The sequence below is a fragment of the Schistocerca cancellata genome, chromosome 8 (genome assembly GCF_023864275.1).
Source record: "Schistocerca cancellata isolate TAMUIC-IGC-003103 chromosome 8, iqSchCanc2.1, whole genome shotgun sequence".
Taxonomy (NCBI): domain Eukaryota; kingdom Metazoa; phylum Arthropoda; class Insecta; order Orthoptera; family Acrididae; genus Schistocerca; species Schistocerca cancellata.
This window is the reverse complement of record NC_064633.1, coordinates 562,082,649-562,154,737: the sequence shown is the minus strand read 5'-3', so window position 1 is coordinate 562,154,737 and position 72,089 is coordinate 562,082,649.

Here is a 72,089-nt window from a genome sequence, read left to right as displayed (position 1 = left end):
TTCCTAAATCTCTGTCTTACCATTATATAATCTATCTGATACCATTTAGTATCTCCAGGATACTTCCATGTATACAACCTTCTTTTATGAATCTTAAACCAAGTGTTAGCTATGATTAAGTTATGCTCTGTGCAAAATTCTACCAGACGGCTTCCTCTTTCATTTCTTAGCCTCAATCCATATTCACCTACTATGTTTCCTTCTCTCCCTTTTCCTACTGTCGAATTCCAGTCACCCATGACTATTAAATTTTCGTCTCCCTTCACTATCTGAATAATTTCTTTTATCTCATCATACATTTCTTCAATTTCTTCGTCGTCTGCAGAGCTAGTTGGCATGGGCTTCGTGTCTATCTTAGCCACTGTAATACGTTCACTACGTAGTAGCTTACCAGCACTCCTATTTTTTTATTCATTATTAAACCTACTCCTGCATTACTCCTATTTGATTTTGTATTTATAATCCTGTATTCACCTGACCAGAAGTCTTGTTCCTCCTGCCAGCGAACTTCACTGATTCCCACTATATCTAACTTTAACCTATCCATTTCCCTTTTTAAATTTTCTAACCTACATGCCCGATTAAGGGATCTGACGTTCCACACTCCGATCCGCAGAACGCCAGTTTTCTTTCTCCTGATAACGACGTCCTCCTGAGTAGTCCCCGTCCGGAGATCCAAATGGGGGACTGCTTTACCTCCGGAATATTTTACCCAAGAGGACGCCATCATCATTTAACCATACAGTAAAGCTGCATGTCCTCGGGAGAAATTACAGCTGTAGTTTCCCCTTGCTTTCAGCCGTTCGCAGTAGCACAACAGTAAGGCCGTTTTGGTTAGTGTTACAAGGCGAGATCAGTCAGTCATCCAAACTGTTGCCCCTGCAACTACTGAAAATGCTGCTGCCCCTCTTCAGGAACCACACGTTTGTCTGGCCTCTCAACAGATACCCCTCCGTTGTGGTTGCACCTATGGTACGGCTATCTGTATCGTTGAGGCACGGAAGCCTCCCCACCAGCGGCAAGGCCCATGGTTCATGGGAAACAGCTTTTATAGTCAGTTTTTATGAGTAGTCCAAATGTGCTTAGCAAATTATATAGGTTGTCTCTCTTAAGAGTCGTCACGCACTTTTTCTCTGGTGTTCCGGCATATATTATCCTCCTGTAGCTTCAATACACTGCCATACAAAGGCACCCTTATCTCCTGGAGTTTTTCGAAACAAATACTGGCCATCACGTCTTTCATGTGACTACCACTGTCGACGGAAATCGTCGGTTTGCTTCCCGTTGCAAACAACATTATTTTTAAAAAGGAATTTTTCGTGCCTGTTCGATAGATTGGTTCCAGACAATTCTAGGTCGATATTTGTTTTGACAATATGTAATAACAGGGACAGTAAAACACGAAGAGTAACCAGTAGTCTTGCAGCGACTGCACCGCCCTGGCCCGCGCTGATTGCTGCTGCCGTACAACAGCAGCACTACTCAGTCGCTGATGGAATACTGTTTATCTTTCATGTCTTTCTGCCCTTGTTAATACATGTCGGTAACACGACTATCGCAGTAGACTAATTTGGGTCCGCCGTATCGAATGTGCACGTGAAATTCCAGTTTCAAACCTGTTTTATATGTAACGGGAAACAAACCGAAGCTTTCCGTCCACATTGGACGTCGCATGAAAGACATGACTAGTAGGCTCCATCTACACACTGAAAAACTGAAATTGAAAATATCTGCCCAAAGACCAGAAAAAATACGCCCGACGGCTCTTCGGAGAGACATCCTGTATACATACTGTAATATACTATGACGGAACTGACAGGGCAGTCTTTGACTACAAAGAACACCAATTTTATGCTTTTCTGTATATTAAACTCAATAGCACAAGAGAATAATTCGCGCCCTCTACGATGACAAGTAAATGCAGTGATTAGATCCTGTATCGGATGGACGAAGTTCGCGAAGTGTATGCTCTTTAATACTAGCTCATGAATCTGCTAGCATATTGTACAAATAACGTATTACTCTTTCCGTATATGATATGCGCAGTTTCTTTCCCACCAGTTGTGCGTGATATATCGTCGGCATGAGGCAGGTTCTTATATTTTGTAGTAACGCGCGTCCATCTTTTGTGTGCTCTAATCTTGTTCTTGCCACACATCTCCAAAAGACCACATTCGTATACAGAACACACGACACTGTCCATTCGAACGTGATGAACCATTTTTTAGCAAAAATTTCAAACACTGAGTGCTCTTCATTATCTGTCCACAAGCGTATGACTTGCTACCATGTAGTGACTGAATTATCAGCACAAACAACGCAAGTCATTGTTCGTATTAGTACAAGGTGCGCACCGCTCTGCTAAGTATTTGCGAGTCGCTGTCTGTCTGCCTACTGACTGATACAACAGTGGAAATCAGTATAAAGGCACGAGTAATTGTAGGAAACATAAACATAGTCGGCTGGAATAGTTAAGCGCCATGAAAATACAGTAGTATGAGATCCACTATAACGACAAATGGAGTCAAATCCATTTCAAATTGCAAATCAACGTTTTAATTAACAAAAGGTGGTATCCAGTATAAAAAGCAGCAGCCCTTGTGCTGTGTTAGTTGAGTGACCCCGTGCCTCTACTGCAGATAGGAAACAGAAGCCATTAGTGACAATGTGTGATGTGTATATAAATGACATCTGTCACAGTGCCGTGCAGCTGTGGCCGAGCGGTTCTAGGCGCTTCAGGCTGGAACCGCGATGCTGCTACGGTCACAGGCCCGAATTCTGCCACAGGCATGGATATGTGTGACGTCCTTAGGTTAGTTAAGTTTAAGTAGTTCTGAGTCTAGGGGACTGACGACCTCAGAGGCTAGGTCCCATAGTACTTAGATCCATGCCACAGTGCCATTCGGAAACCAGTTATCTCCTGATGAAAAAGCAAAATTTGGTTCGTATGGGTAAATGGGATACTCTTACCGTCGAATCGCCAAGAAGTGGAACCGTTAAACTGCGGTGATTAATAATTTCGTTAGACTGGGCGCACGATATGGACAGAACGGATAATATGGGCAAAGTAGAGGATTATTTGGGCCTTCTAGACGGTTACTTTTGGGCAAAGCAAGGGCCACAAGCCCTTACTCCTCTCAACGTATTGCTGATTTATAGTTGCTAGTAACTAGCAGATGGGTACAACAAATTCTGTCAAACGACAAACACCTTGTGTTCAAGGAACGACTGCAAAAACCTGTTCTAATGCCCAGACGTAAAGATTTAAGTTTGCTGAACAACATATGTCATGGCCTACAGAATGGGATAAGGTGATCTTCAGTGATGAGAAGAAGTTTAATTTATTTGAGCGGATGGGGTTCAGTATTACTTTCGGGATTGAGAACAGAGCACCACGTAAGAACGAGCTGAAAATTTGGGTTTGGACAACCTTCCTGGCTACAGGTAGATCACGCATTGCTTGGCTGAACACTAGACGACATGTACACTGAGATCTTGGAGACAGAACTGATTAGAGTGTCTGAGGACCTGTGTGACCAAAGCCTAATGTTACAGCAAGATAATGCGTGTTTCTACTATTACCAAAAAGTGGTCAGCAGATAAGGAGTGGTTATCGCAGTTGAAGGCAGTTTGAGGCGTATGAGCTGCATGTCTTATTTTGTTACTTGTGTTATTATGAAAGTAAATGTCTATCAACTACTTTCATAATAAATTCGGTATGTGTGTAATTCGTACATTGTACTAACACTCTCTCCTCTACTGCTCACTGCCTTTTGGCAGCCACGGTAACTTGTGCTCTTCCACGACACCGATGTGCACTACGTGTGCATACCGGGGGGAGTCATTCTAGATGTGGAAAGGGTCCTTCCGGATGCCATGAAGGGTACAGGGTGCACCCATCTGCAGGTGGTCACTCATGTCGGCACCTTAGATGTGTGTCGCTATGGATCGGAAGCAATCCTCTCTGGCTTCCGGCGGCTATCTGATTTGGCGAAGACTGCCAGTCTCGCTAGCGGGATGAAAGCAGAACTCACCATATGCAGCATCGTCGACAGGACTGACTGCGGACCTTTGGTACAGAGCCGAGTGGAGGGTCTGAATCAGAGGCTGAGACGGTTCTGCGACCGTGTGGGCTGCAGATTCCTCGTCTTGCGCCATAGGGTGGTGGGGTTTCGGGTTCCGCTGGATAGGTCAGGAGTCCACTACACGCAGCAAGCGGCTACACGGCTAGCAGGGATTTTGTGGCGTGGACTGGGCGGTTTTTTAGGTTAGATGGCTTCGGGCAAGTACGGAACGGGCAACAGCCTCAAAGGGTGCGGGGCAAAGTCAGGACATGCGGGGACCAAGCAGCAATCGGTATTGTAATTGTAAACTGTCGATGTTGCATTGGTGAAGTACCGGAACTTCAAGCGCTGATAGAAAGCACCGAAGCTGAAATCGTTATAGGTACAGAAAGCTGGCTGAAGCCATAGATAAATTCTGCCGAAATTTTTACAAAGGCACAGACGGTGTTTAGAAACGATAGATTGCATGCAACCGGTGGTGGCGTGTTTGTCGCTGTTAGTAGTAGTTTATCCTGTAGTGAAGTAGAGGTGGATAGTTCCTGTGAATTATTATGGGTGGAGGTTACACTCAACAACCGAGCTAGGTTAATAATTGGCTCCTTTTACCGACCTCCCGACTCAGCAGCATTAGTGGCAGAACAACTAAGAGAAAATTTGGAATACATTTCACATAAATTTTCTCAGCATTTTATAGTCTTAGGTGGAGATTTAAATTTACCAGATATAGACTGGGACACTCAGACGTTTAGGACGGGTAGGAGGGACAGAGCATCGAGTGACGTTATACTGAGTGCACTATCCGAAAATTACCTCGAGCAATTAAACAGAGAACCGACTCGTGGAGATAACATCTTGGACCTACTGATAACAAACAGACCCGAACATTTCGACTCTGTAAGTGCAGAACAGGGAATCAGTGATCATAAGGCCGTTACAGCATCCCTGAATATAGAAAATAATAGGAATGTAAAAAAAGGAAGGAAGGTGTATCTGTTTAGCAAGAGTAATAGAAGGCAGATTTCAGACTACCTAAACAGATCAAAACGAAAATTTCTTTTCCGAGACTGACAATGCTGAGTGTTTACGGAAAAAGTTCAAGGCAATCGTAAAATGCGTTTTAGACAGGTACGTGCCGAGTAAAACTGTGAGGGACGGAAAATCCCACCGTGGTTCAACAACAAAGTTAGGAAACTACTGCGAAAGCAAAGAGAGCTTCACTCCAAGTTTAAACGCAGCCAAAACCTCTCAGACAAACAGAAGCTAAACGATGTCAAAGTTAGCGTAAGGAGGTCTATGTGTGAAGCGTTCAGTGAATTTGAAAGTAAAATTCTATGTACCGACTTGACAGAAAATCCTAGGAAGTTCTGGTCTTATGATAAATCAGTAAATGGCTCGAAACAGCATATCCAGACACTCTGGGATGATGATGGCCTTGAAAAAGAGGATTAAACGCGTAAAGCTGACATACTAAACACCTTTTTCCAAAGCTGTTTCACAGAGGAAGACCGCACTGCAGTCCCTTCTCTAAATCCTCGCACAAACGAAAAAATGGCGGACATCGAAATAAGTGTCCAAGGAATAGAAAAGCAACTGGAATCACTCAACAGAGTAAAGTCCACTGGACCTGACGGGATGCCAATTCGACTCTACACAGAGTACGCGAAAGAACTTGTCCCCCTTCTAACAGCCGTGTACAGCAAGTCTCTAGAGGAACGGAAGGTTCCAAATGATTGGAAAAGAGCACAGGTAGTCCCAGTCTTCAAGAAGGGCGTCGAGCAGATGCGCAAAACTATAGACCTATATCTCTGACGTCGATCTGTTGTAGAATTTTAGAACATGTTTTTTGCTCGCGTATCATGTCGTTTTTTGGAAACCCAGAATCTACTCTGTAGGAATCAACATGGATTCCGGAAACAGCGATCATGTGAGACCCAACTCGCTTTATTTGTTCATGAGACCCAGAAAATATTAGATACAGGCTCCCACGTAGATGCTATTTGCCTTGACTTCCGGAAGGCGTTTGATACAGTTCCGCACTGTCGCCTGATAAACAAAGTAAGAGCCTACGGAATAGCAGACCAGCTGTGTGACTGGATTGAAGAGTTTTTAGCAAACAGAACACAGCATGTTGTTATCAATGGAGAGACGTCTACAACGTTAAAGTAACCTCTGGCGTGCCACAGGGGAGTGTTCTGGGACCATTGCTTTTCACAATATATATAAATGGCCTAGTAGATAGTGTCGGAAGTTCCATGCGGCTTTTCGCGGATGATGCTGTAATATACAGAGAAGTTGCAGCATTAGAAAATTGTAGCGAAATGCAGAAAGATCTGCAGCGGATAGGCATTTGGTACAGCGAGTGGCAACTGACCCTTAACATAGGTAATGTATTGCAAATACATAGAAAGAAGGATCCTTCATTGTATGATTATATGATAGCGGAACAAACGCTGGTAGCAGTCACTTCTGTAAAATATCTGGGAGTATGCGTTCGGAACGATTTGAAGTGGAATGATCATATAAAATTAATTGTTGGTAAGGCAGGTACCAGGTTGCGATTCATTGCGAGAGTCCTTAGAAAATGTAGTCCATCAACAAAGGAGGTGGCTTACAAAACACTCGTTCGACCTGTACTTGAGTTTTGCTCATCAGTGTGGGATCCGTACCAGATCGGGTTGAGAGAGGAGATAGAGAAGATCCTAAGAAGAGCGGCGCGTTTCGTCACAGGTTTATTTGGTAACCGTGATAGCGTTACGGAGATGTTTAGCAAGCTCAAGTGGCGGACTCTGCAAGAGAGGCGCTCTGCATCGCGGTGTAGCTTGCTCGCCAGGTTTCGAGAGGATGCGTTTCTGGATGAGGTATCGAATATATTGCTTTCGCCTACTTATTCCTCCCGAGGAGATCACGAATGTAAGAGAGATTAGAGCGCGCACGGAGGCTTTCCGACAGTTGTTCTTCCCGCGAACCATACGCGACTGCAACAGAAAAGGGAGGTAATGACAGTGGCACGTAAACTGTCCTCCGCCACACACCGTTTGGTGGCTTATGGAGTATGAATGTAGATGTAGATGTAGATGTAGATGTATCCGATCCAAAGCGAAGTGTTGACACTATTCAGGGCTAGGTTTTATATAATAGTTTGCAATATTGATTTCTTCCGCACATTTTTGCATAACTCTACTGTTATAAAATTACATGAAATAAAAACAAATAAAAGACGAACGTTACAGTCCTCACGTCACTTGAATAGTTTTTAATAGAAGAACAGCATAGTGAACGCATTATTGCAGCCAAGATAGACACGAAGCCCTCGCCTACCACGGAAGTACAAGTTTGTATGCCAACTATTTCCGCAGATGACAAAGAAATGTATGATGAGATAAAAGAAATTATTCAGGTAGTGAAGGGAGACGAAAATTTAATAGTCATGGGGGAATGGAATTCGATAGTAGAAAAAGGACGAAAAGGAAAAGTAGTAGGTGAATATGGAATGGGGTTAAGGAATGAAAGAGGAAGCCGCCTGGTAGAATTTTGGACAGAGCATAATTTAATCATAGCTAACACTTGGTTCAAGAATCATGAAAGAAGGATATATACATGGAAGAAGCCTGGAGATACTGGAAGATGTCAGATAGATTATATAATGGTAAGACAGAGATTTAGGAACCAGGTTTTAAATTGTAAGACATTTCCACTCTGGGCACACTCTATTGGTTATGAACTGCAGATTAAAACCAAAGAAACTGCAAAAAGGTGGGAATTTAAGGAGATGGGACCTGGATAAACTGAAAGAGCCAGATTTTGTACAGAGTTTCAGAGATAGTATTAGGGATCGATTGTCAAGAACAAGGGAAAGAAAAACAGTAGAAGATGAATGGGTAGCTTTGAGAGATGAAATAGTGAAGACAGTAGAAGATCAAGTAGGTAAAATGACGAGGGCTGGTAAAAATCCTTTGGTAACAGAAGAAATATTGAATTTAATTGATAAAAGGGGAAAATATAAAAATGCAGTAAATGAAGCAGGCAAAAAGGAATGAAAATGTATCAAAAATGAGATCGACAGGAAGTGGCTAGAGGACAAATGTAAGGAGGTAGAGGCATATGTCACTAGGGGTAGGAAAGATACTGCCTAAAGGAAAATTAAAGAGACCTTTGGAGAAAAGAGAACCACTTGTATAAATATCAAGAGCTCAGATGGAAAACCAGTTCTAAGCAGAGAAGGGAAAACAGAAGGGTGGAAGCAGTATATAGATGGCGATGTACTTGAGGGCCATATTATGGAAACGGAAGAGGACGTAGATGAAGATGAAATGGGAGACATGATATTGCTTGAAGATTCTGACTAAGAACTTAAAGACGTAAGTCGGAACAAGGCCCCGGGAGTAGACAACATTCCATTAAAACTACTGATAGCCTTGAGAGAGCCAGTCCTGACAAAACTCTATCACCATGTGAGCAAGATATATGAGGCAGGTGAAATACCCTCAGACTTGAAGATATAATAATTCCCATCCCAAAGAAGGTATCAAAATTATCGAACTATCAGTTTAATATGTCACTTTTGCAAAATACTGACACGAATTGTTTACAGACGAATGGAAAAACTGGTCGAAGCCGACCTCGGGAATCAATTTGGATTCCGTATAAATGTTGGAACACGGGAGGCAATACTGACCCTACGAGTTATCTAGGAAGATAGATTAAGGAAAGGCAAACCTATGTTTCTAGCGTTTGTAGACTTAGAGAAAACTTTTGACGATTTTGACTGGAATAATCTCTTTGAAATTCTGAAGATGGCAGGGGCCAAATACAGGGCGCGAAAGGCTATTTACAATTTTCACAGAAACCAGATGGCAGTTATAAGAATCTAGGGGCATGAACAGGAAGCACTGGTTGGGAAGGGCATAAAAAGCGGTTGTAACTTATCCCCAATGTTATTCAATATGTATATTGAGCAAGCAGTTAAGCAAATAAAAGAAAAATTTGGAGTAGGAATTAAAATCCATGACGAAGAAATAAAAACTTCGAGGTTCGCCGATGACATTGTAATTCTGTCAGAGACAGCAAAGGACCTGGAAGAACAGTTGAACGGAATGGACAGTGCCTTGAAAGGAAGATATAAGATGAACATTAACAAGTGCAAATTGAGGATAATGGAATGTAGTCAAATTAAATCAGGTGATGCTGAGGGTATTAGATTAGAAAATGAAACACTTAAAGTAGTAAATGAGTATTGCTACTTGGGAAGCCAACAAATGATGACGGTCGAAGTAGGAAGGATATAAAATGTAGACTGGCAATGGCAAGGAAAGCGTTTCTGAAGAAGAGAAATTTGTTAACATAGCGTATGGATTTAAGTGTCAGGAAGTCTTCTCTGAAAGTATTTGTGTGGAGTGTAGCCATATATGGAAGTGAAACATGGATGATAAATAGTTTAGACAAGAAGAGAATAGAATCTTTCGAAATGTGGTGCTACAGAAGAATGCTGAAGATTAGATGGGTAGATCACTAATGAGGAGGACCTGAACAGAACTGGGGAGAAGAGGTATTTGTGGCACAACTTGACCAGAATAAGGGATCGGTTGGTAAGGCATATTCTGAGTCATCAAGGGATCGCAAATGTAGTACTTTAGGGCAGCGTGAAGGGTAAAAATCGTAGAGGGTGACCAAGAGATGAAAACGGTAAGTAGATTCAGAAGGATGTAGGGTGCAGTAGTTACTTGGAGATGAAAAATCTTCCACAGGATAGCGTAGAATGGAGAGCTACATCAAACCAGTCTCTGGACTGAAGACCACAACAACAACAGAAGTGTATTAAAGAGGGAGACCAAGAGAAAAATACAATAAGCAGACTCAGAGGGATGTAGATTCCAGTAGTTACTCGTAGATTAAGAGGCTTGCACAGGTCAGTATAGCCAGCATGAGACTAGTCTTATGACTGAAGGCCACAAAAACAACAGTAAATATATTCAAAAATTTACAGAAATATAGACAAAACAAATAGTACCGTATGGTTTTTTTGTGCGTACTTGGAAGACACATTACATGTCCAAGTCTCGTCTTTTCAACGAACTTCTACTTGACCCTGTTTACTTGATTTCCTTCGATATTTTTGCCCTCCCGCACTTCACTCGCTTACGAAATTAACTTTTCTTTTGACGTGGGACGTGTGCCAGCAACCCAGCTCTTATTTTAGTCAAATCGTGCCACCTATTTCTGCTCTCCTCGAATATATTTAGTACCTCTTCATAACATTTCCAAGTCTACATCTGATATTCAGCAGTGTTTTGTGACTCCGCTTATCCTAATTATCTATTTTCTTCTGCTCTATAATGTTTCTTACGTTTTTCACTTTCATCTAAGGCCATACTCCAAACAAATGGCTTGAGAATCAAATTCCTGGAACTTATAATATTCGTATTCGATGTTATCAAATTTCTTTTTTTCCTGTCTGTATTTTATGTACTATCTACTTAGGTCATTGTCAGTTATTTTTCTGCCCCATTAGCAAAAGACGTCTAGTACTTCTAGGGTGTCATTTTCTAATATAATTCCTTAGCATGAACAGATTTAAATGGACTATGTTTCACTATGGTCGTTTAACTTCTACTGACATTCACCTTACAACTTCCTTACGAGAAGCAATCTGTAGCACGCATTCCGTTCAGCTGATCTTGCAAGTCATTTGTCGTCTCCGCCATGTTTACAATACAACCTAAAAATCACATGTTTTTATTTCTTCTCCCTTAACTTTAATTCTCTCTCCATACATATCTTTGGTTTTCTTTACCACTTGCTCTGAGTAAAGATGGAATAATATCGGGTAAATGGTAGAAACCTTTCTCACTCCCTTCTGAACTACCACTTCTCTTTCATTTCATCGAAGCCTTATAATTGCAGTGAGGTTTCTGTACAATTTTAGGTAACGTACTTGTAAATGGATTTAATGCTTTATAACATCAGAGTATCATAGAGCGTCCTGCGGTAAACTTTGAGGAAGCTTTTCCAAATCTCCAAATGCTACAAATGTATGTCGATCTTTTTTCCATCTATCTTACTAGTTGTGAGATCAGTATTTCTTCGCGTTTTCCTAGATTTCTCAGGAACCACGACTGATCGTCCCGCAGCGCTTGGTTTTACCAGTCACTCCGTTCTTCTGTCGATAATTCGTGTTCGTAATTTTCAAGTTTGACTTATTAAATTGCTGGTTTTATAAGACACTTGTCTGTATCTGCTATCGATGGTGCTGGAAATAACACATTCATATTGAAATATTAGAGCATTACACATGTATCGTTCATGGCGTCGAATTGTTTTATTATTAATGACTCTCACAAGAATCTTAATATTTCTCAGGTTATGTTGTCTGCTGCAGGCATAAACTTACTAAACAAAAACTATTCCGCGCAATAGCGCTAGTGTCGCGTCCCCACATTGAACGTGATAGAAGCCGCCATTTTCTGGGAAACGGTGCGTAAACGTGGTTCGTTCGTGTGCTGCTTTTAGTTGTAACAGTGAGAATGGAAGCAAAGACGAAGACGGAAAAAATGTTACATTTCACAGGTCAGTCATTTCTGGTTGTTTGTTACTTTCTATTACTTGCATATAGTATTCTCATGGAGAAATAATACATCATGAGCGTTTGTTTTTGTTTAGGTTTCCCCTTACAAATAATTTTCTAAATCGGAAATGGATAGATGCTATTCGGAGGGAGAACTTACAACCGACAGCAAAGCATTTGCTGTGCTATCTTCATTTTGAAGAGAATTGTTACATGGAAAATTATGTAAACAGACGACGACTGAAGGACGATGCTATACCGACAGTATTTGCATTTCCAACTCATTTGAAAAAGGTATAGTGTCCTGGAAATCATGCAATATAGGCCTAAGTTAAATAGTGTAAAAATACTGTCAGTGTGCATAATTTCGAACGTTCTTTTCCAAGTTACCAAGGCAAGGAAACCTCCAAAGCCAAAGCCAAGAAATGCTGAAACATCAGAAAACGTGTGTGTGGATGTGCACGTTTTTGGTTACACTGGAGACCAGAATTACTCATTTCCATCAAGTCCAAGTAAGCTGAAGGAAAAATTCGAAAAAATTGAAGATAGGAAGGAAGCAAAAATTGTGCAATATAAGACTAAGTTAAATACAGTGAACAAAAGGTGCAAAAGACAGACGCAGAAGATTTGCAAATTAGCAACTATTTTAGCAGAACTAAAAGCTAAAAACTTAGTAAACGATAAAGTAATCTCGCTTATTAACGCTTCTCACAGTGACATGTTATTGGAGATGGCCATTACAATGTTGTATGATGTAAATGTCAGCGTGTTAGCTGTTACTTGCGATGGACTTTCCACTAATATTGCAATGGCAAAGAAGTTAGGGGCAAATACACTCCTGGAAATCGAAATAAGAACACCGTGAATTCATTGTCCCAGGAAGGGGAAACTTTATTGACACATTCCTGGGGTCAAATACATCACATGATCACACTGACAGAACCACAGGCACATAGACACGGGCAACAGAGCATGCAAAATGTCGGCACTAGTACAGTGTATATCCACCTTTCGCAGCAATGCAGGCTGCTATTCTCCCATGGAGACGATCGTAGTGATGCTGGATGTAGTCCCGTGGAACGGCTTGCCATGCCATTTCCACCTGGCGCCTCAGTTGGACCAGCGTTCGTGCTGGACGTACAGACCGCGTGAGACGACGCTTCATCCAGTCCCAAACATGCTCAATGGGGGACAGATCCGGAGATCTTGCTGGCCAGGGTAGTTGACTTACACTTTCTAGAGCACGTTGGGTGGCACGGGATACATGCGGACGTGCATTGTCCTGTTGGAACAGCAAGTTCCCTTGCCGGTCTAGGAATGGTAGAACGAGGGGTTCGATGACGGTTTGGATGTACCGTGCACTATTTAGTGTCCCCTCGACGATCACCACTGGTGTACGGCCAGTGTAGGAGATCGCTCCCCACACCATGATGCCGGGTGTTGGCCCTGTGTGCCTCGGTCGTATGCAGTCCTGATTGTGGCGCTCACCTGCACGGCGCCAAACACGCATACGACCATCATTGGCACCAAGGCAGAAGCGACTCTCATCGCTGAAGACGACACGTCTCCATTCGTCCCTCCATTCACGCCTGTCGCGACACCACTGGAGGCGGGCTGCACGATGTTGGGGCGTGAGCGGAAGACGGCCTAACGGTGTGCGGGACCGTAGCCCAGCTTCATGGAGACGGTTGCGAATGGTCCTCACCGATACCCCAGGAGCAACAGTGTCCCTAATTTGCTGGAAAGTGGCGGTGCGGTCCCCTACGGCACTGCGTAGGATCCTACGGTCTTGGCGTGCATCCGTGCGTCGCTGCGGTCCGGTCCCAGGTCGACGGGCACGTGCACCTTCCGCCGACCACTGGTGACAACATCGATGTACTGTGGAGACCTCACGCCCCACGTGTTGAGCAATTCGGCGGTACGTCCACCCGGCCTCCCCCATGCCCACTATACGCCCTCGCTCAAAGTCCGTCAACTGCACATACGGTTCACGTCGACGCTGTCGCGGCATGCTACCAGTGTTAAAGACTGCGATGGAGCTCCGTATGCCACGGCAAACTGGCTGACACTGACGGCGGCGGTGCACAAATGCTGCGCAGCTAGCGCCATTCGACGGCCAACACCGCGGTTCCTGGTGTGTCCGCTGTGCCGTGCGTGTGATCATTGCTTGTACAGCCCTCTCGCAGTGTCCGGAGCAAGTATGGTGGGTCTGACACACCGGTGTCAATGTGTTCTTTTTTCCATTTCCAGGAGTGTATATTCGTACTGTCTGTTACTTTAAAAGTTTCATGTAATTATCTAATGCAAATAACTCGATGTAAACTCGCTCCACCTTGTCAGGAAAGAGTCTTACATTCTTAAATTTCGCGTCTCAATGCAGACGTATTTCGGAAATTAAGATAGTTCATTAATTTAAGTCATCATCATCATCATTTAAGACTGATTATGCCTTTCAGCGTTCAGTCTGGAGCATAGCCCCCCTTATAAAATTCCTCCATGATCCCCTATTCCATGCTAACATTGGTGCCTCTTCTGATGTTAAGCCTATTACTTTAAAATCATTCTTAACCGAATGCAGGTACCTTCTCCTTGGTCTGCCCCGACTCCTCCAACCCTCTACTGCTGAACCCATAAGTCTCTTGGGGTAACCTTGCTTCTCCCATGCGTGTAACATGACCCCACCACCTAAGCCTGTTCGCCCTGACTGCTACATCTACAGAGTTCATTCCCAGTTTTTCTTTGATTTCCTCATTGTGGACACCCTCTTGCCATTGTTCCCATTTACTAGTACCTGCAATCATCCTAGCTACTTTCATATCCGTAACCTCAATCTTGCCCGCATCTCGTGGTCGTGCGGTAGCGTTCTCGCTTCCCACGCCCGGGTTCCCGGGTTCGATTCCCGGCGGGGTCAGGGATTTTCTCTGCCTCGTGATGGCTGGGTGTTGTGTGCTGTCCTTAGGTTAGTTAGGTTTAAGTAGTTCTAAGTTCTAGGGGACTTATGACCACAGCAATTGAGTCCTACAGTGCTCAGAGCCATTTGAACAATTTGAACCTCAACCTTATTGATAAGGTAATCTAAATCCACCCAGTTTTCGCTCCCATACAACGAAGTTGGTCGAAAGATTGAACGGTGCACGGATAACTTAGTCTTAGTACTGATTTCCTTCTTGCAGAAGAGAGTAGATCGTAGCTCAGCACTCACTGCATTAGCTTTTCTACACCTCGCATCCAGTTCTTTCACTATGTTGCCATCCTGTGAGAATATGTATCCTAAGTACTTGAAACTGTCCACCTGTTCTAACTTTTTGGCACTCAATCCGTTTATATCTCTTTCCCACTGACGTTACTTCCGTTTTGGAGATGCTAATCTTCATACCATAGTCCTTACATTTCTGATCTAGCTCTGAAATATTACTTTGCAAACTTTCAATCGAATCTGCCATCACAACTAAGTCATCCGCATATGCAAGACTGCTTATTTTTTCGTCCGCCACTCGTGGTCTCGCGGTAGCGTTCTCGCTTCCCGAGCACGGGGTCCCGGGTTCGATTCCCGGCGGGGTCAGGGATTTTCACCTGCCTCGAGATGACTGGGTGTTTGTGTTGTCCTCATCATTTCATCATCATCCAGGAACGTGGCGAAATTGGACTGAGCAAAGGTTGGGAAATTGTACGGGCGCTGATAACCACGCAGTTGAGCGCCTCACAAACCAAACATCATCATCACTGCTTATTTTGTGTTCACACATCTTAACCTCACCCAGCCAGTCTATTGTTTTCAAACATATGATCCATATATAATATGAACAACAGTGGAGACAGGTTGCAGCCTTGTCTTACCCTGAAACTACTCTGAACCATGAACTCAATTTACCGTCAACTCTAACTGCTGCCTGACTCTCCATGTAAAGATCTTTAATTGCTTGCAAAAGTTTGCCTCCTATTCCATAATCTCGTAGAACAGACAATAATTTCCTCCTAGGAATCCGGTCATATGCCTTTTCTAGAACTATAAAGCATAGATACAATTCCCTGTTCCACTGATAACACTTCTCCATTATTTGCCGTAAGCTAAAGAACTGGCCCTGACCACCTCTAAGAGGCCTAAACCCACACTGATTTTCATCCAATTGGTCCTCAACTAATACTCGCACTTTCCTTTCAACAATACCTGAGAAGATTTTACCCACAACGCTGATTAAAGAGATACATCTGTAGTTGTTACAATCTTTTCTGTTTCAATGTTTAAAGATTGATGTGATTACTGCTTTTTTCAAGCCTGATGGAACCAGTCCCGACTCCCAGGCCATTTCGATTATCCTGTGTAGCCATTTAAGACCTGACATTCCACTGTATTTGATGAGTTCCGACTTAATTTCACCCACCTCAGCTGCTTTATTGCACTGCAATCTCTTGACCATTTTCACCACTTCCTCAAATGTGATCCTATTTCCATCCTCATTCCTATCTCATTGTACATCGAAATCTGAAACATTACTGATCGTATTTTCACCTACATTGAGCAATTCTTCAAAATATTCCCTCCATCTGCCCAAGGAATCCACAGGATTCACATGCAGTTTTCCTGACCTGTCCAAAACACTTGTCATTTCCTTCTTACCTCCCTTTCGAAGACTGCTAATTACACTCCAGAATGGATTTCCAGCAGCTTGACCCAAAGTCTCGAACCTGTTTCCAAAGTCTTCCCAAGATTTCTTCTTGCATGCTGCAATTATCTGTTTGGCTTTGTTTCTTTCTTCAACATAACTTTCTCTGTCTACCTGAGTTCTAGTATGTATCCATTTTTTATACGCCTTCTTTTTCCTTTTACAGGATGCCTTGACTGTGTCATTCCACCAAGCTGCTTGCTTCCTCCTACCTTTACACACTACTGTTCCAAGATATTCTTTAGCCACTTCTAGTACTGTGTCCCTGTACCTTGTCCATTCCTTTACTACTGACTGTAATTGAATACTTTTAATTAACTGGTACCTTTCTGAGATCATTGTAATGTACTTGTGCCTGATTTCCTTATCCTGAAGTTTCTCCACTCTTATCCTCCTACATATGACCCTGACCTCCTGCACTTTCGGCCTCACAATACCAATTTCGCTGCAGATTAAATAATGATCAGTGTCATCAAAGAATCCCCTGAAATTCATTTAAGTATACTTTTAAAATAGACTCGAACACGCAGTATTTTTTTAAACAAACATGTGTTTAATTTGTGCTTCAATTTGCTCTTGTTGCGTCTCATATATTTAAAATCACAAACCCAGTACTAGGATTCTTCCCTGCAAATGGCGGCGATCAGCTGCTTCAATTGGGGGACAGTAGCCTCGCTTCTCTGCTACGGCGTGGTAGGGGCTTGCCTGCAGGTTGACATGTTACCTATTGGTTTCTGACTCGGGTTCTTCTGCAGACGTTTTGTAGGGAAGCAGCCTACTCAGGCCGTATAAAATTCAGTCCTTCCATTGTGTGCCAGCCAGTCCGCTGTAACTAGCTCTGACGTCATAAATGTTGCGCAATACTTTAAAAATCACTTAAATAACCTGAAAGGTTTCTAACATGTCAGGAGTAATACTAAATCAATTTGTGTTGAATATCAGTTCAATACCTTTATCCATTTTCGAAATTTGGTCGTTTTTCTGTAAAAATCATTGGCGCAACAGAAAAGAGCTAGAAACTTAAAAATTTATATTTGGATTCCTTTTGCATAATAATTTAGTAGAAACAGTATTCTGGATCTCACCAATTAAAATTTTAGTTGAAATTCATGATTTTCAGGTTTTTGTCTTAGAAATTAAGGAAGCAAGATAGATTAAGTAGGCGAATAAATAAGGCTAGGATGTTTAAATTTAAGGGAGATCCGCTATAATCATAAAGATGTGAGAAGTTTCAATTGAATAACTATAAAACTACAGCAATAGCGTATCTCCAAAGGGCAAGTTCAGAGCTCGTCTACTGTGTGTAGTGTAATTAAATTAATTCTCTCGCCCAAAATATTTGACTTAGCCACGTCAGACTTTTACTATGATTACTTACCTGTGTGCTGAATGCACATTTAAATTGAGAGCTTCATCGGCCATCACCCCCCCCATGAACCATGGACCTTGCCGTTGGTGGGGAGGCTTGCGTGCCTCAGCGATACAGATGGCCGTACCGTAGGTGCAACCACAACGGAGGGGTATCTGTTGAGAGGCCAGACAAACACGTGGTTCCTGAAGAGGGGCAGCAGCCTTTTCAGTAGTTGCAGGGGCAACAGTCTGGATGATTGACTGATCTGGCCTTGTAACATTAACCAAAACGGCCTTGCTGTGCTGGTACTGCGAACGGCTGAAAGCAAGGGGAAACTACAGCCGTAATTTTTCCCGAGGACATGCAGCTCTACTGTATGATTAAATGATGATGGCATCCTCTTGGGTAAAATATTCCGGAGGTAAAATAGTCCCCCATTCGGATCTCCGGGCGGGGACTACTCAGGAGGACGTCGTTATCAGGAGAAAGAAAACTGGCGTTCTACGGATCGGAGCGTGGAATGTCAGATCCCTTAATCGGGCAGGTAGGTTAGAAAATTTAAAAAGGGAAATGGATAGGTTAAAGTTAGATATAGTGGGAATTAGTGAAGTTCCGTGGCAGGAGGAACAAGACTTTTGGTCAGGTGATTACAGGGTTATAAATACAAAATCAAATAGGGGTAATGCAGGAGTAGGTTTAATAATGAATAAAAAAATAGGAGTGCGGGTTAGCTACTACAAACAGCATAGTGAACGCATTATTGTGGCCAAGATAGACACAAAGCCCATGCCTACTACAGTAGTACAAGTTTATATGCCAACTACCTCTGCAGATGATGAAGAAATAGATGAAGTGTATGACGAGATAAAAGAAATTATTCAGGTAGTGAAGGGAGACGAAAATTTAATAGTCATGGGTGACTGGAATTCGTCAGTAGGAAAAGGGAGAGAAGGAAACATAGTAGGTGAATATGGATTCGGGGGAAGGAATGAAAGAGGAAGCCGCCTTGTAGAATTTTGCGCAGAGCATAACTTAATCATAGCCAACACTTGGTTCAAGAATCATAAAAGAAGGTTGTATACCTGGAAGAATCCTGGAGATACTAAAAGGTATCAGATAGATTATATAATGGTAAGACAGAGATTTAGGAACCAGGTTTTAAATTGTAAGACTTTTCCTGGGGCAGATGTGGATTCTGACCACAATCTATTGGTTATGAACTGCAGATTGAAACTGAAGAAACTGCAAAAAGGTGAGAATTTAAGGAGATGGGACCTGGATAAACTGAAAGAACCAGAGGTTGTAGAGAGTTTCAGGGAGAGCATAAGGGAACAATTGACAGGAATGGGGGAAAGAAATACAGTAGAAGAAGAATGGGTAGCTCTGAGGGATGAAGTAGTGAAGGCAGCAGAGGATCAAGTAGGTAAAAAGACGAGGGCTAATAGAAATCCTTGGGTAACAGAAGAAATATTGAATTTAATTGATGAAAGGAGAAAATATAAAAATGCAGTAAATGAAGCAGGCAAAAAGGAATACAAACGTCTCAAAAATGATATCGACAGGAAGTGCAAAATGGCTAAGCAGGGATGGCTAGAGGACAAATGTAAGGATGTAGAGGCTTGTCTCACTAGGGGTAAGATAGATACTGCCTACAGGAAGATTAAAGAGACGTTTGGAGAGAAGAGAACCAATTGTATGAATATCAAGAGCTCAGATGGCAACCCAGTTCTAAGCAAAGAAGGGAAGGCAGAAAGGTGGAAGGAGTATATAGAGGGTTTATACAAGGGCGATGTACTTGAGGACAATATTATGGAAATGGAAGAGGATGTAGATGAAGACGAAATGGGAGATAAGATACTGCGTGAAGAGTTTGACAGAGCACTGAAAGACCTGAGTCGAAACAAGGCCCCGGGAGTAGACAACATTCCATTTGAACTACTGATGGCCTCGGGAGAGCCAGTCATGACAAAACTCTACCATCTGGTGAGCACGATGTATGAGACAGGCGAAATACCCTCAGACTTCAGGAAGAATATAATAATTCCAATTCCAAAGAAAGCAGGTGTTGACAGATGTGAAAATTACCGAACTATCAGTTTAATAAGTCACAGCTGCAAAATACTAACGCGAATTCTTTACAGACGAATGGAAAAACTGGTAGAAGCCGACCTCGGGGAAGATCAGTTTGGATTCCGTAGAAATGTTGGAACACGTGAGGCAATACTGACCTTACGACTTATCTTAGAAGAAAGATTAAGAAAAGGCAAACCTACGTTTCTAGCATTTGTAGACTTAGAGAAAGCTTTTGACAATGTTAACTGGAATACTCTCTTTCAAATTCTGAAGGTGGCAGGGGTAAAATACAGGGAGCGAAAGGCTATTTACAGTTTGTACAGAAACCAGATGGCAGTTATAAGAGTCGAGGGGCATGAAAGGGAAGCAGTGGTTGGGAAAGGAGTAAGACAGGGTTGTAGCCTCTCCCCGATGTTATTCAATCTGTATATTGAGCAAGCAGTAAAGGAAACAAAAGAAAAATTCGGTGTAGGTATTAAAATTCATGGAGAAGAAGTAAAAACTTTGAGGTTCGCCGATGACATTGTAATTATGTCAGAGACAGCAAAGGACTTGGAAGAGCAGTTGAACGGAATGGACAGTGTCTTGAATGGAGGATATAAGATGAACATCAACAAAAGCAAAACGAGGATAATGGAATATAGTCAAATTAAGTCGGGTGATGCTGAGGGAATTAGATTAGGAAATGAGACACTTAAAGTAGTAAAGGAGTTTTGCTATTTAGGGAGTAAAATAACCGATGATGGTCGAAGTAGAGAGGATATAAAATGTAGACTGGCAATGGCAAGGAAAGCGTTTCTCAAGAAGAGGAATTTGTTAACATCGAGTATAGATTTAAGTGTCAGGAAGTCGTTTCTGAAAGTATTTGTATGGAGTGTAGCCATGTATGGAAGTGAAACATGGACGATAACTAGTTTGGACAAGAAGAGAATAGAAGCTTTCGAAATGTGGTGCTACAGAAGAATGCTGAAGATAAGGTGGGTAGATCACGTAACTAATGAGGAGGTATTGAATAGGATTGGGGAGAAGAGAAGTTTGTGGCACAACTTGACTAGAAGAAGAGATCGGTTGGTAGGACATGTTCTGAGGCATCGAGGGATCACAAATTTAGCATTGGAGGGCAGCGTGGAGGGTAAAAATCGTAGAGGGAGACCAAGAGATCAATACACTAAGCAGATTCAGAAGGATGTAGGTTGCAGTAGGTACTGGGAGATGAAGAAGCTTGCACAGGATAGAGTAGCATGGAGAGCTGCATCAAACCAGTCTCAGGACTGAAGACCACAACAACAACATCGGCCATCAGCAAAGGAAGCGATGATTTATTCAATAACTTAAAGTGGTGCATTACTAGCCCAGCGGTTAGTCAGGAGAGCAATTTTGATCAGGTGTTCCCTTAGCCGTCCGCACCGCAGCTTTATATATAAGAACGCTGCGCGAGGGAAAAAAGGCCCCAGTTCTCTTCAGACGCTGAATAGCACACCACCTGTGCCGGGAGTCGCGTCGCGTCGGTATCATTGCTATAAACAGCCTTGGATACCGTAATAAGTTACTCGGGATACGCGTAACCATGAAATCGTTTTCGAGTGAAGTGTTAATTCTGGGATGACTTTAATGATCCATCTTCAGTTTGCGTATGTCGTATTTTCACGTGCCGCCACGGGACAGACATTCTACCATTATTTAGCGTGGCGTTTGATGAACATTATCATCAAATTATGGCGAGCATTCACTTAAACATTTAATTGGAACAGTTATAGTTGTATCAGCGCATTAGACTCTGAACTGCTCTGTTATTTGGATTGTGTGGATTCCTTTGGGTCTGTGACTTTCAGAATATAGCGAACATTTTTAGAGAATCGTTTTTGATTATGAATCCCAGACAATCTCCAAATTCCTCAGAGCTATAAGCTGTAGCTATATGTGTATTTCTCAGATGAAGTGGGCACTAGGAATTCTAATTACAGGCTTCACGTTTTGCTAATCCCTTTCTGGTTGCCAATATTGTAGTTAGAGAGCCAATGTTGAGAACGGCAAAAGACTGCATAAATAATAGGAACATTTTTATAACAATTAATTCCACCCGCCGCCCCACATGTGGTGCATCGGCCGGGAAATGCATCTTTTCTACATAACATTCTACATATATTAACAATTAATTTCCACCCGCTGTCCCACAGTTTGACCACCCCACACCAGCAATAGACAGAGAAGCTGTGACAACGCCAGCCACTCGTGCTGGCGATAGTTAGATAAATCACCAAGCAAAAGCCAGCCGAAGAAAGCGAGACAATAGCCAACAGGTAACTTGCCAACAAATGGGCGCGAAATCCTTAAAAATTTTGTGCTGCTGGTTCCTTGTATCGTTCTCTACGCGACCTGTTCGTAGTCCACATCATTGCTACAACGTGTGACCACAAACACCAATGATAAATGAAATAGATAAGAGTAGACACAGTACACAGTCTTGATTATTGAACAATAAATTAATTTTATGAACCTTTCACTTGAATTACTCCGTCTATTAGTGGAAACCGGAACAAAATTCTGACAGTAGTTCCTGATATTAGCCATAACGTACAAAGAGAAAATACGACAGTTGACTGTAGTTTATAATATGAACAGATGACACATTCTGCTTGCGGGTTCTACACCTCTGAAGAGGATCATTACTGGCTGAAGCTCGGCTTCGAATAAAATTTTTAAAAAACTCTAGCGATCGTAAACCCACACAATATCTGTTGACAAAAGTTTAGTGGACACGATAGTACTTCTGAATTCGACGTGCAGGAACTGAGGTATCTTCATATTGCACGCAGCTGAACTCCAGTTCAGTCTGTGCGATCCTCGGAGACGTAACTGACAGCTTAAATGTCAATTCGGGCTGCTCAAAGGAGGATGCGAGTCGCCCGAGACCCGAGGAAATAAAAGAGGCAGAAAAATACGCAGCTTATCCCGTTGTTACGCATCTGAGCAGCGCTGCCCCTGCGCCCCCACCCCCTCTTCCTACCCCATCCTATTCTATCCCGGCCCGCCCTCGCACAGTTCCGGGGCGCAGCAGCGGCGCTCGCAGATTCAATCAGAGCCTCTCGGAATCCCGCCTCTCCCTCTGCCCCCCCCCCCCCCCCCCACCACTTCGCTCGGCACAGCTCCCCGAGGGAGAATTGTGTTCCATTCCGTTGAGAGGGTGGCAAAACAAGCGCAGTTTAATAATGGCCTTATAAATCCCCTCCCAGCCCCTCTGGATCCGCCCCTCCGCGCAGCGCCTGAGTCATCCCCCGTCTATTTCGGCGGCCCTCTTTGTCGGCGTGCTGCGAATGGCTATTCGTTTCCTTGGCTATTAAAAGCCGGTTTCTCTTCTTGCTGCCTCTAGTGCGGCGCCTCGACCCACGCGAGGATATAGAGACGGCGCCTGCTGCGCGCCTCTCCGCGCCACTGTATGAGGGAGCATCTCGGCTCGCGTGGCCGACCGCTGTAATCCCGCGACTTAACGCGAAGTAAGCGAAACGCTCCGCTGCCGTCAGCCGTCTGGACGAGGTAACAACGGAAATGAAACGCGGTGGCCCGCTGCTAAGCTCTTGCACAGTCGAAAACAGCTACCAGCCGTATAGAGCACGTCATCTCAAAACTTTTGAGGGCAAAATTTTACTGGTAGTAGTCCATCGTAAAGTGAGTACATTCATTAAAGCTACGATGGCAGTTCAATAAGTAATGCAACACATTTTTTTTCTGAAACAGGGGTTGTTTCATTCAGCATTGAAATACACCAGGTTATTCCCCACTCTTTTAGCTACACAACACTATTTTTCAACGTAATCTCCATTCAATGCTACGGCCTTACGCCACCTTGAAATGAGGGCCTGTATGCCTGCACGGTACCATTCCACTGGTCGATGTCGGAGCCAACGTCGTACTGCATCAATAACTTCTTCATCATCCGCGTAGTGCCTCCCACGGATTGCGTCCTTCATTGGGCCAAACATATGGAAATCCGACGGTGCGAGATCGGGGCTGTAGGGTGCATGAGGAAGAACAGTCCACTGAAGTTTCGTGAGCTCCTCTCGGGTGCGAAGACTTGTGTGAGGTCTTGCGTTGTCATGAAGAAGTTCGTTCAGATTTTTGTGCCTACGAACACGCTGAAGTCGTTTCTTCAATTTCTGAAGAGTAGCACAATACACTTCAGAGTTGATTGTTTGACCATGGGGAAGGACATCGAACAGAATAACCCCTTCAGCGTCCCAGAAGACTGTAACCATGGCTTTACCGGCTGAGGGTATGGCTTTAAACTTTTTCTTGGTAGGGGAGTGGGTGTGGCGCCACTCCATTGATTGCCGTTTTGTTTCAGGTTCGAAGTGATGAACCCATGTTTCATCGCCTGTAACAATCTTTGACAAGAAATTGTCACCCTCAGCCACATGACGAGCAAGCAATTCCGCACAGATGGTTCTCCTGTGCTCTTTATGGTGTTCGGTTAGACAACGAGGGACCCAGCGGGAACAAACCTTTGAATATCCCAACTGGTGAACAATTGTGACAGCACTACCAACAGAGATGTCAAGTTGAGCACTGAGTTGTATGATGGTAATCCGTCGATCATCTCGAACGAGCGTGTTCGCACGCTCCGCCATTGCAGGAGTCACAGCTGTGCGCGGCCGGCCCGCACGCGGGAGATCAGACAGTCTTGCTTGACCTTGCGGCGATGATGACACACGCTTTGCCCAACGACTCACCGTGCTTTTGTCCACTGTCAGGTCACCGTAGACATTCTGCAAGCGCCTATGAATATCTGAGATGTCCTGGTTTTCCGCCAAAAGAAACTCGATCACTGCCCGTTGTTTGCAACGCACATCCGTTACAGACGCCATTTTAACAGCTCCGTACAGCGCTGCCACCTGTCGGAAGTCAATGAAACTATACGAGACGAAGCGGGAATGTTTGAAAATATTCCACAAGAAATTTCCGGTTTTTTCAACCAAAATTGGCCGAGAAAAAAAATGTGTTGCATTACTTATTGAACGGCCCTCGTACTACTGTGCAGAAATGAGTATTTAGTACCTTCACCTTACAGAAGTGACATGAATGCAATGGTTCCAAATGAAATTCCTACCAAATTAAAACCCTCCTCCTGACTGTAATTCGAACCCGGGACCCTTGATTTTCGCAGGCAGATCTTCTACTGGGCGATCCAGACACGTAGGAAGGGGCTTATAAAGAGCTTGTTCGACCGATTCTTGAGTACTATTCATCTATCTGGGATCCCTACCACGTAGGACTGACAGAAGAGAGACAGAGAAGATCCAACGAAGACTGTCGCGTTTCGCCACGGGATCGTTTATCTGGTGCGAGAGCGTATCGGAGATGCTCAACAAGCTCTATTGTTACAAGAGAGACGTTGAACATCACGGAGAGATTTACTGTTGAACTTTCGACAGAACACTTTAGAGGACTGAAATTTCGATAGAGAACTTTCCGAAAAGATTAGGAAAAAAATTTACTTCCCCCCACATATGTCTCACGTAATGACCACGAGGAGAACATTCGAGAAAATAGAGCCAGTGCAGAGGCTTGCCGACAATCCCACGCGCTGTTCAAGTGTGGAACAGGATTGGAGGGTTTAGTTAGTGGTACAGAAAGTACCCCTCCGCTACACACCATTACGTGGCTAGAGGTGTATTATGTAGGTGTAGACGCAAGTCATGACTCGTCCCAATAGCTTTACTTCCAGTAGCAATACTCATCTACCTCTCAAATTTGACAGCTATAATTCTGCAAAAACAAAATGGTTCAAATGGCTCTGAGCACTATGGGACTTAACATCTGTGGACATCAGTCCCCTAGAACTTAGAACTAATTAAACCTAACTAACCTAAGGACATTACACACATCCATGCCCGAGGCAGGATTCGAACCTGCGACCGTAGCAGTAGCGCGGTTCCGGAGTGAGCGCCTAGAAATAATTCGGCATACACTGTATCAACAAAACTGTCCGGACATCTATTAGTGGACATTAATGAGGCGTGTGTCCATCCTTCGCGCCACGCGGGATTAGCCGAGCGGTCTTGGGCGCTGCAGTCATGGACTGTGTGGCTGGTCCCGGCGGAGGTTCGAGTCCTCCCTCGGGCATGGGTGTATGTGTGTTTGTCCTTGGGATAATTCAGGTTAAGTAGTGTGTAAGCATAGGGACTGATGATCTTGGCAGTTAAGTCCCATAACATTTCACACACATTTCAACATTTTCTTCCATCCTTCGCCTTTATGGCAGCTTGAACTCAGCTGAGGACACTTAACGAAGTGCCTGAATGCCTATAGAAGAATGGAAACCAATTGTTCTTCAAAGGTCGAAACCAGAGACGGTGCAGATCACGGACGTTGTGATACGGAACAAGTCGGCATCGTTGTAACTCATCTCAAATGTGTTTCGTTGGATTCAGATCTGCACCTCGGGTAAGTCAGTCCGTTTCTGGAATGTTGTTGTCCACAAACCGTCACCTCACAGGCGCTGCTTCACTACTGTATCCATTCTTCTGCTGATGCAAACAATCGGAATCTTAGAATTGTTCCTCTACAATACGCAGTAAACAGTCTTGTAAAATATTTCAAATCTTTCCCCATTTAACGTTTTCTTAAGTGCAATAGGGTGACCATAACCACGAAACACATCTCCGTACTGTAACATTTCCTCCATACGTTACTATTGGCATCACACGTGATTACTGGTAACGTTCTCCAGGCGCACATCAAACCCAAACCCGACCATCCGGTTGCCACCGGGTATAGAGTAATTCATCCATCAAAATCACCAATTACCACTCGTCCACTTTCCATTGGCGTCTCTTTCTACACCACCTCAAGCGTCGATTATCACTTACTACAGAATTGAGTAGGTTACGAGATGCTGGTCCACCATTGTACCCTAATCTTATTAATACTTTTAAGTACAGTCATTGCGCTTAGCGATAATGATGGTAGAACTTGGAATTGAGGAATGATTCCTTCCGCTGATTCCGTGCTATGTTTTACAACCATTCTTCGCGATGCTCGACGGTATATGTCCGTCAGCAGATGAGGTCTGCCTGCTCTTGGTTCAGCTGCGATTGCCCCTTGGTGATTCCATTCCACTGTCACACTACAAACGGTCTACATGAGCTGCTTTAGAAAAGTAGACATGTCGCTGATGGAGACGTTACTCAGGTACTCCACGTTCGAAGCTACGGAGCTGTCATAACCGACTCACTGTGCTGCTACGGCTTCTCTACTGACAGCACAGTACATGTCGCCTTCTTATATACTGGCGGATCAGCCTCTCGTGATACACGGTGATTAATTACTCTATACTTACGAATTTACGATGATCAGTTATGAGAGCGGACAAATGTAATGATGTAGAGGCTTATCTCACTAGGGGTAAGATAGATACTGCCTACAGGAAAATAAAAGAGACCTTTGGAGAAAAGTGAACCACTTGTAAAAATATCAAGAGCTCAGATGGAAACACAGTTCTAAGCAAAGAAGGGAAAGCAGAAAGGTGGAAGGAGTATGTAGAGGGTCTATATTAGGGCGATGTACTTGAGAACAAAATTATGGAAATGGAAGAGGATGTAGATCAAGATGAACTGAGAGGTACGATACTGCGTGAAGAGTTTGACAGAGCGCTGAAAGATCTGAGTCAAAACAAGGCCCCGGGAGTAGACAACATTCCATTGGAACTACTGACAGCCTTGGGAGAGGCAGTCCTGACAAGACTCTACCATCTGGTCAGCAAGATGTATAAGACAGGCGAAATTCCCTCAGACTTCAAGAAGAATATAATAATTCCATTCCCAAAGAAAACAGGTGTTGACAGATGTGAAAATTACTGAACTATCAGTTTAATAAGTCACAGCTGCAAAATACTAACACGAATTCTTTACAGACGAATGTAAAATCTGGTATCAGCCGACCTCTGGGGAGATCAGATTGGATTCCGTAGAAATACTGGAACACGTGAGGCAATACCGACCTTACGACTTATCTTAGTAGAAAGATTAAGGAAAAGCAAACCTACGTTTCTAGCATTCGTAGACTTAGAGAAAACGGGTCACAATGTTAACTGGAATACTCTCTTTCAAACTCTAAAGGTGGCAGGGGTAAAATACAGGGAGCGAAAGGCTATTTACAATTTGTACAGAAACCATATGACAGTTATAAGAGTCGAGGGGCATGAAAGGGAAGCAGTGGTTGGGAAGGGAGTGAGACAGGGTTGCAGCCTGTCCTCGATGTTATTCAATCTTTATATTGAGCATGCAGTAAAGGAAACAAAAGAAAAATTCGGACTAGGTATTAAAATCCATGGAGAAGAAATCAAAACTTTGAGGTTCGCCGATGACATTATTATTTAGTCAGAGACAGCAAGGGACTTGGAAGAGCAGTTGAACGGAATGGACAGTGTCTTGAAAGCAGGATATGAGATGAACATCAACAAAAGCAAAACGAATATAATGGAATGTAGTCGAATTAAGTCGGGTGATGCTGAGGGAACTAGATTAGGAAATGAGATACTTAAAGTAGTAATGGAGTTTTGCTATTTGGGGAGCAAAATAACTGATGATCGTCGAAGCAGAGAAGATATAAAATGGAAAGCGTTTCTGAAGAAGAGAAATTTGTTAACATCGGGTACAGATTTAAGTGTCAGGAAGTCATTTCTGAACGTATTTGTATGGAGTGTAGCCATGTATGGAAGTGAAACATGGACGATAAATAGTTTGGACAAGAAGAGAATAGAAGCTTGCGAAATGTGGTGCTATAGAAGAATGCTGAAGATTAGATGGGTCGATCACATAACTAATGGAGAGGTATTGAATAGAATTGGGGAGAAGAGGAGTTTGTGGCACTACTTGACAAGAAGAAGGGACCGGTTGTCAGTACATGTTCGGAGGCATCAATGGATCACAAATTTAGCATTGGAGGTCAGCGTGGAGGGTAAAAACCGTAGAGTGAGACCAAGAGATGAATACACTAACCAGATTCAGAAGGATGTAGTTTGCAGTAAGTACTGGGAGATGAAGAATCTTGCACACGATAGGGTAGCATGGAGAGCTACATCAAACCAGTCTCAGGACTGAAGACCACAACAGCAATAACATGATCACGTTGATGTAGCACTCTTAGAAGATAGGATACTACGAATGTCACAGCTTAACGGATTTGAATTGATTGCTGATGGTGGAACACTGAGTGGAGAATCTCTAGAAAGAGAAACACATGCAAAAAAATATCATGCTGGTGATTTATTTAACTAGTTCAACAATGAAATTATTACGAGTCTGTTCTCGTAGTGCCTTTACAAATGTATTCATATAATTAAAAAGACTGGCATAATATTTCATCTCAAAGGTTATTTCAAGGGCGATTATCCTCGCTTTGTTTTAAAAAGGGCTGAACAGGAATGTTTCTCGAGCAAGCTGCAGCCACACCCATCCTTGCGCGCAAAAAGGTCGTGCCTTGAGTTACAATGGTGTGCACTAGTGTAGCTCTTACTAATGTTTTTAAAAAAATTTCGATTAATTTCTCTTGCGCTACCGCCAGCCCTCCAGTCCTATGTAATGCTGATCTCCGTCGGGTAATGTGTCAGTATCAGCACAGGCCTTCCAAATCGCAAAATGCAGAAAAAGACGCATCAGCCTTCCTAAAAATTACTTCTGCATCATACAAGGGCTGTAACCTCTCAATAGAAAAAATAATTACATGATTCACATTTAGTGTAACCTCCCAAAAGTTTATTTCCGTAACCTCGGAATAAAAACGTGGCTAACCTTCCAATAAAAAATGTGGCTCATATGTAACCTTTCAATAATTAACTGACTGTGAATCTAAACTGGTAAATTTGGACGTTAGCAGTGCTGCGTCATGGCTAGGAAAGATCATTCTGATTAAATTGAAAATTCTTACCTCGAAGAAGTCGCCAGATAACGCGCATATATCTGTTCATATACGAAATTTTTCTGGCACAGTCCAGTGCAATGCTGGTCGCTATATTTGTCTTGTACAAAAAGAAAAAGAAAACTTAGTTTTCTTTACGATAATCAGGATGACCATGGATTGCACAAATTAGTAGATTCTTTAAATTCAGATGAATGAGTGTCAAAAAATTAATTTTATAAGAAAGATTATTACTGAAAGATTTTTAAAACATGGGACTTGATATAACAATAGCACAAGTGAAGTTGTAACAAATTAGATATGAGTGCGGCTGTTTTCATGTTATACTAATCGCTCAGGCACAACCACCCCAACCGCCCGACTGCGGGCTACCACCACTACTGCCGACACTGCTTCTACTGCAGGGGCTAGCAATAAATTGCTTAGTCACGGACCTCTTACAAGGTGACTTCGAAAATTAATTTACACATGATTATGACAGGCTAAGTAACCTTTAACTGTGTCTGAAATACACTTCACAGTGCCAAATGTACATGACACCGTTTTTCAACAGAGTTATCAAGTCTCTGTAAACAATAGTCGAACGTTCTACCAATCATTCAAATCCTCGACGACAGAAATCCGCTCGTTGGTCACGGATCCATTGGAGAACCGCCATGTAACGTCCTCATCAAAGGAAAATCTGCGATTGGTGGGAATTAATCCCTCGATTGCCTAGGATTTGTCGTCTGTGCCCATTGCCGATGCCTTCCATGTCGATGAGCATCACCAGCTACAAGCGACCTTGTTCAAATTGTTGGCACCGTTTATCTACGGCAGGGTGTGAGTCTGCATTTGCTTCATGTTTCACGGAAACACAGTCCCCACCATAATGGAGCCACCGCCAGTTTGCACAGTGCCTTGTTGGCAACTTCATGAGGAGTGCACCAGACTCGAACGCTACCATCAGGCCTTACCGCCAAATTTCACGGCCTATCTGTGTGCAGTTTAGAAGTTTTTCCAGCAAGAACTTGCCTTGTTGGCAACTTGACTCCATGAGGAGTGCACCAGACTCGAACGCTACCATCAGGCCTTACCGCCAAATTTCACGGCCTATCTGTGTGCAGTTTAGAAGTTTTTCCAGCAAGAACTTGCCTTGTTGGCAACTTGACTCCATGAGGAGTGCACCAGACTCGAACGCTACCATCAGGCCTTACCGCCAAATTTCACGGCCTATCTGTGTGCAGTTTAGAAGTTTTTCCAGCAAGAACTTGCCTTGTTGGCAACTTGACTCCATGAGGAGTGCACCAGACTCGAACGCTACCATCAGGCCTTACCGCCAAATTTCACGGCCTATCTGTGTGCAGTTTAGAAGTTTTTCCAGCAAGAACTGTTCATATGTCGTACTCCAACCTTGAAGTACGTTTCCAGTTGCCGCACTCTTTCACTCTCGTACTGTGATGCATTTGTTATCCGGACCACAGGAGTACAGTGTCTGCAGGAAACTTCCACGGCTGGTACTTTCGGTACCACTATCTGATCCGTCCAACCCTCTTCCACTCGCGAATAGTGCGTGGGAAGAATGATTGTTGGTAAGCCCCTGTATTGCCTCTAATTTCTCCTATTTTCTCCTCGTGGTTAATATGCGAGATGTATGTGGGAGGAACTAATACGTTGTCCGACTCCTCCTGAAAAGTGTTGTCCCGAAATCTCAATAGTAAATATCTCCGTGATGCACAACGCCTCTTGCAACGTCTGCCAATGGAGTTTTTTTAGCATCTGCGTAACGCTTTGTCGCCAGCTAAGTGATCCCATGACGAAATAGGCCGCTAATCATTGGATCTTCTCTATCTCCTCTATCATTTCTACCTGATAAGGATCCCAGATAGATGAACAATACTCAGGAATCGGGAGAACAAGAGCCTTAAGAGCCACTTACTTCGTGGATGAGCTACATTTCCTTAAGGTCATTCCGATGAATCTGAGTCTGGTATCTGCTTTTACCACTATGTGTTTTACGTGGTCATTCCACTTACGGTCGCTTTGGGTAGTTACGACTGACATTTTACGGCAGACGCTGTCTCCAGCTGTTTGTCATCAATAGTGTAGCTGTACAGTATGGATTTCTTTTCCCACGTGAGCGCAGTACGTTACATTTATTTAAGTTCAGGGCCAACTGCCAGAGTCTCCACCATTCATCAATTCTCTGCAGGTCGTTGTGCAAATTCTTACTATCTTCTTCCGTAGCTACTTTGCTCTAAACAACTGCATCATCTGCGAATAGCCTTAAAGAGCATCCGACGCTTTCTACTAGATCATTTATATACCGGGTGATGCAAAAAGTCAGTATAAATTTGAAAACTGAATAAATCACGAAATCATGTAGATAGAGAGGTGCAAATTGACACACATGCTTGGAATGACATGGGGTTTTATTAGAACCAAAAAATACAAACATTCAAAAAATATCCGACAGATAGCGCTTCATCTGATCAGAATAGCAACAATTAGCATAACAAAGTAAGACAAAGCAAAGATAATGTTCTTTACAGGAAATGCTCAATATGTCGAACATCATTCCTCAGCAATAGCTGTAGTCGAGGAATAATGTTGTGAACAGCACTGTAAAGCATGTCCAGAGTTATGGTGAGGCATTGGCGTCGGATGTTGTCTTTCAGCATCCCTAGAGACGTCGGTCGATCACGATATACTTGCGACTTCAGGTAACCCCAAAGCCAATAATCGCACGGACTGAGGTCTGGGAAGCTGGGAGGCCAAGCATGACGAAAGTGGCGGCTGAGCACACGTTCATCACCAAACGACGAGAGCAAGAGATCTTTCACGCGTCTAGCAATACTTTTTTTTCTGTTCTAATAAAACCCCATGTCATTCCAAGAATGTGTGTCAATTTTTACCTCTCTGTCTACATTACTCCGTGGTTGATTAAGTTTTCAAATTTATTCTGACATTTTGATCACCCGGTATATTGTGAACGGAAACGGTCCTATTCCGTTAAGAGCGACGTGCTGAGTTCTATCTGCAAGAAAGTCTTGAATTCAATCGCAGGTCTGCTCGGATACTCAGCAAGCTCGTATTTTTTTCATTAAACGGCAATGCGGGACGGTGTCAAATGCCTTACTGAAATCAAGCAACACGGCACCAGTCTGATTGCCGTTGCCCGCTGCGCTGTGGATCTCGTGGAGGAACAGAGCGAGTGGAGTTTCGCAGGATCTCTGTTTGAGAAATCCGCGTTGATTTTTATAGAGGAGATGTTCATTTTCCAAAAACGACATAATTATTGAGCATAAAACTTGTTCCATAATTCTAGGAGAGACTGACGTCAACGATATAGGTCTATAATTGTGTGGATTTGTCTTACGGTCTTTCTTAAAAATGGGAGTAACCTACTCTTTTTTCCAGTCCCTAGGTACCTTTCATTCCTCAAGCGATCTTCTCAGATGTGCCACTCTTGTACCGCAATGGTCTTAACGTGGGATGACAGATGTAACTTACTTCTTGAAGTTCGCTACTAAATTAATTAACTGCCTGACGTAGACATACACTGAGATGACAAATGTCATGGAACGCAACGTAACACCGTGTCGGACCTCCTTTCACCCAGCGTAGTGCCGCAACCCGATGTGTCACGGACTTAACAGTCGTTGGAAGCCATGCTCTACATTCGTCCGCAATTGCGAAACTGTTGAGGCTGCAAGATCTTGCACACGAACGGACCTCTCGATTACGTCTCTCAAATGTTCGGCGGGATTGAGGTCCGATGATCTGGGTGGCCCAATCATTCATTCAAACTGTCTATGACGTTATTCGAATTAATCACGAGAAATTGTAGCCCAGTGACATGGCGCATTATCGTCCATAAAAATTCCATCGTTGTCTGGGAACATGGAAGTCCATGAATGGCTGCAAAAGGTCTCCAAGTAGCCGAACATAGCCTTTAGCAGTCAGTAATCGGTTCAATAGGACCAGTGGACCCAGTGCATTCCACGTAAACACAGCCCACACCATAATGGAGCCACCACCAGTTCGCACAGTGCCTTTTTGGCAACTTGACTCGACGAGGAGTGCACCAGACTCGAACGCTACCATCAGGTCTTACTAAAATCGGGACTCGTGTGGCAAAGCCACGGTTTTCCAGTCGTCTAGTGTCCAACTGATACGGTCACGAACCCAGGAGAGGCGCTTTAGGCGAAGTTGTGCTATTAGTAAAGGCACTCGCCTCGGTCGTCTGCTGCCATAGTCCATCAACGTCAAATTTCGCCGCAGTGTCCCAACGGGTACGTTCACTTTATGTCCACATTGACTCCTGCAGTTGCTCACGCCGTTCTTCATGCTCCAAAAGCTAGTTCTAGCAGTGTTTGCAGAACTCTGGATGATGATCATCGTCATTCCTACAAGTTGTGTAAGGAACAGGACCTTCTAGCCACTGCTTTTCGAGTTCGTAACGACTTTGCAGTATGACTTTTGCAGCGAACAATGCTAACTTCCAGCTTCACAGACACTGTTCTGAGGCTTCACCAACTGCGACGTGGTCGACTATACAAACAGTGATCAAATACTGTCAAATGGTTTTTTTTTCCAGTCTTTGATCACAATATGAATTCTTTAGACGACGACCGGTTTCAGTCCGTAGTGACTATCCTCAGATCTTTTTACACCATTCCCTAAGTCAGGGGCGGGCAAACGTTGCACGCGGCTCATGAGCGCACAGCGCTGCACGTGTGCTGCTCGCGTGCAATCGTCGACTGGGGCAGTGGCGACAGCCGGCAGGTAGCGGCAGTGTAGTACCAGGCTAAGCTGCGGACGTTGATGCGTAGCGACCACTACGTAGTCAACGTTGTATTTCAAGAACCGGAAAATGCAGAGTGAAGCAAGGAAACGGAGAAGTGGAGATTTGCTATCTTTTAAAAAGTAATGGGAGAATCATTTTTTCTTTGTGCAAAAACGTGATAATTCAAAATGTTTAATATGTGGCAGTATTCTCGCTGGTCAGCGGAAGTTTAGTATTGAAGGCCATTATAACAAATTTCACAAGGACGAGTACAATTTATTGTCGGATTCTGAGCGGATGGGGAAATTGACTGAGCTTAAGAAGAGCGATCTGACGATACTAGATGAATCTGTCGTAGTTGCTGTGGTCACGAGAGATCTGCGACTTCCTTTCGTCATGTCTCTCATGTAACTGATTTAACATTTTATGGAGCACCGTTTACAATTTTTCAGGACGACAACAATAATAGCCCAGCGGTACGAGCTTAATATAGCGAAAGCTGGAAAACCATTTGCTGAATTAGTAAGTGTCGGTTAAGACCAAACATCAGTGATGAAAATTTAATTAGCTGCTTGCGTTTGTCTGTATGTAGAAATTTTGCTCCACTCCACCTGTGATAATTAAAGAAAACGTATCGTAGGTAATAGGTACTCTTTCCAAAACACGACATCTTTCAAGCACTCCTACTAACCTTAATTTGTTCCACTCCACCTGTGATAATTAAATAAAACGTATCTTAGGTAATAGGTAGTCTTTCAAACCACGATGTTTTTCAAGCACTCCTACTAACCTTATTCATTCACTCAATAAAGCAAGCTAGGAAACAAAACGCATTGCAGAGGAAGGAGCGGACAGAAGGTATGGTGGGGAGGGGAGATAAGCTGGTGACCAGCTTGCCCCTGTGTGCACGCAGAACACCTGTTAACTGCACGCGTGCAAGTGCACCGCACATGTGCAGGATTCCTGCCCGCCCCTGCCCTAAGTGATAAGGCCATAATTGCATCGTCAAAACACATAAATATAATCAGCATAGCATGGTCATATTGATGTAAAATAAGGTGTAGAATAGGCCGCATCGTCCACACAGTCATTATTGCAACTGTGTGGACGATGCGGCGTATTCTACACCTTATTTTAGATCAATATGACCATGCTATGCTGATTATATTTGTATGTTTTGACGATGCCATTATGGCCTTATCGCTTAGGGAATGGTGTGAAAAGATCTGAGGATGGTCATTACGGACTGAAACCGGTCGTCGTCTAAAGAATTCATATTGTGATCAAAGACTGGAATAAAAAACATTTGACTGTTCTGAGGATTAATGATTCGACTTCCACCCGCGAAGGAATGTTCAACAGTCGCGACTCCCATGTATGTTCTCGTGAAAATCTTGGAGGTACAGCAGTCCACCATTTCCAAGAACGATCTTTAATTAATGTTTGGGCTGGAATTATTCACAATCTAGTAGTGGGGCCTTACGTTCGTCCATATCGTCAAAATGGTCGTGTTTACCGCGTATTTCTCGATAACGTGCTTCCAGATCTTCTCGAAGATGTGCCACTTCAAACCAGAAGACGAAAGTTTTTCGAGCATGATGGTGCACCTCCCCATTTCACAAATCAAGTGAGAAGATTTTTAGACAGATAATATCGTAGAAGTTAGATTGGACGTAATGGACCTCTTTATTGGCTCACAAGGTCCACCGCTCTCACAACACTTGATTTTTATCTTTGGAGCCACTTGTTGGCCCTTATGTATAAAACTCCCGTAAACACTGTGGAAGAACACGTAGCTCGAATTGCTGCTGCTGCAGGAGACGTCCGAGATGATGTCAATGAAACATTACCTGATGTCCGCCGTGTTGTGATTCGACGGCTTCAGTTACGCCATCGGGCCCATTGCACACACTTTGAGTATTTACTGCAGTAATCACCATGTACTGTGATCTCTCCTCCAGGCAAAGCTAATGCGCTTTGACGTTGTCTAGCGCACTAACTATGAGTGAGACACCCCACTGCTGTATACTTAAGTGTTTGCCTCTATCCAGCCTACCAACCGACAAAAATTCTGTACTTATTATTGAAACACCCGGTTTTGGTACCAATTGACATTAGCCAACACTACCGCTTTTATCCATGACCAGCTTCACTTTGCCACTGACTCCATGAGCTACTCTGAGTCCTCTTCCTACCTAACAAGTGCACGTGCGCTAATACGAAACTCTCAGCGAAAAGAGGAAACTTCTAAAGTGCCAAGGGGTTACAACACATTAACCACTGCAGCTGCACTGCCGCACCATCTGTACACTGCACTAGGCAACATTCAGTCGTATGCGATATTGTATCGTCCAAGCGTTGCAGTGCCACTACAAAGTCGGCAGGCCCCATTGATACCTTCGAGTCCTCCCTCGGGCATGGCTGTGTGTGTTGTTCTTAGTATCAGTTAGTTTAAGTAGTGTGTAAGTCCGATGATCTCAGCAGTTTGGTCCTGTAGGAATTCACACACATCTGAACATCATTAATACCACAGACATCAGCGATGTCTCGCTGCAATCCGCAACAATGAACGGGAGGGGCTACTGAAGCCTCTCTTTTTCTCTCAGCCTTGCAGTGCTATCTCACGGAGGTCGAAATAGAGCCGAGCATGGATTCACTCTGCCCCAGTTCATGACTTCTGATGAAGCAGTCAACATCAACTAGTTCGGACACCAGTACTATTAGCGTCTGAGATTGACCTTTACTTTTCTAAATGTTGAACTTGAACTTCTTGAGAAGAGTTTTAAATTGTGTGTATTAAATGCAGCTTTCCTGTTTAAAGACAGTGGTAAACATGCGACACTTTCCTGGGCAATGGATCGTATAAAATTAAGTAAATCTCTTTATCATCCGTACAATGAAGTGAACTAATGTTTGTTGTGTTGTAGCTCCGATGAGCAATCAAAGATCCCACAGTTTTGATGGGACAGTTGTAGATTCGTCAGGTCGTAACATGTGACAAGTGGTAGGAGGTGCATCCACCGGCCATCTAGAAGCTGAACAGTATTACTGCAGTAATGTTTCAGTGAGTTGTTTTGACGCCTCTTCTGGAGAGCAAGTTCACGTTCAACAGTCCTCAACGCTCGCCGAGAAATAGAGGACAGTAGTGGTGGGCAGGAAATCGCGTATCTGTTAGAAATCACAGTGACTGAAAAGTCACAGATATCACAGTAGCAACTTTACCGAATCTAACTGCGATTTCAGTCACAGTTAGCAGTCGCAAGTAGTATTTCATTTTCAAAGACGTGAGCCATCTATTGGTCGATTTTAGCACAGCTTTCTGCGATTTCAGTGACAAGTCGCAACTAAGAGTCGCAAGTAGCAACTAAAAAGCGCGGTTAACAGTGGCATCTGTTGGCCAAAGTTCGTACTACGTCCATCTCTGCGGTACGCTATGGAGTCCAACTGCTATTTCCGTGACAATTCGCAACTAAGAGTCGCAAGTAGCAACTAAAAAGCGCAGTTAACAGTGCCATCTGTTGGCCAAAGTTCGTACTACGTCCATCTCTGCGATACGGTATCGAGTCTAACTGCGATTTCCGTGACAAGTCGCAACTAAGAGTCGCAAGTAGCAACTAAAAAGCGCAGTTAGCACTGCCATCTGTTGAGCAAAGTTCACACTACGCTATTCGCTACCGAGTCAAACTGCGATTTCTGTGACAAATCGCAACTAAGAGTCGCAAGTAGCAACTAAAAACCGCAGTTAACATACTTTTCCTAGTGTCATCTGTTGACCGACGTACTTACTTCGTTATGAGAGCCTTGTGCCTCACGAGATCGATGTGCTGTGTGTGCATATGAAGGGCTTATTTCAATAGTGGTACAAGTCCATTTTTGTTCATTTTGAGATACAGAGTCGTAAAGTTAAATGAGCGCTGACAAATCTGAATTTGGGATACCAGAAATATTCAAGCATATGGCTTCTTGCTAGAGATGAACCTTTATTTATGTTTGTTTGGATCACTAATTTCAGAAGCATTATAGACAGAAAAGTGGAGGTAATGGACTTGTACCACTATTGAAATAAGCCCTTCATATTATATGACGACATGTACATGCAGCATCAGTTATGGTTGGTCAAATACTGCTGTGACTGAATGTATTATATTAATAAGAAGCAACATTGCCTTTTTCTCCTGAAAATATCAAGTAACGTAACAAATGTGTTTGATTCTGCTTCCAATATGACAGTTTTGGTTAATACTCCACATGCCTACAGGACTTTGTAGTGTTAACACAGCAGAACTCAGACATCTGTATAAGTGTAGAGAAATGAAAACAGTCATATGAATGCCTCACTTTTGTTGCGACACAGTTCAAGACTTGGTAGAAAAGTTTTACACCTGGTGTTCTACATGGCAACTTCACACACAAGCACTTTTTCCCGACACTACTACCACCTACATAAGTAAGCTTTTCCTGTGTTACTTTCAAGTAATGCACTTAAGCTATTCCTGATTTAACTGGAAGATCTGTACTTCCCACTTTCATATCAACAGCCTCAAAATGCATATTGTAGACTTCGGGATATGTTACAGGTCAGTGTCACACCAAGATTGTGGAGAAAGGGGGAGGGGGGGGATTGGGCATGTCACTCTCCAACAAGTGTTTACCAATAAGTAAGTGGCGGAAAATTATGGGTATAGGACGGCTTAAACATGTGGAAAATGAGATTTTTATTATTCACTCACTGTATTTGACATTTATTATTCCTTTAAAATCGCACAACAACTTCAATAAAACGCAGTTTAATCATTCACACACTTATTTCACAATTATTTCACTTTTAAACTGCAAATCCTCTAAGAGCTGTCTTGAATCTTCACGAGTCTCTCTCAAAAACAGCCTTGATGTAGATAGATACGTACAGCAACCAGTAATCAGAGTCAGAACTGTGTCTGCAAAAACACAAGGATTATTAAACAATTTTTGCTGTCATTCATTACTAGCTATATAATTGACAGAGTAGATTGCTAATATTTGCTATAATGAATATCACATTTGCAAGAATGATCTCACTGAAGTAATTAAGTCCATCGAAACGCTTAGAAACTAAACTCTCGTCTGACGAAAACGGTCTAAAGACGCAGTGGCAATTTCTTCAGATCTGTTGACAATGATATTTTGACTTATCACTTTACTGAGTGACTGAAATGTAGTTCAGGTACCTGTGAACACAACAATATGTTAGAATTCATTTTCTAAATACGAACTATTACGGTACCGTACGGCTACTTACATATTAATTACACTATTAATATTTTCACAGTTGTTTCTTTAATACAAAATTAAAGCCAATGGAAGAAAAAACGTAAAACATACTTGCCAATGACAGGTTTGTTGAGACGCAATTTTCTGTGTTTACAGATGTAACTTTTTCATACGGTGGTAAGTCGCAGAAATCGCAGGAATCACAGAAATCGCAGAAGTAGCAGAAGTCACAGAAATCGCAGAAGTAGCAGAAATCGCGGAAGTAGCAGAAATCGCAGAAATAGCAGTGGTGGAGGGATACACGACCTATGTTCCTTAACTGCGACTCTTAACTGCGACAAATCACAGTTAAGAATAACAGATACTGAAAAGTAGCATTCACAGAAATCACTGATATCGGAAAATCGCAGTTTAGCCCATCACTAGAGGACAGTTGTGGCGTATCAAGCGGTCACATCACATTAGCCACTACAACTACTCAACCGCGCCACCTGTGCGCAGCATCAGGCAACATTCAGTCAGACGCGACAAGCGGAAACAGGTGCGCTAATGACGGCATGCGCACTCTGTGGCTATCGAGCAGCTTTGCTACGCATTTGTTTACCCCTGGCGACCACTAGGCAGCACTAACCGTTAAGTGCCGCCACAAAAAATAAACGCAAATGAGAAATATTCACAGTAAATATTTTTAACATTTTTTTTTATAATGTTGTAAGGTAAATATCTTTGGAGAAATAGTGGCAATTGTCTGAATATGTATAAATTAACAGCAATGCACGAGTGAGGGCATTTAATTGCATTATAATCGTGTAAATGTGTTAATGGCTTTTTGAGTAATGTTGGTAACGCAGCCAAGGGTAACTGAGGGAAAATGTATTTTTTTAAGCTGATTCTGGCGCGAAATCCATAAAATCTCGAACTTAAAAAGGAAATGTGGTGTAAGGTATAGTTCTAGAACTGGAGAGATGATATAGCATTTTCATGCTTACGTTGTTATGAAAGAATGTGGTGGGACAATGTAAAACAGTCTTGACCACTAACTGTCTGGACACTGTGAAGTTTAAACGCTGTTGGAAGACGATGTCATTTATGGAAGCTGCGTGGCGCATGTTCAGTTGTTAACCTGCTCGACGAAGTGGGTTTAAGAGAATGGTGCCTCTACGTTTGGCCTGGCAAACATTGCTCTTGGTTACTCTTAGGTCAACCGGTTGTCATGAAGAATTGGGAAACAACACCTGAAAATAATAGTCACATAAGTAAGGAGACACAATTATACTCTGAGAGAAAAAAAAATCCTAACATCATAAAATAATTTATGTAGAGTGATGAAATTTCGCGAATAGTCTAGGTAACAAATTTAAGTAACTAATATTGCAAGATCACAGGTTAATAAAAGCGCGAGGTAATCGATTCAGATTAAAAATGATTGTACATTAATAATCGGTGTCACCGCCAGAATGTTAAATGCAGGCATGCAAACGTGCATGCATTGTGTTCTACACGTGCCCAATGTCAGTTTTTGGGACGGAGTTCCAAGTCTGTCGCAAGTGGTCGGTCAAAACAGAGACTCCAAATGCTTTTTTTAGATGTCGCTAACGTTGTAATCCGATGATATGTCATATGTGCTCGCTGGGAGGCGGATCTTGTGGTCGAGCAGGCAAAGGCAACATGTCCATACTCTGTAGAGCATGTAGGGTTACAGTATCGATAGGTGGGCGAGCGTTAGCCCGTTACAACACGTCCTCTGGAACGCTGTTCATGAATGGCTGCGCAACAGATTCTGTCACCAGGCTGACATAAAAATTTTGAAGTCACAATGCGCGTTGTAGCACGAGAGTGCTCCTAGTACGTACGAAATCGCACACCACACCAAAACTCCAGGGGTAGCGCCAGTGTGTCTAGCACGCAGATACAGGGTGTTTCAAAAATGACAGGTCTATTTGAAACGGCAATAAAAACTAAACGAGCAGCGATAGAAATACACGGTTTGTTGGAATATGCTTGGGACAACAGTACATTTTCAGGCAGACAAACTTTCGAAATTACAGTAGTTACAATTTTCAACAACAGATGGCGCTGTGGTCTGGGAAACTCTATAGTACGATATTTTCCACATATCCACCATGCGTAGCAATAATATGGCGTAGTCTCTGAATGAAATTACCCGAAACCTTTGACAACGTGTCTGGCGGAATGGCTTCACAGGCAGATGAGATGTACTGCTTCAGCTGTTCAATTGTTTCTGGATTCTGGCGGTACACCTGGTCTTTCAAGTGTCCCCACAGAAAGAAGTCACAGAGGTTCATGTCTGGCGAATAGGGAGGCCAATCCACGCCGTCTCCTGTATGTTTCGGATAGCCCAAAGCAATCACACGATCATCGAAACATTCATTCAGGAAATTAAAGACGTCGGCCGTGCGATGTGGCCGGGCACCATCTTGCATAAACCACGAGGTGTTCGCAGTGTCGTCTAAGGCAGTTTGTACCGCCACAAATTCACGAAGAATGTCCAGATAGCGTGATGCAGTAATCGTTTCGGATCTGAAAAATGGGCCAATGATTCCTTTGGAAGAAATGGCGGCCCAGACCAGTACTTTTTGAGGATGCAGGGACGATGGGACTGCAACATGGGGCTTTTCGGTTCCCCATATGCGCCAGTTCTGTTTATTGACGAAGCCGTCCAAGTAAAAATAAGCTTCGTCAGTAAACCAAATGCTGCCCACATGCATATCGCCGTCATCAATCCTGTGCACTATATCGTTGGCGAATGTCTCTCGTGCAGCAATGGTAGCGGCGCTGAGGGTTTGCCGCGTTTGAATTTTGTATGGATAGAGGTGTAAACTCTGGCGCATGAGACGATACGTGGACGTTGGCGTGATTTGGACGGCAGCTGGAACACGGCGAACGGAAACCCGAGGCCGCTGTCGGATCACCTGCTGCACTAGCTGCACGTTGCCCTCTGTGGTTGCCGTACGCGGTCGCCCTACCTTTCCAGCACGTTCGTCCGTCACGTTCCCAGTCCGTTGAAATTTTTCAAACAGATCCTTTATTGTATCGCTTTTCGGTCCTTTGGTTACATTAAACCTCCGTTGAAAACTTTGTCTTGTTGCAACAACACTGTGTTCTAGGCGGTGGCATTCCAACACCAGAAAAATCCTCTGTTCTAAGGAATTAACCATGTTGTCTACAGCACACTTGCACGTTGTGAACAGCACACGCTTACAGCAGAAAGACGACGTACAGAATGGCGCACCCACAGACTGCGTTGTCTTCTATATCTTTCACATCACTTGCAGCGCCATCTGTTGTTGAAAATTGTAACTACTGTAATTTCGAAAGTTTGTCCGCCTGAAAATGTACTGTTGTCCCAAGCATATTGCAACAAACGGTGTATTTCTATCGCTGCTCGTTTAGTTTTTATTGCCGTTTCAAATATACCGGTCATTTTTGAAACACCCTGTAGGTTGGTTACAGGCTCTCAACCGGCCTCATTCTGACCAACACACGGCCATCACTAGCACAGTGGAGAACCGGTTTTCATCATCCTACCTGCCGGTGAGCTCTCGCTTGACACCGCTGAAGTCCCGAAGGCTGGTAGTTTGGGATCAGTTGAATGCACGCTTTAGGGCATCTGGCTCGGAGCTGTCATTAAAGTGACGGGTTTGTAACAGTTCGTTGTGTCACTGTGGTGCCAACTGCTGCTCAGATTGTCGCTGCAGATGCAGTAGGATGCGTCAGAGCCATAAGCAGAACACACAGCCTTTGGTCTCGGTTCTGCCAGGTAGCCATTCGGAGATCGATCTTCTTGCGCCCGTACATTCTCGTGACCACCGCTGGCTGCCAGCAGTCATGTACAGTCGTTACATTCCTGCCAAGTCTTTCTGCGGTAGGAACATCCAGCTTCTCGCAGGTCCTATTACACGGCCTCGTCCAAACTCACTGGGGTGTTGTTAAAAGCGTTTATGTCGCCTTAAAGGTATTCTTGACTAAGATCAACTCACTGTGTCCAATTGCAAAGGTAACTAACGCTAACGATCATTAGAGCATGCATATAAAGCAAACCTCATTTGGACCGTCATAATGGCGGCACAAGCATCACTCATATGTGACTGGCACTAAATGGGTAAATACATAATCTTTCGGATGTAGGAAAAACCCTACCAGTTTTCTTTTATGTCCTACAACTCCTTCTTAGATTTAAAATATTTTTTCTTTAGTGTATTACGCTGCTTATCTGACATAAGAGCAACATTCATTAAATCTCCCTCAGAAGGACTTTTTCAAGGGTAGACAAAAATATATAGTTGGTACCGTATGTGGTTCATCTTCCTGTAGTAGTAATTAAATTTTCAATAAACGTTGGCTGTAAATAATGTATGGCAGTCACTGTGACAAACTTGCATTTATACAGGCTGATGCAGTAAACAGACCGAGGCAGTAAACCGGGAGGCAAATGATGAAAATATTAAAAAGATTGAAACAGAAATTGATGAAGTCCGGGAATTACCAATAATGGGATCCGAAAGACTGTTTCTAATAAAAGAAGAGTATTTCTTTTTATCAAATTCCTTAAGAGACAACCTTCGCAACGGTATTAGAATACACCGTGCAACAAAATTAAATGATCCCTTTTTCGAAACCTCCTAATTGTCTCCCATTACGACCAGCAGCCATTGTTGAAACTGCGCGGTTTTCTTATGGGTGACTGAGGAAAACACTTCACGCACAGCACCGCTCAGAATCGACACGAAAACGCCTGAGGGGGTGGTGTAAAGGGCGTCAGTGTAATCACTCCTTGGTTTGTGGCGCTGATTCCCACACATTTCGCGGTCGAAAATGACAGTTCACAGTGCGATAAGCAACAGGAAGGTTTTCTCCACAATGTTACACGCTACTACCACCCCTTGGATGTTTCAGCCCTACTCTAAGGATATTGTGCGGCTGCTACCCCATTGAATGTGATCTCACCCCCTTTGTAGTGCAGTACTACCACAGTTTGTGCCATGCTGTACAACGTGAAATCACTAGGAACTGTTAAAAAGTGTTCGAGGAAACCTGCACGTGATCCTAAGCAGCCAAGAGCTCATGCGCTTTGTCATCACCTCTTTCTTGCACCTTCCTATGTCATGACCACAGAGGGAGGGGTGCGGGGCGAGAGTGCTACATTAATATGTGTACGCATAAAACGGCAAAGGATCCCTCTGAGACCATCCCTACCTCTCCCTACTCACGTAGCTAAGTTGAGCACGCTACAAATGTATCCGACAGAAATTTCGGCAAACAGCTCTGGTGCCTGAGGATAAAACAACACGTTCGACAGATATCAGGTGGTGATTGCTGCCTTCAGGTTCTAGAGTTGCCTCACTCTACCTTCCTCAGCACCTTTAAAAATTTTGGCACGTGAACGTACTCGCTCTGTCTTATGCTTAGAGAGTAGGAGACAGTGGCAGTGGGAAAGAGACGGAGGAGTAATAAATACTGGAAGCCAGTAGACAGTGGTTGTGGTATAGAAAGAACGAAGGAGACAATGGTAATGTGAGGAAAAGAGAGGGACACAGTAGCAGTGAAACATAGTTGACAATGACAGCACAGTGCTGGGAAACGTGTGAAGGAGACAGTGCCCGTGGGAGAGGAATAAAGAGAAGGTGAAAGTGGGTGAGAGTCAGTGATAATGAGAGACAGAGTATATGACATTGGCAACAAGGAAAAGAGAGAGAGAGAGAGAGAGAGAGAGCGTCAGTGAGAACAGACAGCAGAGTTGGGAAGGAATGAATGAGGCACTAACAGTAACAGAGAGCAAGAGAGGATACAGCGAGAGGGCATAGTAGCAATAGGACAGTACGAAGGAGACTTTAGATGTAAGACAGGAGTCAGTGCCAGTTAAGACGGCATAAAGAGATAATGACAATGAGCTGGGCTAAATGAGTGAGTGGGAATTGGCAGGTTATAGAGCTGATGAAAAATGATATTACGACGATGTCAAACTTTATTTTCATGATATAAACAAGGACTGACGATATTAAAAATGTAATTACAATTTTATTATTTTAATTTTTGTGCTCAGTGAATCAAAGACTTTCTAGTGCACGCAATAAACTAGCATTGTTTGTACTACGAAACTATATATGATTGTTAAGTGAGAACTGATTCTATGTGAGACATTTGGTCTGAGCGGATTTTGCTCTCGTACTGGTCAGGAGAAAAAGAAAAGTTTCTTAATCGATGTATGTAATGTGAATGTATAAACGCTATAAAAAGGAGAAAGAGAGATAATCCTTGCGGACAATGACCATATTCTCTAAGAAAAGGTAAATACAAGTTATTCAAAACAAATATCTCTAAATTGTATCGTCGTGTGATTTCTAAATACTGAAAATTGCGGTTTTAATCTAACCCTGTCCTGAATAATAGCGAAGAACATTTATGTCATCATATATTTTCTTCGTTAGACCACGGTAGAAATTCGCATGTTAGTTTTTGTTACGCGACGTGTTAGGAATATTTTCATTACACGCGCAGAAGTGCACACAGCTTTAATCGAACCTGCATCTTTCGGAAACTATAACTCTTAATCAATACAATTACGCGAATACAGTCTAAATCGCAACCGTGATCACAAAAGTGTTCCCAGGACCTGATATTTATAAATGTGTAGACTTGAAAGCGAACAGCATTGCACCATCGCTGACTCGCAACAACTGAAAGAAAACAAAACAGGGACTGAACAACTTTACATTTGAACGCCGTCAGCGTTACGAAATCTGTACGACGTAAGTTAATTAATTAAATATTAACAGGAAGAGAATTGTTGTTGTTGTTGTTGTTGTTGTCTTCAGTCCTGAGACTGGTTTGATGCAGATCTCCATGCTAATTTATCCTGTGCAAGCTTCTTCATCTCCCAGTACCTACTGCAACCTACATCCTTCTGAATCTGCTTAGTGTATTCATCTCTTGGTCTCCCCCTACGATTTTTACCCTCCACGCTGCCCTACAATGCTAAATTTGTGATCCCTTGATGCCTCAGAACATGTCCTACCAACCGGTCCCTTCTTCTTGTCAAGTATTGCCACAAACTCCTCTTCTCCCCAATTCTATTCAATACCTCTCCATTAGTTATGTGATCGACCCATCTAATCCTCAGCATTCTTCTATAGCACCACATTTCGCAAGCTTCTATTCTTCTCTTGTCCAAACTATTTATCGTCCATGTTTCACTTCCATACATGGCTACACTCCATACAAATACTTTCAGAAACAACTTTCTGGCACTAAATTTGTACCCGATGTTAACAAATTTCTCTTCTTCAAAAACGCTTTCCTCGCCATTGCGAGTCTACATTTTATATCCTCTCTGCTTCGACCATCATCAGTTTTTTTGCTCCCCAAATAGCAAAACTCCTTTACTACTTTAAGTGTCTCATTTCCTAATCTAATTCCCTCAGCATCACCCGACTTAATTCGACTACATTCCATTATCCTCGTTTTGCTTTTGTTGATGTCCATCTTATATCCTCCTTTCAAGACAATGTCCATTCTGTTCACCTGCTCTTCCAAGCCCTTTGCTGTCTCTGACAGAATTACAATGTCATCTGCGAACCTCAACGTTTGTATTTCTTCTCCATGGACTTTAATACCTACTCCGAATTTTTCTTTTGTTTCCTTTACAGCTTGCTCAATATACAAATGGACTAACATCGGGGAGAGGCTCAACCCTGTCTCACTCCCTTCCCAACCGCTGCTTCCCTTTCATGCCCCTCGACTCTTATAACTGCCATCTGGTTTCTGTACAAAATGTATATAGCCTTTCGCTCCCTGTATTTTACCCCTGCCAGCTTTAGAATTTGAAAGAGGGTATTCCAGTCAACATTGTCAAAAGCTTTCTCTAAGTCTACAAATGCTAGAAATGTAGGTTTGCCTTTCCTTAATCTATTTTCTAAGATAAGTCGTAGGGTCAATATTGGCTCACGTGTTCCAATATTTCTGCGGAATCCAAACTGATCTTCGCCGAGGTCGGCTTTTGCCAGTTTTTCCATTCGTCTGTAAAGAATTCGCGTTAGTATTTTGCAGCTGTGACTTATTAAACTAATAGTACGTTAATTTTCACATCTGTCAATACCTGCTTTCTTTGGGATTGGAATTATTATATTCTTCTTGAAGTCTGAGGGTATTTCGCCTGTTTCATACATCTTGCTCACCAGATGGTAGTTTTGTCAGGACTGGCCCTCCCAAGGCTATCAGTAGTTCCAATGGAATGTTGTCTACTTACGGGGCCTTGTTTCGGCTCAGGTCTTTCAGTGCTGTGTCTAACTCTTCACGCAGTATTGTATCTCCCATTTCATCTTCATCTATAGCCTCTTCCATTTCCATAATATTGTCCTCGAGTACATCGCCCTTGTATAGACCCTCTATATACTCCTTTCACCTTTCTCCTTTCCCTTCCTTGCTTAGAATTGGGTTTCCATCTGAGGTCTTGATATTCATACAAGTGGTTCTCTTTTTCTCCAAAGGTCTCTTTAATTTTCCTTTAGGCAGTATGTATCTTACTCCTGGTGAGATAAGCCTCTACATCCTTACGTTTGTCCCCTGACATTAGATTTTCAAAAACGACTCGAAAATGTCGAACCTCGTCTTAATTATCAGATAGGTAACATAAAAAAAGAATTAAACGCAATAAAACAACAGTCTAGGAATGACATCACAGGCAGCCCATGTAGCTGAGAATTTTTTTGTTTATCGTAAACAGTACCCAATAAAAGTACGTATTCTGATGAAATGCTTTGTAGTAATCAAGGAATGTTGTGTCAGAGCTATTTTTTCTGTTATTCTGCAGCACAAAAGACTACTCAAATGCGAAGTTTCAAATGTTCACCTTCATGATAAGCAGTAGTAACAACAATGACAGAAACTACAATAAAAAGTTGTGGATGGGTCATTTCTTTTGCTGGCACGCTACGTCACAGGACGGGTGCCTTCAATTCGGTGACGGATGCAATAATGTGGCCTCTTGAGATACTGTATACACGACACACAAATCTTGTCCCGACTCATATCAATGAAATAAGATTAATAGTAACCCAAATGGATACCGTCCTCCAGATTACGACACTGAAAATGACATATCTCACATGCAATGAGACATTACACAAACAACGAACCACGGAATGGGTGGCGGAAATTTAACTCTAAATCTCTTACTTGTTAGCACAGATTAAAGGACTTTATTCACATATAGCCTTATAAATACTTTCCTCACGTACAATTAAGCCACTACAAGGTGAAAACCAAACGGCAGGCTCAAAAATTGAACTTAGTTATCTGATTAGTTAGGCACCACTGAATACATACTAAGTTAAGATAAAATTGAATAGCTTTTGTCCAACTGCTATAAAGTGAGTGACATACTTTTTATCTCTACGATACTCTGGTCGTGATTCCATTAGGTTAGTAATATCGCTATTTTATAAGTAACTAAGACATACTGGTGGCCAGTTGGCGTTGTTCAGTAGGTACACACTTAATGTGGTCAAGGAAGGCTACTATTGCGACCACTACAGCTTCAGGATAGGTTTAAAAGGGAATCCGACTCAAATGACATGTTCATATTAAGTAATTAGACGTAGAGTGTGGATTTTTTAGATGGTACTAAAAATCGACCTTCCATAAGTAATGTAATTTAATTAATGAACAAGTCTATAAGATTTTTGTGAAATACGTATGAGATAGAGCAGATGCTGCCTTATCTAATATAAAGAGCAAGTAGACTAAATTATCTACATTAATTAATAAAGAAATGACTGCATAATGCAGAGGCAAACGGCTATGAAAATAGAAATAACAGACAAATTAATAGAATAAGTATGTATACTCTAGCCTGAAGCCACAGTTATATACTTTGAAACAATGTTTATTCACAATCTTTGTGTGAAAATAATCCATGATTTCTATAGATTAAAATGAATTTTCCGCCTTTGATAGTAAGACTAAAAAAGTAAGACCTGTGGAAACTGTTTAACTTATGAAGTGCAATCAGATGAGTTACATGGGGATTTGTATCTAAATATGGTTCAATGGCTCTGAGCACATGGGACTTAACATCTGACGTCATCAGTCCCCTAGAACTTTCAACTACTGAAACCTGACTGACCTAAGGACATCACACACATCCATGTCCGAGGCAGGATTCGAACCTGCGAACGTTAGCAGCAGCGCGGTTCCGGACTGAAGAGCATAGAACCGCTCGGCTGTTTCTAATATATAAGTGACTTCCTCGTGCCCATGACTGGAAACTGTGAAAGGAATGGCAAAGAAATTATTGCGTTAATAAAGTAATTAAAAAACTGAAGATATTTTAGTCTTGAAAGTCAATAAGAATGAGATGCTGTTGTTGTGGTCTTCAGTCCTGAGACTGGTTTGATGCAGCTCTCCATGCTACTCTATCCTGTGCAAGCTTCTTCATCTCCCAGTACCTAATGCAACCTACATCCTTCTGAATATGCTTAGTGTATTCATCTCTTGGTCTCCCCCTACGATTTTTACCCTCCACGCTACCCTCCAATACTAAATTGGTGATCCCTTGATGCCTCAGAACATGTCCTATCAACCGATCCCTTCTTGTGGTCAAGTTGTGCCACAAACTTCTCTTCTCCCTAATCCTATTCAATACTTCCTCATTAGTTATGTGATCAACCCATCTAATCTTCAGCATTCTTCTGTAGCACCACATTTCGAAAGCTTCTATTCTCTTCTTGTCCAAACTATTTACCGTCCAGGTTTCACTTCCATACATGGCTACACTCCATACAAATACTTTCAGAAACGACTTCCTGACACTTAAATCTACACTCGATGTTAACAAATTTCTCTTCTTCAGAAACGCTTTCCTTGCCATTGCCAGTCTACATTTTATATCCTCTCTACTTTGACCATCATCAGTTATTTTGCTCCCCAACTAGCAAAACTCCTTTACTACTTTAAGTGTCTCATTTCCTAATCAAATACCCTCAACATCACCCGACTTAATTCGACTACATTCCATTATCCTCGTTTTGCTTTTGTTGATGTTCATCTTATATCCTCCCTTCAAGACACCATACATTCCGTTCAACTGCACTTCCAAGTCCTTTGCTGTCTCTGACAGAATTACAATGTCATCAGCGAAACTCAAAGTTTTTATTTCTTCTCCATCGATTTTAATACCTACTCCAAATTTATCTTTTGTTTCCTTTACTGCTTGCTCAATATACAGATTGAATAACATCGGGGAGAGGCTACAACCCTGTCTTACTCCCTTCCCAACCACTGTTTCCCTTTCATGTCCCTCGACTCTTATAACTGCCATCTGGTTTCTGTACAAATTGTAAATAGCCTTTCGCTCCCTGTATTTTACCCCTGCCAGCTTTAGAATTTGAAAGATAGTATTCCAGTCAACATTGTCAAAAGCTTTCTCTAAGTCTACAAATGCTAGAAACGTAGGTTTGCCTTTCCTTAATCTTTCTTCTAAGATAATTCGTAAGTTCCGTATTGCTTCACGTGTTCCATTATTTCTACGGAATCCAAACTGATCTTCCCCGAGGTCGGCTTCTACTAGTTTTTCCATTCGTCTGTAAAGAATTCGTGTTAGTATTTTGCAACTGTGGCTTATAAAACTGATTGTTCGTTAATTTTCACATCTGTCAATACCTGCTTTCTTTGGGATTGGAATTATTATATTCTTCTTGAAGTCTGAGGGTATTTCGCCTGTTTCATACATCTTGCTCACCAGATGGTAGAGTTTTGTCAGGACTGGCTCTCCCAAGGCCGTCAGTAGTTCCAATGGAATGTTGTCTACTCCGGGGGCGTTGTTTAGACTTAGGTCTATCAGTGCTCTGTCAAACTCTTCACGCAGTATCGTATCTCCCATTTCATCTTCATCTACATCCTCTTCCATTTCCATAATATTGTCCTTAAGTACATCGCCCTTGTATAGACCCTCCATATACTCCTTCCACCTTTCTGCTTTCCCTTCTTTGCTTAGAACTGGGTTTCCATCTGTGCTCTTGATGTTGATACATGTGGTTCTCTTATCTCCCAAGGTCTCTTTAATTTTCCTGTAGGCAGTATCTATCTTACCCCTAGTGAGATAAGCCTCTACATCCTTACATTTGTCCTCTAGCCATCCCTGCTTAGCCTTTTTGCACTTCCTATCTATCTCATTTTTGAGACGTTTGTATTCCTTTTTGCCTGCTTCATTTACTGCATTTTTATATTTTCTCCTTTCATCAATTAAATTCAATATTTCTTCTGTTACCCAAGGATTTCTACTAGCCCTCGTCTTTTTACCTACTTGATCATTTGCTGCCTTCACTACTTCATCCCTCAGAGCCACCCATTCTTCTTCTACTGTATTTCTTTCCCCCATTCCTGTCAATTGTTCCCTTATGCTCTACCTGAAACTCTGTACTACCTCTGGTGTAGTCAGTTTATCCAGGTCCCATCTCCTTAAATTCCCACCTTTTTGCAGTTTCTTCAGTTTTAATCTACAGGTCATAACCAATAGATCGTGGTCAGAGTCCACATCTGCCCCTGGAAATGTCTTACAATTTAAAACCTGGTTCCTAAATCTCTGTCTTACCATTATATAATCTATCTGATACCTTTTAGTATCTCCAGGGTTCTTCCATGTATACAACCTTCTATCATGATTCTTAAACCATGTGTTAGCTATGATTAAATTGTGCTCTAACCTTCAGCCGTATATTTTAGGTGTTAAGGAACTTACCAAATTAATTGTATTTAGTAAATAATAATATGTGACTTTGTATATTACACAGATGCTTCAGGCTAAAATTATGAAGACAGTGCGGAATTTTAAATAGCACAAGATAAATGGACTATTTTTCTTTTTTCCATTAATTTTTGTAAGTATGTATACACCTAATTCTAGTAGTAGCTGAGTAGTCTCACATAAAGATAGTTTTAGGACATCATCCGACATGGGTGCGTGACAGAAGAAAATTACGGCTTTAAAATACCAGCTGAAGGTATCCAGATAAATATAGAATCTTCATTTATACTAAAAATCTAGAGTTATTTCCGTAGATAAATACGTAAATGAGATGTGCTATAATATAAATAAGTAAATAAGTGGTGGTATGGAATTTTACGAACGAGTTTCAAACAAATAAGTTTTTCTTCTATTTTATCTTTCTGTAATCTCTGCAGTTGGGGTTGTCATTCTCTGTCTCATCTCATGAGACTAATTTTTGCACATGCTGTTGCTTGTAATGATTTCGTTCGCATAGTGGCAATTTTTGCTTTCTCTTTTCAATAAATGAATGAGTGGCATTGTCTTGCCAAGTGTGATTGGCGACAAAACTAAGTTGTGTTCCCGTCTGAGCGGATATGGGGCACCAAATGTTATCCCATAATCATATTGAATCATAATACCACGCACATAAAGAAAATCGTAATTAAAGATAAATCTGTAGCTCAGTGTAAAGGCAACAGATGAGTGCTTATAAAAAAAAGTGCCTTTAAAATGTGTTGACACTTTTTACTTTTGGCTGACCAGAGAGGGACGTGACGCTGTTGCTCACGTAACACCACTGTGCCACTGCTACCACACCATGCATAAACAGCACGCATTAGATGCAGCAACGCTCGTCAGCCCTCTTTGTTACGTTGCATTTGCTGCCATTGAAGTGTTCTGTCGTCGTCAGATATTGTGAACAAGCTTTTTGTGTTGGCGTTGCATTAATAACAATAGTGCAGTACATGTGAATACGAGGATTTCAATGAAAGTGTCGTCCGAGGAACACGTTCATGGGCTGGGAAGATAATGTGCTGCTGCAAAATATTTCTCGGAATTCGACAATGTCCGGCCGGGGTGGCCGAGTGGTTCTAGACGCTACAGTCTGGAACCGCGTGACCGCTACGGTCGCCGGTTCTAATCCTGCCTCGGGCATGGGTGTGCGTGATGTCCTTAGGTTAGTTAGGTTTCAGTAGTTCTAAATTGTAGGGGACTGATGACCTCAGAAGTTAAGTCCCATAGTGCTCAGAGCCATTTGAACTATTTGAATTCGACGATAGTGATTTACAAAACGCATTACCACCCTGTAGTGATGCATAAAGCTCCAACAATGCAGTGAAGGAAAGCGGATATTTTACGGGTACAAAGAAATGTTCCATGAGATAAAGGTGAACCTAGCATTGTAATGGAAACTGTAGTGCTGTATGAGCCAAAACTTCACGCTACCGGATCAACGGACTGGCTAACAGTAAAGGGAGTAATTTAATCAGGCTTCCTGGGTATTATGCTCATTTAAATCCGACAAAGTATATGCGCCTAGGTGAAAAGTAATGTGAAAAAAAAAAACAAGAAGTTTACACTAAGTGAGGTTAAAATGCTGACCAAAGGAACCACCGAAATGTTGCACGACAGGAGTGGTCTTCATTTGTCAGCCATATCAAGAAGGCAGTCCAGGAGACATTGATTCGTGAAGGACTGTGACGAGTTTTGAAGAATACTTATCTTCTCTTGTTGCCGTGTTAAAATCTGCTTATTTTGTCAAAACACAGCAGAGTTCAGAAATATTCATCTCACTAACATCCTGAAACCGTGTATTATTAAACTAGCAACGGAGTGCTAGTCAGAGCAATAGTTTGTGCAACAGATTATTCTTAGTATGAAAATAAACTTTTAATTTCTTCACCTACATTGTCACAATACCCACAGCAATTCACGTTCCACCAGGTATCGATCGCTCTCAAGAATTACATTTTTTCATTGAAAAAATCTGTAGTCTCTGAATATCACTGTAGATATGGAAGTTTCGCATATTAATCGTATGGAAAAAATACTATCGTCTTTGCACGCTGTCAGTTACCAACATCTTTAATGGATATGTCAAACTATCGAGTTATCCTCTCCACTACTTCCGAATAACCTTAATGGGTGGTACTAGCTTCGATGACGGGTGCTGAGACATCATGCCATTGCCTCTGAACTCCTTTGCCCTTGATCCATCGTCTGCAGTGCCCACGTCACCGGTCCCATATAGCTGAAATTCTTAATTAGACGTTTAGAGAATAATATGACTAATCAAATTTTACCCAAACTTTTAAAAGAAAGGACTATAAACTGAATCAAACCATTTGTGATTTGGTGCTATGCGTTAACTAATCAAGAGAACTAAGAGTAGTGTGCAATTATTCTTTGTGATAATTACCTAAGTTTGTGATAATTACCTAACCACAATGACTTCGTGTAACTTAAGACTTTTCTAAGCCTATTGCACATAATGATTCAAAATAATGATAGACAGTCTTACCTTTTATGTATGTGTATCTGAACAAATTATGGATTTTATAACGAAGTAGTGAAAAACTTTATTTCTACCCAATGATAATCACCTTTTGCTCTACTTACGATGCTAAATATTTATCACTTATAGACATTTGCAATTAGTGAATGACTTTCAAGCTTGATTTCCTCAGGTGTATGTCATTGCCTTGCCTCAATGAAAGGGGGCTGTATAATGACAGACAACTATTTTACTATGCTAGTGAAACTACTTTTACCAAATATTAGCGTGCACTGACTCATGAAATCTGTAGCGATTCATAACGTGGAGGAAGGGGTAAAATTACAACCAGAATGAAATCTGTTCTCAGTATTTTGTCTCTCTTTCTTGTTGTAGCCTCTTCTTTCTTTTTCTGTCTTCTTTGTTACCGTTCTTCCAACTTACCTTTGTCTGTTAAGATGAATGTATCATTGTAAACATAGAGCAGTGGGAATAATGGCATATTTATTTCGATTAACGATTCTTATATTATTTTTTCTTACTATTAATTTCTTTAATATGTTACCGACAGGTTTCCAAGCTAAAATGTGGGTGAGTCTTATCGCAGGAATGCAAGAAACCGGCTTTACGATATTTGTTCAATCGCCATTGTGGTCATCTGCCCAAGATGGCTAAGAACAGTAGTAATTGCTCAGAATTTGATTCAAAAGAATGTCCGATTCCCCAGTGTGAATAAATTAGCGTACATTATTCAAATCTTTCTGCTGATTGACAACATCGGTATCCATTAAAACCAGCTTTTCAACCGTGCAGGATAATCAACAATTCGATAGAAGCCTATGATCACGTTGCTACTAGCATGTACCTTGTGGACTACATGCAAGTCTGCCCGTGTTAAATCCGACTCGCATGCTGAATTACCCCAATGGTGGTTAATAGTCAACCACGCCTACAGGCTGACGTTGCTCATGTACAACTCGCAGAGTCGTGACGCACTGCCGGCCGCTGTGACCGAGCGGTTCTAGGCGCTTCTGTCCGGAACCACGCGGCTGCTACGGTCGCAGGTTCGAATCCTGCCTAGGGCATGGATGTGTGTGATGTCCTTAGATTAGTTAGGTCTAAGTAGTTCTAAGTCTAGGGGACTGATGACGTCAGATGTGAAGTCCCATGGTGCTTAGAACCATTTGACGCACTGTTCCTGGCGTCAGGTGTCAGCGTTTAAATGTAGGATACTCTCTCCAGATTCAGCCTATGCGACCAGTATCCCACAGCTGGTTCTTCTTTTGGCGGGCTTTTTTCTGTCTTCAGAATACGCCACGCCCTTTCTCGGTGCTAGAGTCGCAGGACGAACAACCTGCAAGGAATCTGAAATGGGCCACTACACCAGCATATGTGTCTGGCGCTCAATGAAACGTATGCCAGCTGATAGCTATAACATGGACAGAAACAAAAGGAACACTGCAGTAATGGTATGCGGAGCATGTAGACTGATGGATGACCTAATATGAAAGTAGAACAAGAGATTATTTACGATGGATACTCATTTGGCAACCTTGGTAGCAGAAAAGGTGAAGAAAGAGGGTGGAGGGAAGATATAGTAGCAAGTACTCACAAAGCAAAAATAAAAAGAAACAATTAATAACATCCAAAATATATGAACACTGCAGCTAGAAGACGAAAAGATGTATTTGGAGTAGAGATAATCATAGATGCCAATCCTGGGCATTGGGAAAGGACAAATTAAACGCATCATTATATTTCAAATGTGTTGATAACAGGAGAATGTTGATCAGATGGATTGATCGAGAGAGTAAAAAAGGATGTTGAGGCGCATCGGCTACATCAGTTCTAGCCAGTCTTATAAGTTGAGACACATTAAGGTCCGCTGGATACTAAAAGGCAAAGGAGATCAACAGAGTTGGAGAAATAACGAGCATTTAGTAAAACAGCCAATAAAGGGTCAGTACTTCTCTCATCACCCGATAGTAAACACTACCGAAATTGAAACTAAGCTGTGAAAGGTTTCTTGATTGTGGGTTGCATACGCACTTGTTTGACCAGACACGTCTACATATCTGCAGAAGTCTTTTCTACCAAAGTTAGCAATAACAAGGTAACAGTAAACCCACACAAGACAGGAATCACTAGGGGACTAAGAGGCTTCGCCAATGGTCAAATGACCCTTTACAAAACATCTCTATGATGAGCAGTTGTGTGGGTACCTCCAATGAATCTCTGCCTCTCAGTATTTCTAAGACACGTAGCCACACATCAGTGACACTATTGTGAAAATGATACACACCGGATTTTTAACGTGAATGACAAGAAATGTGTCTGTCTGTAGTGAAATTGAAGAAGGCAAACAATATTTTCATTTTAAGACTACACCTATTATTCCCACATAGTTAACTAAAATTAATAAATGTGAACAAGGTATCCTGTGTACTTGAATAACTGATGGAATTCAATATCGCGACAGTTTTATTCGTAAAACACGTGAATTAAATGGAACATAGGGCAACACAACACATCAGTTCTATTCTTTCCACATTCATAAAGCCAGGTGTTCTCATAGACAGTTGACAATGGTGAACGAAGACTGGTGACTTAACTCTAATTCTGACTTTAAAAATGTAACACGATCTTACTGTGATTAATACGAATGAGCGACTGTGAACTGTTTCCAAAATGCACTTAAATCAGGCAGAGACCGCTGTTTCAAAAAAAATGGTTCAAATGGCTCTGAGCACTATGGGACTTAACATCTATGGTCATCAGTCCCCTAGAACTTAGAACTACTTAAACCTAACTAACCTAAAGACAGCACACAACACCCAGCCATCACGAGGCAGAGAAAATCCCTGACCCCGCCGGGAATCGAACCCGGGAGGACCGCTGTTTCTGCGATTGCACAATGACGTAAGAGAAATTCGCTCTAAAGATTCCTTGTTCGTGCCGTGAGATGCTCATCATTCGCATGCAGAAATCTCGAAATGCGGTGCGTATTCTGCGTTGGCGTTAGGTCAAATGGCCGATCATCGCTTCTCCGCTCGTTCTGGTCTACCTTCACGTCCTAGCTCAGAGTCCAAAGACAAATCTCTTCTAGACCATATCATTCCCCATACAATCCAACCCTCTTCTAGACGATCGAATCAGCTACTCACCTCTGCTGCTTGGAATCGAATGTCTCAGGTTTCCACAAGCTACATCCAAGTCCACCAAAAGCTCTACACGGAGTTTGCACAGAAAAGCTAAAACCACCAACTGAAAGCTGATAAAGCACCCCTGCTCGAGTCGCATATCACTTTGTGTACTGTACAGCCATCTTCCAAATGATGGGAAGAAACTATTTCTCCACTAGAGGTAGAGGACAGACATCGACGGTTACGTTTTCAGCTGCCACTCTCTGGATACCAGTCAACACACTGTTATTTTGCATGTCTTTCAAACACGTGTCTCGTGCATCTATGTGATGTCAAAAACACGCCGTAACTCCTTCGGCGACCCAGTGTCTGGCATCGTGTAGCGTCGCCCCATTTTGCCCGTTCCGGCAAAATATTTTCTGTGCCCTAGGTGGTACCGATCTGACAGGAAGCTTCCCAGGAAACTACACGAGGATCCCTACCGAAATGGCGAAATGCAACTTGCCTTGGCGAGGAGCAATTGCCACTCTCTCAGTCTGTCGCACCTCAGCGGAAACAGTCGTAAAAAAAAGTTTTGCGTCTGGCCGCAGATGTGATCCTGCTCCAGGAACATTGCTTCCTATGGCCAGTGACTCCATTGCTTAGGCTGAGTCCTCTGCAGTGACTTCTGTTGTGTGAAGGCCCGGTCCACGTCTCCCTTCACTCTCTCTATACCTGTAACTTGCCGTATTCTCAGAGCTGGCACCATTAAGTCTCACTTGTTACAGTTATGGCCGTTTAACGAAACAAGCGCTTCGCTCCCACACGTGTAGCGTCTTCATGCATCCAGTTACGATGAAATTCAGCAACACAGTCACTGTCAACTTTCTCCAATAGTCTCACTGACCATAGAGCCTGTAGTCATCTGTTCTAATGAATAAATAAAGTGGACGCAAGGCGGATTTAAAGGAGCTGCCGTCTTTCAACTTCCGCTTCGGCAGCAGTCAGAGGCAGTCACAGGTGCAGCTGGTCTCACACGTAAAGTTTGCTCCATCGTGAGGAGCTGCTATATCTCATCCACATAGAACACTGAGTATTCAGCTGTTTACAGTATGGCAGAAGTGATTTGACTATAGATTTCATATAGCTAGTTATGTAGTTACGTACATTGATATCGGTAAAAAAACAATACGGGAAAAAGCCTAAAAATTTGTAATCAGGATATAATGAAAGCTGTCGAAGAAATACAGGATACATACATGAAATACCTAAGCAACCTCACTATTGAGAAAAAAAAACAATAGTATAAAGAGAAAAGAAGTAGCGTTAAATGCATAGTAAGGAAAGCACATCAGCAACACTGGGATAGGTTTAATTCTGATATCGATCATGATATCCACGGAAGACGACAAATGGCATATAAGGTTTTAAAATCTTTAAACACAACAGAAAGAGCGAAGATACAAGTAAATAGTATTGAAGAAGAACAGTGAGTCATTACAGCAAATTGTAGTATGATCATACAGCACAAGAACCAGAAATTGAACAACTAGACGAGAAAGAATTAAATGAAATACAGTCTGATGAATTACCATCTGCACTAACATCGTTTAAGGAGAGAAAAGCAACAGGAAAAGACGGCATTAATGCTGACTTATTAAAATATGGAGGAATGATGCTACTCCAACCACTGCTACATCTCTTCAACGAATGTTGGAAGAAGAAGAGTATTCCCAAAGACTGGAAAACAGCTAGAGTGATATCAACTTTTAAAAAAGGAGATAAAAGCCTATGCAGTAATTGCAGAGGAATAAGTTTACTGGATCAGCATACAAGGTGTATGCTAAGATGATAAACACAAGACTTAAAAACAAAGCAGAAGTAGTACTGCATGAGGAACAAACGGGTTTTAGGAAAGGACGCTCCACAATAGATGCAGTTTTTATTCTACAACCAATAATAGAAAAACGGAGAGAGTACAATAAAGAAAGACAAATTGCTTTTATTGACGGTAAAAAAGCTTTTGACAATGTCAATAGACAGAAACTTTGGAAAATAATGACGGATTGTGGATATCCAAATTATTTCGTAAACGCGATAACAAGTTTATATCAAGACACAAATATCACTCTAGATCTCAATGGTGAAACAACTAATGAGGTACCAACTACCAAAGGGCTACGACAAGGCTGCTGCATCTCTGCAACGTTGTTCAACATCTACATTAGTGAAATAATACATATATGGAAATCAGAATTTCAGAAAAGCATCTACATATACAGGAATATTCTTTTAAACAATTTACTATATGCTGATGATGCAATGATCCTAGCAGACAAGGAAGATGACCTTTAGAAGGGAATCTACTTGATAAAACAAATAAGTGCAAAATTTAACATGGAAATTTCAAAAGAAAAAACTAAAGCAATGACCTTCATAGGGAAAGAACCGTTCAGAACCAAAATATAGTGATAGATCGGAAGATTTTAGAGCAAGTAACCCATTTCAATTACCTCAGATGTGAAATGACGTATGTCTACAGCAGAGATATTGAAATAATGCTCAGTAAAATCAGCCTGGTATGCGGAACAATTAACATAAACCTAAAAAACAAAACCAAGAAAAACACTCAAATTAAATTTTACAAAACTGTTGCAGTTCCCACACTGCTCTATGGAAGTGAGGCCTGGGTGATTACACAGAAGCAAGAAACCCATATTCAGGCACAAGAGATGAAATTCCTTAAAGGTTGCACAAGAGAAGACGGGCAAAGAAATCAAGATATTAGAGACGGACTGAAAATCTTTAGCCTCAACGATAAAATTCGAGATTACAGAAGTAAATGGAACGAACATCTACAAAGAATGGAAAGTGAGAGGCTTCCCTTAAAGGCAAGAAATTCTAAATGCCATGGGAGAAGAGCCAGAGGAATACTCCTACAGAGATGGGTACCCTTACAGGCAATTCTTGTCTAATACCTGAAGAGAAGATGAAGATGACATCGTTTTCATTGTACGTTGAGCAAGGTTGTATGTAGGTCAGCCTATTCACGCTGTAATAGTAATAAATGTTTCAAAACTGCTTTAACTGACCATCTGAAACCCCTGGTAGTATTTTGGATAGTAAATACAGGAACATGCCGATTGAATTAACGGAATATATACTAATTTTCTTCGTGTATTGAACCGTATGGCTGCAGTACCGTTTGGCAGTGTTAGTACATGAGTACAGGTGTTGTGATGCTTGTTTGTGCAATCCACTCTGTTCAATAAGCTTCGCTATTTTTCAGAGGCTAGGAAATAGTCGTTTCTCCAAGCTATAACTCTTGATTAAGACGTACTACCGACAACTAATATCGGTTTTCTGTTCATGTCTTAAAAGTGCGTGCAGTTATTGTGGAAAGTACTATGTAGACCCATACTTTTACAAATGAGAGTTTGTTTCCTTTCGTTCCAATGAATAAAATATCACTGTTTCCAGTAAATTTTGTCGGATACTAAAGATATCAGATTTCAGTTCCCCATGTGTAAAATGTCATAAAATCTCATTATTCTTTGAATCAACAACCAGTAACTAGGTCATCCTCCAAATAAGAATTAATTAAAACTGGATTGCTAGGTTGCCAGTTTATCACTACTGCATCTCAGACGACGGTCTCTAAAATTTTCAACTAGCCTCTTGTATAAAATGGCGACTCTTGCCACGATCTTACAATAAATAAACGATCTCAAGTTTAAGCTTCTTCCACAAAATGGCGGCTTGTTTAGGTCTCTTGCAACATTCTGCGACGAGTCAACGAAAAAAATGCCTAACCCTCGTGTGATGTCTAGGGTCATTTATATCCCAAGTCGTTTAACTACAAATAAACAGTTTTAATGTGGATGTAGCCTATTCATTCTGCAGATATGCTATTCATGAACTGTTTATTATAAATGGGTAAAATATTTATGATAGTATCACTGTTTGTAGTACAAGAATTTGACATTTTTGCAGTGGGGTCAGAAAATACCCCAGGCATACAACAAGTGATTTTCAGTGTTATATATAAGTTATGTTACGAAAATAAATCTTGGCACCTTATAAACCGCCATTGATTGGTACATTGTTGCAAACAATGAATAGAAAATATATTTACGTGCGTTGTAACGACATATTCGCAGTTTGCAATTGTGTTTTGTGGAAGGAAAACACGGTGTTATAGCTTATTCGTCATGGATGGTGATATATGTTTTGCAAGGGGCTACAGTCTCGAGCAGGCTTTGGCAGTTTTATAGAAGAGTGATAGTGATAATGAATCAGTTTTTGGAGACGAGATTGACTCTGATGCTGATGGAGATGTTTGGATGAAGAAACACAGGTCAGAGAGGAAGTGGATATGAGTGACTGTGAAGAAGATGATAATCGCGTTCAGGTAACGAGTGCATCTACTTTTGTGTCTACAAGTGGACGGATAACATATAATACAGTACCACCTGGTGTGCGCAAGCAGGTTATAAGGAATGTAATACGTGAAACTGTGAATATCCACGTCACCTTCGACCACAATTACAGACAAGGGCAGATTTTTTCAGACCTTTTATCACCAATAACATGCAGAGTGTAATAGTAATGCATACCAATAATCATGCTAGAAACAATAAAATTCTATACCCAACTCTAGAACGCTGTATCGAACTTGATTCTACAGAGCTGCGGGCATTCTTTGGTCTACTACTAATAGCTGGCTTGCTTAAGGCACGTGGGAAGCCTTTGACTGAATTTTGGTCCGAAGAGTATGGCTTACCTATTTTTCGAACCACTATGAGATTTTCTAGATTTTGTGATATTTTGATGTGCCTCTGGTTTGATGGTAAACTTACAAGGGAAGAAAGAAAAGCTGCTGCTAGATCAAAATCTGAACCCATAGGGGCTGTGTTTGAAATGTTCGTTGAGGCATGCATTCCGTCTTATGTCCTTGGACCTTATATTATGTTTGATGAGTGTTTTTGTACTTTCAGTGGACGATGTCCATTCAAGGTGTACATTCCTTCGAAACCTGGAAAGTATGGGATAAAAGTGTGTGTTGCTGTAGATTGTGAGACCAATTATGTCATACATGCACAAGTGCATACGTGGAAATATGCTGATGGAAGGGAAATAAATCAAGGGAAACGAGTGGTACATTATTTAGTTGATCACCTCGAGGGAAGTGGTAGGAACATTACCACTGACAACTTTTTTACAAGTTTTGACTTGGGACAAGAACTTCTAGCTAATAAATTGACGCTTGTGGTGTCTCTTCAGGCCAACCGAAAAGAGATATCAAAATAAATGTTGCCATCAAAACACAGGGGTACATTATGGACCACTTTTGTGTATGCACAGAATACTGTTTTAGCTTAGTATGTTCCTGCACAAAATGTATCAGTAATTTTGCTGTCTACTCTACAAAAAACATCCGATGTAAGTGAGCATGAGCACAAAACACCTGAAATAATAATGTTCTACAACACAACAAAGTCAGGAGTTCATACAGTTGATGAGATGGCTAGACGTTATTCAGTGAAACAAAGTGGAACAAGAAGGTGACCACGTGCTGTATGTTTTGATATACTAGATTTAGCTTGTCTCAATGCTTACGTTCTGTATTGTAAATTTTTACATGATAAGAGAAGTAAAAATGCAAGAACTGAATTCCTCTCAGAACTAGGAAAAGAACTAGTCAAACCTCACATTGAACGACGAATCCTGTCGCTCCAGTGCAGAACACAACGCATTCGTTCAGGAATAATATCTTCAGGCTTCAAGGATCTTCTAAAGGAAAAACAACACGATAACCAGGAAACAGATGTTCCAGTTCTGAAAAGAAAACGCTGTGATTCCTGCCCAAGGTCAAAGGGCAAGAAAGTGAATCAACAATGTGATGGGCGTCACAAATTTGTCTGCAAAAGAACATGCTAGGAGAAGTGTGTTGTGTAATGATTGTTCATCATATGACACAGAGAGCGAGTAGGAGTGTATTTCTAATAAAATGTCATATAAGTGATATTACCCAAAATATTAATAAATTACAATATTGTTATATAGTGTTTGGGTTATGAATATTTTGTGTTCAAATAATTTTTGGAACTAAACAAACTAAACAAAATATGTGTTCTTATTTCAAACAAATGTAGTAAATAATTACAACTTACCTGTAACTTAATTATATTAAGAAAATATAGAGCTGTAATATCAACATTTCGCAAATGTTTCTCAATAAATTATAATTACTTTTGTAGACATATTTAAAATTTTATCGCCATGAACTTGCTTGAATCACTTTGGGGTCAAAAAGAGACCCCAGGCATACAATATGTTTTTCCAGATCTGATATTATGCGATGAGTAATATAGAAGACAATGAAACGGAGAGAGAGGATTGTTGGACGCATATTACGGCGCGAGTCGTTGCTGCAAACAGCAGCTGTTGGGATGGTAGCGGGAAAGAATCGCAGATTGAGACCTAGATGCAAGCACTCAAGCCAGATCGTTGGCTATGTGGGATGCAGCAGTTAAGCTCCAATGAGGCGCGTATCTGGCAAGCGATAAGAACAGATAATTGCATCAGACAGAAGTTAAGGCAGCTAACCGAAACAATAACAAAACAAACAGTGGTCGACAGATAGTTCTTCCACTCTGACGCGTCGTGGAACGATTGAGAGATACATCCTTTACATTAGGACCTATTTCGATGGACGTCTGTATTCTTTGACGGCGTCCCGTAGGACGAAAGATCCAGCGTCAAGTGCTGATCGATTCCACTGCTGTCATCCCAGCAGTGAAACGTTTCCCTTGATGTAAGGGTCTGGAAAGCAGTCCGCCCTGACGTACCGAGAGGGACGCGCCTTTGATGAGACCGAAATGTTATTCTTTTGCCTGCAATAATTATTAGGCTGGAGTACCGCTGGAGCCGATGCAATTACCTGAGAGACGCCGAGGGAGAAGGGAAAAAAAAGAAAAGAGCTAACCGAGGGCCACGGTGCGAGAAAGACGGTGAACCTGTGGCCCGGAAAGGAAGGGCGCGGAACGGAGTAATGGGCGCAGCAGGGAGTCGTTTTTTCCTCCCCGACTGTGTAAAAATGTTAACGAGAGCCGAAGTTTCCTTTTGTCGCCGATTGAGATGTAAATGCGGGCCGCGAGAGCACTCTCGGCGCCTAATCCACTTGCCGGTGCCGGCGCTGGCGCCACACACACACACGTGCAGTCTTTCCTACTGGCGCCAGCCGGCGCACGTAGCGCTCCCAGGACGTGCTTCTTCCTCTTTCATTACGTTCCCTCTTCTGCTCTCGACGCGCTCAGTGGGAGTGCAGCGAGAACTGGACGCCTCATGCGGGAGCTGGTGCAGGCATTGAGCTGTCTGAGGAATCCTTATCATTCCGACGGCGTGCTCAATGTCTTGGGATCAAACCTTACGAGGAATTGCTTAGCGGCTGTTGTCGCTGAGGCAATGCCATATGAGATACGAATCGTTCTACACTACTGGCCATTAAAATTGCTACACCAAGAATAAATGCAGATGGTAAACGGGTATTCATTAGACAAATACATTATAGTAAAACTGATACGTGATTACATTTTCACGCAATTTGGGTGCATAAATCCTGAGATATCAGTACCCAGAACAACCACCTCTGGCCGTAATGAGGGCCTTGATACGCCTGAGCATTCAATGAAACAGAGCTTGGAAGGCGTGTACAGGTACAGGTGCCAATGCAGCTTCAACACGGTACCACAGTTCATCAAGAGTAGTGACTGGCGTATTGTGACGAGCCAGTTACTCGGCCACCATTGACCAGACGTTTTCAATTGGTCAGAAATGTAGAGGATGTGCTGGCCAGGGCATCAGTCGAACATTTTCTGTATCCAGAAAGGCCCATTCAGAACCTGAAACATGCGGTCGTGCTATGTAGGGTTTTGCAGGGATCGAATGAAGGGTAGAGCCACGGGTCGTAACACATCTGCAATGTAACGTCCACTGTTCAAAGTGGCGTCAATGCGAACAGGATGTGAGCGAGAGGTGTAAACAATGGAACCCCATGCCATCACGCCGGGTGATACGCCAGTATGGCGACGACGAATACACGCTTCCAGTGTGCGTTCACCGCGATGTCACCTAACACGGATGTGACCATCATGATGTCGACGTAAACAGAACCTGGATTCATCTGAAAAAATGACGTTTTGCCATTCGTGCACCCAGGTTCGTCGTTGAGTAGACCATCGCAGGCGCTCCTGTCTGTGATGCAGCGTCAAGGGTAACCGCAGCCATGGTCTCCGAGCTAATAGTCCATGCTGCTACAAACGTCGTAGAACTGTTCGTGGAGCTGGTTGTTGTCTTGCAAACGTCCCCATCTGTTGACTCAGGGATAGAGACGTGGCTGCACGATCCGTTACAGCCATGCGGGTAAGATGCCTGTGTTCTCGACTGTTAGTGATACGAGGCCGTTGGGATCCAGCACGGCGTTCCGTATTACCCTCCTGAACCCACCGATTCCATATTCTGTTAACAGTCATTGGATCTCGACCAGCGCGGGCAGCAATGTCGCGATACGATAAACCGCAATCGCGATAGGCTACGATCCGACCTTTATTAAAGTGGGAAACGTGATGGCACGCACTTCTCCTCCTTACACGAGGCGTCACAACAACGTTTCACCAGGCAACGCCGGTCAACTGCTGTTTGAGTATGAGATATCGGTTGGAAACTTTCCTCATGTCAGCACGTTGTAGGTGTCGCCACCGGCGCCAACCTTGTGTCAATGCTCTGAAAAGCTAACATCACAGCATCTTCTCCATGTCGGTTAAATTTCGCGTCTGTAGCAAGTCATCTTGGTGGTGTAGCAATTTTAATCGCCAGTAGTGTAATAAAGACCGCCCATCATGACTGTTATTCGAGCTACACACGTGTTTGTGCACGAGCGATACGACAAGCAGACAAGCGACGAAGCAGGCGGCTATAGCTCCATGTGTGGCGTCGTTGCCATGCCACTTACACTCTAAGACAAAGCAAACGACGCACCACGAAGGAATTGTCGGAATGGGACGGAAGATGGTAGTTGCAATGCGCATGTACAGACACAGAAGTGATTACCATTTTAGGAAAATTGGATGATTTATTGAACAATGAGAGCTACACAAATTGATGGAGCTCTTTGGTGTCTTACTCCTGGATATCGCGCCAAATTGTGTCCAATTGGCGGTCGAGATCGTCAAAACCACGAGCTGGTTGGTGGGCTCTGCCTATAATTCTCCAAACGTTCTCAGTTTGGGAGAGACCATCATTCCCGTTAGTTGGGTCATATGGCGGGCGACGGCTATGTTGTTATCCCACAACAGTATTGACAGTTTCCACACACATTTTCGCTGGTCATCGGGGCTCATTTCGAAGCGGGACACTGAAGACAATTCTACTCCAGTCAGTGAGATTCCTGGCCGAAAACGTGTCTGGAGGCTCCCTGGACAATGGTGGGATACCAGTTTGGTTGTCATCCGCGGCCCCCTTACAGCACAGCGGTACGTCGATAGCAGTGTACAGCCTGTTTTGCTGCCGTTAATGGCAAGCCATCTTGGGCTTACATGTCAGCAAGATAATGCCCGAGCGCACACGACGGGAGTTTCTAACGATTGTCTTCGTGCTTGCCAGACCCCACGTTGGCCAGTAAGGTCGCCGGATCTCACCTCAACTAAGAACATTTGAACTCAGAATTTTTACGATCTAAAGCGGCAGTTAATCAGGATTTTCGCGGTATCCCTCAGAAGGATATCCAATAACTCTGTCAATCAGTCCCAAGACAAATATCTGCATGCGCAAGCACAAGATGGGGGGGGGGGGGAGGGGCAACGCTTCTCCAGCTCTTTCTGTTGAGTCAATTTTTGTGAAACTGAAATAATTTTCTCGGATATACATGTATCTCGTCTCTACTGATTTCCGTAACATTCTGATTTTTCCTTGGTGGTGCGTTACATTTTTTCCCGGAGAGTGTATTTACTTGAGCCTGGAAAGACCTATGGTTCCCTCCACGCTGCCCTCCAATGCTAAATTGCCGGCCGAAGTGGCCGTGCGGTTAAAGGCGCTGCAGTCTGGAACCGCAAGACCGCTACGGTCGCAGGTTCGAATCCTGCCTCGGGCATGGATGTTTGTGATGTCCTTAGGTTAGTTAGGTTTAATTAGTTCTAAGTTCTAGGGGACTAATGACCTCAGCAGTTGAGTCCCTTAGTGCTCAGAGCCATCCAATGCTAAATTGGTGATCCCTTGATGCCTCAGATCATGTCCTACCAACCGATCCCTTCTTCTAGTCAAATTGTGCCACAAACTTCTCTTCTCCCCAATCCTATTCAATACCTCCTCATTAGTTATGTGATCTACCCATCTAATCTTCAGCATTCTTCTGTAACACCACATTTCTAAAGCTTCTATTCTCTTCCTTTCCAAACTATTTATCGTCCATGTTTCACTTCCATACATGACTACACTCCATACAAATACTTTCAGAAACGACTTCCTGACACTTAAATCAATACTCGATGTTAACAAATTTCTCTTCTTTTGAAACGCTTTCCTTGCCATTGCCAGTCTACATTTTATATCCTCTTTACTTCGACCATCATCAGTTATTTTGCTCCCCAAATAGCAAAACTCCTTTACTACTTAAGTGTCTCATTTCCTAATCGAATTCCCTCAGCATCTCCCGACTTAATTCGACTACATTCCATTATCCTCGTTTTGCTTTTATCGATGTTCATCTTATACCCTCCTTTCAAGACGCTATCCATTCCGTTCAACAGCTCTTCCAAGTCCTTTGCCGTCTCTGACAGAATTACAATGTCATCGGCGAACCTCAAAGTTTTTATTTCTTCTCCATGGATTTTAATACCCACTCCGAAATTTTCTTTTGTTTCCTTCACTGCTTGTTAAATATAGAGATTGAATAACATCGGGGAGAGGCAACAACCCTGTCTCACTCCCTTCCCAACCACTGTTTCCCTTTCATGTCCCTCGACTCTTATAACTGCCATTTGGTTTCTGTACAAACTGTAAATAGCCTTTCGCTCCCTGTATTTTACCCCTGCCACCTTCAGAATTTGAAAGAGAGTATTCCAGTTAACATTGTCAAAAGCTTTCTCTAAGTCTACAAATGCTAGAAACGTAGGTTTGCCTTTTCTTAATCTTTCTTCTAAGATAAGTCGTAAGGTCAGTATTGCCTCACGTGTTCCAACATTTCTACGTAATCCAAACTGATCTCCCCCGAGGTCGGCTTCTACCAGTTTTTCCATTCGTCTGTAAAGAATTCGCGTTAGTATTTTGCAACTGTGGCTTATTAAACTGATAGTTCGGTAATTTTCACATCTGTCAACACCTGCTTTCTTTGGGATTGGAATTATTATATTCTCCTTGAAGTCTGAGGGTATTTCGCCTGTTTCATACATATTCCTCACCAGATGGTAGAGTTTTGTCAGGACTGGCTCTCCCAAGGCTGTCAGTAGTTCCAATGGAATGTTATCTACTCCCGGGGCCTTGTTCCGACTCAGGTCTTTCAGTGCTCTGTCAAACTCTTCACGCAGTATCATATCTCCCATTTCATCTTCATCTACATCCTCTTCCATTTCCATAATATTGTCGTCAAATACATCGCCCTTGTATAGACCCTCTATATAATCCTTCCACCTTTCTGCTTTCCCTTCTTTGCTTAGAACTGGGTTTTCATCTGAGCTCTTGATGTTCATACAAGTGGTTCTCTTATCTCCAAAGGTCTCTTTAATTTTCCTGTAGGCAGTATCGATCTTACCCCTAGTGAGATAAGCCTCTACATCCTTACATTTGTCCTCTAGCCATGCCTGCTTAGCCATTTTACACTTCCTCTTGATCCTATTTTTGAGACGTTTTTATTCCTTTTTACCTGGTTCATTTACTGCATTTTTATATTTTCTCCTTTCATCAATTAAATTTAATATTTCTTCTGTTACCCAAGGATTTCTACTAGCTCTCGTGTTTTTACCTACCTGATCCTCTGCTGCCTTCACTACGTCTACCCTCAAAGCTACCCATTCTTCTTCTACTGTATTTCTTTCCACCATTCCTGTAAATTGTTCCCTTATGCTCTCCCTGAAACTCTGTACAACCTCTGGTTTAGTTTATCCAGGTCCCATCCCCTTAAATTCCCACTTTTTTGCAGAGTCTTCAGTTTTAATCTACAGTTCATAACCAATAGATTGTGGTCAGAGTCCACATCTGGCCACGGAAATGTCTTACAATTTAAAACCTGGTTCCTAAACCTCTGTCTTACCATTATATAATCTATCTGATACCTTTTAGTATCTCCAGGATTCTTCCATGTATACAACCTTCTTTTATGATTCTTGAACCAAGTGTTAGCTATGATTAAGGTGCGCTCTGTGCAAAATTCTACCAGGCGGCTTCCTCTTTCATTTCTTATCACCAATCCTTAGTCACCTACTACGTTTCCTTCTCTCCCTTTTCGTACACTAGTATTCCAGTCACCCATGACTATTAACTTTTCGTCTCCCTTCACTATCTGAATAATTTATTTTATCTCATTATGTATTTCTTTAATTTCTTCGTCATCTGCAGAGCTAGTTGGGATATAAACTTGTACTACTGTAGTAGGCGTGGGCTTCGTGTCTATCTTGTCCACAATAATGCGTTCACTATGCTGTTTGTAGTAGCTTACCCGCATTCCTATTTTTTTATTCATTATTAAACCTACTCCTGCATTACCCGTATTTGACTTTGTATTTATAACCCTGTATTCGCCTGACCAAAAATCTTGTTCCTCCTGCCAGCGAACATCACTAATTCCCACTATATCTAAATTTAACCTATCCATTTCCCTTTTTAAATTTTCTAACCTACCTGCTCGATTAAGGGATCTGACATTCCACGCTCCGATCCGTAGAACGCCAGTTTTCTTTCTCCTGATAACGACGTCCTCTTGAGTAGTCCCCGCCCGGAGATCCGAATGGGGGACTATTTTACCTCCGGAACATTTCACCCAGGAGGACGCCATCATCAATTATCCATACAGTAGATCTGCATGCCCTCGGGAAAAATTACGGCCGTAGTTTCCCCTTGCTTTCAGCCGTTGGCAGTACCAGCACAGCAAGGCCGGTTTGGTTAGTGTTACAAGGCCAGATCAGTCAATCATTCAGACTGTTCCCCTGCAACTACTGAAAAGGCTGCTGCCCCTCTTCAGGAACCATACGTTTGTCTGGCCTCTCAACAGATACCCCTCCGTTGTGGTTGCACCTACGGTACGACTATCTGTATCGCCGAGGCACGCAAGCCTCCCCACCAACGGCAAGACCCATGGTTCATGGGTGGGGGGGAGGGGGGTTCGTCATCAAGCTGTGAAATCAAACTATGTAATGATAAAGAATTCACAGTTTCCTCAGAATAGAATGAGAAAGCAAATCCCAAAACAATGGTTTTTAACTTTCTACGTAAAGAGTAAAAGTTTTACTGAAAATAACAATAGATCCCTTACGCCTTCCATATCGACCCCCATTTCTTTCTCAGTGATATGAGTTATGCAAAATTACATTCTTGTACCGAGGGTTCAAAGGTGCTATAAATTATTTACTTTCAGCTGTTAGCGTTTTATTTTATGACTGTAATTTCGTTATTAAACCACTTTCATGCATAACTTTTTGACATACAGGCTTACGTTATTATTATTTCAATTACCTTTTGACTTTCATTGGTAGTTAATCGCTTGTATATTCAGTCAATAACCGACTGGCTCCTACAGACTGGAATGTCTGCGGTATGTATTCTAAATTGAAGTAATGTTTCAGTTAGATTTCGAATGCACGCTGCATATTTAAAATATCATATCACCTTGCACGGTTGCCATGATTTCAGGTGGGTCATTAGTTGGGGCGCCTGCTGCTTCACCTCACGTGCTACCCTATAGATCCGTCATTTTGTTTTGGCCTCGCAAAACAACGGATTGAACCAGAAGAAAATTACTGAAAATGAAACATATTGACTTCTGGCAACTGT